Here is a 72,089-nt window from a genome sequence, read left to right as displayed (position 1 = left end):
GACCCGCCGCCCGCTGCGCGCAGTAACCTACAGACGAGCAGAAAAATCTACGTGATCGGCTTAAGAAGCTGCCGGAAATATTCAGCCTGCCATAAAACACAGCTCCGAGTTATTGAAAATTCCATGGTAAAAACCCCCGTTATATTAACAAGTCTATTTTTCTTTTAGCCTTTTGATCCAGCGAAGAGTCTGTCGAGCTCCTGAAGCTGCTAATTCTGTGGCGAAACAGAGGTTTATTGAAGGATTATTGGCGTTTCTTGAAAATATCGTTCTTCCGTTACCCTCATCGATTGACTGAGTGAAAAATACCAGCTGTAACAGCATGCCGTGGACATCTTTGTTCGTGAACCAGTATTGGCAGTCCGTTCGGCTTATTGTGTTCTTCAGAGTCATTCAGTAGTGCGTGAAGTAATTTGGCTTGGTTTGATTTAGTTCTTAGATGATCCTATGATTTCTGTTTGTTTTATTTTTCACCGGACGAGCCACATCCTTTTTTCCTTCTATAATTCAGTTGGCCGTCGTGGGCGTTCTCATAACAAAATATCAGCATGCTGGAATTAAAAATATGCTACTGCGTTTATATATAGAAAACAACATTAAAAAAATATATCAAGATATTAAAAATTTCTTGACGAAGTTTTCTTTTCTTAAAATATCCCTCATGGAGCAAGTATCTTCGTAAAGAATGTCCGCTGACAAAGAAATTCTAAGCATGATTGGACTTAGATCCAGATTTTTAATTCTAAGTTTGCGGCTTACCTGCTGCATGAGTTTTTTAAAAATATAGTAAAATAATAAAAAATTTAATAATAGAAATAAAATTCAAGTTTAATTTCATACTTTTTATAATATTTTTTCTAATTAAATAAAAGAAAATTACCTTTAAAATATTTTTCTAACATATATAACTAATATTAAATTTTTTAAAGAAATTCCTATCCTCTTAATAGTTATTGAAAAAACACTTGTAATTAAAAACCTAAAATTCCATAGCACATATTATTAAATCAATATAGACGTGAATCTTAATAGGCTTCATTGATTTTGACTTTTCAAATTATGTACAAAGAAAGAAAATGTTGATGTAACATAGATTTTCAATTCAATTATATCCTCACTGGAATTAACATATATTTATTTTCTTCCCACGTAGAAAAACTATTGAAAATTTAGATGAAATTAACATATACCTATCTTCCTCCGACTTAAAAAACTAAATGAAAATTTGGATCTCATGATAGTCCAATAGAATCTACTACACAACTTTCATGCCGCTACTCTATAAATGTGAATGAGTTCTGTAAACTATAGATGCCGCTATATAATATGCAAATTTCATCATGAAATGTGATAGATCATCACGGATCCATTTTTACCCTTTTACTTGGGGGAGATCCTGGAGGTGGGGGAGGTCTTTTAGTTGAGGGAGATCCTGGAGGTGGGGGAGGCCCTGGAGGTGTGGTGCCAATTTTGCTTTTGATTACTTCAATAAAAGTCAGAAGGTTGTTGTAAGAAGATCCGGATCCGTCTTTATTCACAGCGAGTTTGGCCAGCCTTCTCAGTTCCTGAACTCTCATTCTCATATTCTTCCCTTCTTGCTCCGCCAGAATCATGTTCAGTGCTCTTTTCACGGTCTCTTGATCCGGCTTACTAGTCGCACCCACGCATAGATTCGTGGCTATATTCAGGTCTTCTACTACGAGCTTCGAGTTAAGCGATTCCTCTGGATGCATAGGCCAAGTGATCATGGGTACTCCCATGCTTATAACGGGGGTTTTTACCATGGAATTTTCAATAACTCGGAGCTGTGTTTTATGGCAGGCTGAATATTTTCGGCATCTTCTTAAGACGATCACGTAGATTTTTCTACTCGTCTGTAGGTTACTGTGCGCAGCGCCACCCCGCCCCGCCCGACCGGCGCGCAGTAACAAGAAGTTAAAAGGGTTTGCGCAGAAAACCTGAGGAGGAAGTGCGGGATTTGTCAACAAACTTTTTCCATATCAGGATTTGTAAAAAGTTGTTCATATGAATGATATTCTTGCAGGTATGATTAATAATAGTCTTGAGTTGTGTAGGCTAATTATTAGTTTTCATATTGAGTTTCGTAGGCTCACACTCACCCTTCCATGAAATATCTGATAAAATCCTTACAAATGTCTGTTTAGAGTATTTAGTTTAATCTATGATGTATTTTGCATATTTAAACTCATGTAGATAAAAGGAAGCGACCGATTTCATGATGCAGTTGCCACTGCAAAATCTTACCGATGCAGATTTTCTCAATAAACTTTTTCCAAATAACGAGCGCTTGGAGGACACATGAATCCCATGTCAGTTGAATTTACCAAAGAATTCAAACGTTTCTAGCAATTGTAGTCTGTGTGAATGCATGTAATCCAAAAGATTAAGATGAATATGCTATAAGATTTCCCTTTCAATCAAGATTCATCTTAATCAGCATGCAGAAAGACAAGACGAGCTGTTGGATCATGCACGCAACCTTCTACACTGAAAAGGAGACCCATCATTGTCATCATGACCTCTTGAATGGGTACGTCATATCAATAAGGCGGCCTCAAGAAATACAATCGTGTTGACTATAAATAACTTTTTTCCGTTTAATGTATAGTGCTACATGGAGTGCAAGTATTACTATCTGGGAGGTGGAAAGGTAATAGGAAAACGAGTATACCACCTTTTATACGATTATCAAGAAAAGATACTTTAAGAAATTATATATTCATCGTTTTTTTGTATTCTTTTATTAAAACATATATGCTTTTACCTCCAATTCTAATAATAAATTATTTAATTATTTTAAAGCTATAGAATTATAAAATTTTAATAATACAACTAGTCAGGGTGTGGGAAAAATATTTTGAGAAATAAAATATTTCAATGTTTATTTTAATTAACATAATTTTAAATTTACTTAAAGAGAGTAAAAAAGCAAGTGTCATTAATAACCTTTTAAATATTTCAAACACTGGAATATAAATTGTTTGAACAATATATATATATAAATAAATAGATAGATAGACTAGGTGTAGATGGAGACAACATAGTTTTACACTAGGTGGTTAATTATTCAAGTGTGTTGGATTGACGGAGGAAGTAAAAGGTTGTTTATGTGTAGGTGGTGATGACACAACATCGCCTATAAATAAACAAGAAATACAACATTTCCTATAGTTTAAGGTGCCTAACTTGGGTTCGATTAGGACATGTTGGTTAGGCATAGTTCGAGTGATACAATAGGTTGATAGTCATGCACAACTAGTAATGTCATGTCAATGCCATAAAACAACTAGGCTTCTTGAGTGGATTGAAAAGTTTACCCTCATGAAAATTGGTATCAATGCCATGTTTAAATGAAACAATTAAAATATGTCTCTTCACCATCAATTTCATGTCCATTAGAGAAGTGAATGGATCCATGTTGATGAAGATGCCAACAATTAAAGTTAAATTTTGTATTCTTTCCAAATAAGGAGAATCAAAGCAATTTTCCATTAGACAAATTCGACCAAATGCAAAAATATAAACTTTCCAGAATTGAATCTAACCTTGTTAGCTAAATCTAGGAAAGTAAAAACAATATCGTAAAAACAATATCTTGACCTCTTGGGTCTTTAGAAAATAATGGCATGCAAAAATAAGACATAAAACTAAAGAGAATTTAATAGAAAATCTTCAAGAGGTGGGATCATAATCAAATGGCTTCTACTTGGATAGGTTATTTGCTACTGTCAAGAGAGTAGCTTGGGTATGGAGGAATACCCAATTGCCTTTCAATTTAATCCAACCTTCTATCTGTAGAAGCCAGTTGTTATTGCTTGCAGTCTAAGGAGAATAACATGTCGTCTTTGGTAGCGTTGTGGTCCATGAGTGCCTTGCCAAGAAGAAGTTTGAAATGCCAGTAAATGTCCACAGTGTACATGTAGTGGTCATGTTTTTTTAGTTTTATAGTTGAAAAAATTTCAATTTCTTCAAAGAGTCTTAAAGGTGTATCTTCAAAAAACATTGGTGAACGAACTCCACCTGAGCTCATGCCTACAAATATTTCAAGTGCTTTAAGTGATAAGAAGCTAATCTCAGATTGGAAAAGTTCAAAAGAGGTGAAATTTCCATCAAGAGTCTGGTATGTGAAAGAAAGAGAGAGCACAACTGTGATTTTCGCATTGATTTTTAAGTTAATTATTATTTTTTGAAAAAAAAAGTTGTTATTATTATTTTTTTGACATGAAATTCATAAAAAAAAACTATTATTTGACCATTTTTAGTTAATATTTTTGTATAAAAATTGTGATTTTGACATGTTAATTCTAGCAAAAAATTATCAAAACATTTAGTTTTTTTGTTATATTTATGTTAAAAATGGTTATTTTTTATGTCCATTGTTAAAAAATGTTGTTTTTTAGAAACAATTATTTCATGTGGATAGAAAAATTAATTAAGGATGTATAAATATGTAGATTATCTAAAATTCAAACTATCGACTTTCTAATTTAAAAATGCAAAACAATAAAAACCTCACTAAAAAAAAAAAAAATTAGGATAGAGAACAAGAAAATATGAATAAAATGACGACTTCAAAAACTATCAAATTTAGAAAATAATTTTTTACATTTCACACACTAGAAAATTTAAAGTCAAAAAATAGGTCTTTTAAAAAAGGGTGTGATGCAGAATACTCACTTTTTAAAATCAGCATGAAAATCACTACCGTTCTACAACTTAATGCACATGAAAAAAATTAAAGTTCCAAAAACCATGTTCTAAAAAAAACATGTGTATTCTGCATCACCACTTTTGAAAATCGGGTCATTTTTTTGCCACCTCTACGAAACGGGTAACAGTATCAGTTCCCGTTTCAAAGTTTACATTGTTTCTCTCTCCCAGCCTTTGTAGGCCACTGATAATAGCATCAAGCTTTTGATCAAAGGCTGAGGGTTCTTCCTTAAAGGTGATTCTTATTTCCATTCTAGCTCTGTTTCTTTTGGCAATTAGGTTGGCTTCAATGCTGACAGCAACATTTTGCATGTCTGCAAGGGTCTGAGGAGCTCTTTCTTTTGACTGGTATGCCATATCTGGGTCGAATCCATCAGGAAATTTATACAAGGCAAGGTCAGGCGGAGGTCTTAAGTTCTGTGGTATTGCATTATAGACATTATTGAATCTTGCACAGTACTCCAAAACAGTCTCTTGAGGGCCTCTTTTAATTGTGTCATATTCAGCTAGTATGTGCAAGGGGTCTTTCTTTTTCTCCCATCTATTGGTAAAGGATTGATAAAGCTCATCTGGAGTGGTTATGGAATTTGTAGCAAGTGATCGGAACCAAGTTCTTACATCACCTGTTAAACTCTGAACAAAAATTCTCATTCTCACGCTATCATCATCTATCTCGTAGTTCTCAAAATAATCCTGCATCGTTTTGGTATGCTGAAGGGCTATGAAAGGACCAGTACTATCAAAATATTAGATTGGTATTCCTGAGGGAGGGCCCCAGGATTAGCAGGCAGTTGCAGGGGTGCATATCTATTAGCCATATTGGCAGGGATAAGTGGGACAACGGGGATTAATGGAACAACAGGGATAACAGGGATAATGGAAGTAACTGGAACAGCAGTAGTGGTATTTGTAGCATGTGGAGTGAATGGAGGTGTAGATGATGAACAAAGGGAAGTAGGAGTTGAACGGAATAAAACTTTGACAGGAGTTGTAACGCAGCTTCGGTAAGCTGTTTCAGGACTCAACTCAGCAAAATCTTCTCTTTGCCCTTGTTTCCTGAGGATTTTTGGGATTAGGTTCGGATTTTCAAAAGCAGCTAGTGGGTCTGGATCTGGATTTGACCTTGTATATCGTGGATTCTTCTTGGGAGCCAGCTTCCGAACTTGCTTTTTGGCATTTTTCTTGGAATGTTTTTAGAATTGAATTAGCAAGGAACTAATCAGACTTTGGAATAGCTGTGTATAGCTTAAAACTGGCATGAAGATTGACTGAAGCAGCTTTTATCTACTCCTATAAATGTAAAACAAGAATAGTTTCAAAATCTTCCTGGCTGACGTTCAGGCTTCATCTGTAGCTTTCAGGAATATACAGCAATTAGAAAATCGATTTTTTCCAGTGGCTTTTTACAACCTTCTTCGTGAATTTAACTGAGGAGGTTCCCAAGTGGAGTCGTCATTATGTTATCACTCAGGTTGTCCCCAGGTTGTAATAAAGGGATACAGCCGAGGTAACCACAGACCAACTTTGGACTACAGGTTCTAGCCCACCTGCAATCAGAGAGGGCTCTCTCTTTATGATTTAGCTTTATTTGAAAGGATTTTAGGCTAGCTATTGAGTTTCAGGGGGTTTTGTTTTGAGTTTTGGTGGGAAGATTGATGTCTTCAAGTAGAGAGGCAAGTATAGCATGAGAGTTTCAAACCATTGGGCATGGAGTCAAGGAGGAGGACTGCTGGTGCGTTTTCTTGGTCACAAGAGAGATATGGAGCAAGGTAACTACGCATGAAACAATGTTTCAGGTTTAAAGGATGGAGTGAATGATAAGTAATGAGAGGCAGTTAAGAATCTCTCAATCAGCTTAATAGAGGGAGGCGACGGAGCTCTACCTAGGGGCAGTAAAGAATCCCTAGATAATTGGCAAACACAGGTGGATTGGGGTAAATATGAGCCAGAAGGAATCTATATTCATTACCAATCCATTCAGATGAGAAACATAAAGAAACAACAGAAATTGAGCATAGAGTGGATTCAAACAAGTTCTAAGCTAATCTTTTTTTTTTCTGCTATTTAGATAGTGGTAAACAATAAAAAGAGGTAAGATGCACTTATTGTTTCATGCTGCAGCACAGGAATTCCGTCTTTCAGTCTCTAGAAATCATTAATAACACATCAGACAGTGTCTTCTCCAAGCTTTCAGCAATCTTTGATTAAAGAAAACAACTCATATATACAGTGCGAGTCTCTAGTGAAAAAATACCAATTGACCAACCCTTGAAACAATACAGAGGGCGGTATATATAGGGAACTTCTCCTAATTGCCTTTATTACAACCTAACCTAAACAAGTCTGAGAAATGATTACTTTTAACCTAATCCTATCCAGAAATAAATGCAAGAAAATATCTTGAGCTGCGCTGAGAGCAGCCGTATCAAAACTGAGTAAATGTGTTGTCCTCGGTGGCTTGATGTAGTGTTTCTGTAATAGCTATGCACGGGCTTCTGCTCCATTGTAGTTCGGTGGCTTTAAATGCTTTAACTGTGATTTGAGAGCTGGGATGGGCCTTCACCGCCTGATTTGACTTTGTTGGCTGCCATTCAATGTAACCTGCTTTGGGAACTGAAGGTTTCCATTAAACAATTTAACTGGTACACTTTGATGCTTCATCTCTCCTCTGATACTCTTTGACAAATGAATTGGGTTGCGTCTCTCCTTCACTGTGGGTCAAATCACAAATTAATGGCCGTTGTTCGGCCCTCTGTTTCTTATTAGAGCTGTCTTCTGATCCTTTCTGCATGCTTCGTGAAGAAAATGGGTTATTTGGCGTCTTTCGGGCTTGCTGGGGGCTGAGCGATGAGGGGATTTCCATTTTGGCTCATTTCCCGTAGCTAGACGCTAATCGCGCATGAAAAACTGCCTCAGAAATTGATTCTGGGCTTCCTAAGCACGATTTTCGCCTTTCGCTCCAAAAACTGATGATGACGTCAGCATGACGTAAGCGAGCGGGACCTGGTACGGTAGATGACGTCAGCATGTACGGTGGATGACGTGGCAGGGACATGGTGGTAGCGACGTGGCAAGGGTGACTCGGCAGGAGGCCGACGTGTGCAGATGATGTGGTGAGGTCCTAGCGTAGTCGTCAAGGGGGGGGACAGGCGGTTTATGGTTTTCGTCGGACTGCCTTTGGTACGGGGGCGGTTTCTGTCAGAGGGGCTCTGACGCAATAGAAAACGGACGCGCATCTTCTGTACGGGGAGAAAACCGCTGCAATATTGAAGGCTAACGTCCGGATGCAGGGGGCGCTCCGAAATCGGTGAGAGCCGTTGGATGGGGAGGGGGCAGATCGGAGGGCTGACGGGACGGTCATTTGGCGAGTGGTTAAAGGACGGGGCCCGCCCAAATATTTAATGAAAAATGCGATGCGGCAGGGGGGTTTGAACTTAGGAAAGTGGGTTTTGGGGTTTTTTATATAAGGCTCGAGCGGGGTGAATGCTTTTAAATAATGTTTAATAAAACTTTTAAACATTAATTTTTGAGAAATGATTGCGGAGGGGAAAGATAAAAGGTTTTGAGGGGTAAAGGGGTAAATGAGGAAGGTTATTAGCCTAACTAAATGTTAGGCTAATCCCAGGACACGGAAGTCTAATGCTGGGTTCCAGATGAACTCAGCATCTCCAAGACTTTGATAAATATGGCTATAATGCCAAGGGATGGGAATATATACATAGGGGATTTATATAGTGCTTTTAGTAAGGGAAGGGGAAATGATGTAGGGAGTTAAATAGTATAGTTAGGAATTAATATGAATTTGTGAGATGAAGTGTGGGGGAGAGCCTAAGTTTGTGAACTGAACTTAGATATGGGGAGTGGATGAAAATGTGAAGAAATGATTTTTACACAAGAAATGTGGTTTCTTTACATCAAGGAAAGCCAAAAATTGACTTAGTTTTTCACAAAAATGAAAAGATGACAGGACTGTTGGGCAGATCCCAAGGTCCTGAATGGGATGTTAGTGAGTGATTTGAGGGAATAAGAAGAATGGGGGGTTAGACATGCCTCGCTTGAGCTCCTTCATATAAAATGCCTGACATATGTGACCTGAATAGATGTAACATTTGAAAATAGGAAATGGATCACATGGCTTGATTCTGCAACCACAAAAAGTACCTACCCAGCCTACTTACCTAACATTTTTTGCTTCTTTTGGTTTGGGTGCACTTGAACTTGCAGACCCAGATTTACAATTTTTCTTTTGATTTCCTTCCTATCTAAATCTACACTTATTTCTGCCAAGTGCCCAGATTAAGCAGTTGGGCTCCTTTGATTCTCTACCTATCTACAAATCTGCAAAGATTAAACTGTTTGGACAGATATCATTCTCTATATTCTAAAACAAGAAATTGAAACATAGGGAGGCCAAGATTAAACTGTTTGGCCTTCCCTTAATTGAAAGAAATCTTCAAAAATGGAATGCAGCAGTGGCATTTAGGCTAGCACACTTCATAGCTTCTTCCTTGGTCTCTTCTGGAAATATGGAACACTGCAGCTTGCAAAGTATGACATATTTGGCATGTAAAAATGTCAATCATGAAAGATGAACACCTGTTGCAACAGGAGGCTAGCAGGTTGATGTAAAGTAGTTTAAGAAGTATACGCAGCGCCACTTAGTCAAAACAACGTATACATGCTATTACACAGAACAAAAAGTGTATACGTATACACACAATCCCATGGGAGGAAAAGCGCGTACATATTGGAAAACCAATGTTTTGGTCCGAGGTATTGACCCTAGGCATTTTTTCCAAGGTATTGGTCCTAAGTGCTTTTGGTCCAAGGTATTGACAAAGGATCTAAGTATATAAGGAGGAGAAGATCAAAGGGCTAAGTGTGCAAGTAATGAATATCTTATGAAGTGTTATATCAAAAGAAAATATGCATGTTATGGGTTTTTGATGCTTTGTTTGATGTAGACTAAATATGTCCCTGAGCGTTTGATGATGGATGAGATCTAATGATGGATCAGGATCATAATGACTTATCATTATGTGATCTGATAATGGATGGGATAGATATGATTGCTAACACATGTTTTATCCTTTATATGTGATGATGTAGGTATGTCTGAAGTCCGGAATTGCAACAAAGTTATAAGTAAGTATTTGCAGATCTGTACGTTGGTTTGCTTTCGTGAAGGTGCGTATACACGTTGGTTCGACTCTTCCAGGTAGCGTATGAAAAGGAAAAGATTGATGTTCAAGGATGACTGGTCTATCAGATCAGTGCTGTTGTTTTACTGCTGTCGGTCAATGAAGTATTCTTAGATCTGAATGTAAAGCTGAATGAATAAGGAGTTTGATATTTGATAGATTGATTGTATAAGTGAGAAGAAGTGATCTCTGTTGTTGCTTGCGTAAAGCACTTAAATTGAAAGTAGATGTTCAGTATATTGCTGGTTGGTACAGACTTGATTTAAAAGTTTATGTTTGCAGTAACTTTGGAGGTATACGCAGGTTTGGTTAACGGAAGTAGCATATAAACATAGTTTGGGTTCAGCCAAGTAGCGTATATAGTGTGATGCAAGGTCTTTGAGGTTACATTTGGTTCTGAATGATGTTGCAGTGTTCTGGATTCATATCTGTGTACTAGCTACAGTAATTTGTCTATTCCAGTTGATTGGATGAATTTGATTAAGTTTGAATGAATGTTTGATTCAGTTGTTCCAGAGATTCAATGATTGATTGATTCATAGGCTCAGAGGTTTCTATGATTGATTGTTTCAGTTATGTCAGAGATTGATGATTGGGTTTCAGTGATTGGTTGATGCAGATGTATTTGATGGTTGTATCTCAATGGTGATTGATTTTGAGCTTCAATGTTACTAATAGGTCTAGTATGAAAATTGGATGAAACGTGGCCTTCAGATTGTGGTGTTGTGATCCAGGAGTATCCAGTCTGAAAATTCTTGAAATGTGGTCCCTGGAGGAAGAAATAAGGTCGTGGCCTTTTGTAGGTTGGTGCCTATGTACAATTAAACAAATTGGCTTGTAAAAGAGCTAGGGGTTGCAGCTCCATTCCAGTAGAAGTTCGAAAACGAGAGAAGTTTGTAGCCTTCTACAGGTGGGTGCCTACGTACTGGTATGAGTTTGCACCAGTACAAGATTGTAAATAGATTTTCTTATTATTAAAAGAATACAGAGACAACAGCAGCAGGTGGTTTTCACCCACATTGGGTTTCCACCTTAAATCTTGGTGTTCATGTGTGTTGCTTATGTGTGATGCTTTATTCTTCTTTTACTGCACTGTTTAATAAGTTATTGATGCACTGGTTTAAGATCAACACATGATAAATTGTCTAAATCACAAGTTCTATGGATATATGTTGGTTTCTCTAATCACAGTTGTATATACACGCTAGTTCACTTCGCTGAGGTAGCGTATATAAATCTGTTTGAGAAATTAAATTATTGATCTGATAATACTGATTCACCTCCCTCTCAATATTATTTCCAACAATTGTATCAGAGTAGGTCCTTCAGAAGAAGCTTGATCGCTTGAATGAAGATCCATCAAGATGAATAATCACGAACTCATGGGATCCATCAGATCACCAATATTCGATGGGAGAAACTTTTTTTATTAGAAAATAAGAGCCACAACCTATCTGCAATCTCTTGGAACATATGTCTGGGAAATTGTGCAAGGAGGATATAAATTTCCAACAGCAATTCCTATAGACACGGTAGGTAAAACGCAATATCAAACCAATGCCAAAGCTGTCAATACTTTATTGGGAAGTTTGTCACAATCATAGTTTTCAAAGTCATGCAACTCAAATCAGCCAAAGAGATATGGGACAAAATCGTTCAGAGCTTCGAAGGAGAATTTCACATAAAACGTGCTAAGCTACAAAATTTAAAAATTCAGTATGAAACTCTAAGATGCATAGTGATGAGAGTATATCTAATTACTTCTTACATATAGATTAGGTTGTTAATTGTATGAATAATCTGGGTGAAGAAATAAAGGAAGCTACCTGAGTTGAGAAAATTTTGAGATCCTTTTCTGCTAAATTTGAAGCAAAAGTGTCTACCATAGAAGAAAAATAGGATCTGTAGAATATCGCTATGACACAACTTCACAGAACCCTAACTGTTTTTGAGATGAGAAAAGGAGGTCCATCAGATATGAGAGAAGCCGCATTTAAAGCTTCAGCAAAAGGAAAAGAAAAGGAAGAAAACAATGAATCAGGACACATTTCAGAAGAAGAAGATGAGGTAAATTTTGTCAAGTAGCTTCAATGGGATTTTGGAAGGTTCAGAGGTAAGCTACCTTTCCAATGCTTTGCTTGTGGTAGAGTTGGTCATTATGCTGCCAGATGTCCTCATAAAGATAAATAAGAAAAAGGAAAGGAATATGCAAAAGGGAATAAGAAACAAGTTTTGAATAAGAGTTACTATACTCATGAAGATAGCAATGGTTTATCTAATAGTGATGAAGATGAAACTGGTCAACATTACAAACTTCTATGGCTTATGATAGCGATGATTTTTGGGATAGTTTAGAAGAGGATAGTGATGGTTTATCTAATAATGATGATTATAGACTTCTCATGGCTTATGACAATGGTGATTTTTGGGATGCTTTAGAAGAGGAAAACTTTCATGAAGAAATATCTAAACTCAAAATCTGTTTAGAAGAAAAGAATATGATAATAGATACCTTGACATAAGAACTTGCCGAAAAAGAAAAACATAATGAAAAACTGGAATGTGAAATTGTGGGTCTAAGAAAAGATCTTGAGAAAACAAAATCTCTCAATCTTAGATTTGCAAAAGGATCAGAAACTTTAAATGAAATTATCAAAGTTTAGCATTCTCCTCTGATAAAGATAGGTCTTGGATATACTAAAGAAGAACCTTAATCACAAAATCCGTCAACCTCCACCAAAAGCTATCTTGATGCAACAAAGACCAATGAACAGTATGACAATTGTCAGCAAAGGCATAAAGCTGATCACCAGGTAAATCATACTCAATTTGCTTCAAGGATGAATTTCAATAGAAGCCACAACCAACCTTAGGCAAATCATACTCAATTTGCTCCAAAGATGAATATCAATAGAAACTACAAGCAACAGGTAAATAGATTCGATAGTCATGGAAATTTCTTTAATGGGCAATGTTTTTCATGTCATAATTTTGGGCACAAAGCTGCTTATTGCTTACAAAACCTTCATGACTAGAGAAGTACGAAATCAAAGGAATGTAACAGGGATCAAGAGAAGTTCCTATAATAACTTTTCTCCTCTTAAAAATGAAATAGAATGCTCAATTTGTAACAACTTTTTTCATGAAGAATTTGAATGCAGGAGCAAATTTTGGCAAACACCTCAAAAGGAGCAAATGCCATTAAATCCCAAGGTATGGAGAAGAAAGGAATCTCAAACAAAAAGATGTGATATAGCCTTATATGCAGGACAAGAAAATCAGTGGTACATCGACAGTGGATGCTCCAAACATATGATAGGTGACAAAGAGAAACTTCACTCGTATAATGCCTTAGAAAAGGAAAATAATGTCTCATTTGGAAATGACACTCCAGCTGTCATAAAAGTTGAAGGTTCTGTTTTCTTGAAAGAGAAGGTTAAAGCTGGAAATTTTATGTATGTAGATGGTTTAAAGTATAACCTATTGAGTGTCAGTCAAATGTGTGATCAAGGAAAGGAAGTGGTGTTTCGATCAAACAAATGTGTTGTTCTTAAACTTGATACAGGAGGGACCGTGATCAAAGGTACAAGAACTCCAAACAATTTATACATACTCAAAGGAGGACAACAACAATGCTATCTAAGCAAAAATGATGAAAATTGGCTGTGGCATAGAAGATTGAGACATCTAAGCTTTTCTCAAATAAGAAAAGCATGTAGACTCAAGGTTGTTCGTGATCTTCTAGATATAAGCATCCCAGAAAATACAATATGTAAACCATGTCAAATCAGTAAGAAAACCAGAGTTCACTTCATGGAAAAAGAAGGGTCAGCTAGTAAGCCTCTTGAACTTATCCATACTGATTTATGTGGACCAACAAGGAAAAAGTTTCCTCGTGGAGAAGAATACTTTATTTTTTTCATTGACGATTTTTCCAGAATGTGTTGGATATGTCTTCTAAAGCATAAATATGAAGCATTTGAAAAGTTCTAAGCCTTCAAAGCTTTGGCTGAAAATGAATCAAATCGAAAATCAAATGCCTTAGATCTGATCGAGGAGGGGAATTTATATTGGATGAATTATTTAACTTTTGTGAGCAATATGGAATAAAAAGGAAATTCTCCACCACAAGAATCCTCAACGAAATGGTGTGGTAGAAAGGATGAACAGAATAGTTCAAAAAATGGCTCGAGCTATGCTAGATGAATCTGGAACCCCTACAACCTTCTGGGGTGAAGTTGCATTTGCTACCGTGACTATTCTCAACAAAGAAAATGTTCGGGTAAATAGCACACAAACTCCACATGAACTTTGGTATGGTAAGACTCTTACTGTAAAATACTTTAAAGTTTTTGGAAGAAAATGTTTTATCAAAAGGACTGGTGAAAAACTTGGTAAGTTTGAACCCAGATCAGATGAAGGGATTCTTCTTGGTTATTCTTCCCTAAGTAAAGGATATAAATGTTATAACAAAAGACTTGGGAAAATTGTTGAAAGAATTGATGTTTTAGTTGATAAAGCATGTAGAAATCCAAAAAAAATAAAATCAATACAAGATTATGACAATGAGGAAGAATGGGATTACATTCCAACATTAAATCAAAATTATATTGAAGAAGAAACCAATGAAGCACCAGAAGAAGATATAATGGTAGAATAAAAGACTTCATCCAGGTATGTTCTGAAAAATCATCCATAAACTCAAATTTTAGGAGAAAGGGAGGTTGGTGTGCAGACAAGAAGAACTATTACAAGGACCTGAAGATATCTAGCAATACTATCCTCCACTGAACCTCAAAATGTAAATGAAGCATGCAAAGATGAATGTTGGGTCAAGGCCCTGGATGAGGAACTTGAGCAAATTGAGAAAAATGACACTTGGGAATTAGTTCCTAGACCTCATGATAAAAATATTATAGGAACTAAATGGATATTCAAGAACAAGCTGAATGAAAATGGAAAATTCATTAGAAACAAGGCCAGACTTGTTTGTAAAGGGTATGATCAACAAGAAGGTATAAATTTTGAAGAAATTTTTGCACCTGTTGTCAGACTTGAAGCCATAAGAATGTTTCTTGCTCTTTCTAGTTTTTGGAAATTCAAAGTATACCAAATGGATGTAAAATCAACCTTCCTTAATGGAGATTTTGAAGAAGAATTTTATATTGAATAGCAAAAAGGATTCATTCTTGGAAATGATGCAAAACTTGTATGCAGACTCAAAAAAGCTCTCTATGGTCTGAAACAAGCTCCAAGGGCTTGGTATTACTGCCTTGACAAATAGCTACACCAACAAGGTTTTACAAAAGGTTCTGTAGATAGCAATTTATATACAGAGATTGAAAATGATAAATTGCTAATTATTATTGTTTATGTTGATGATATCATTTCTGGTAGCAATGAAGAATCCATGAGTCAAAATTTTGCTTCAATAATGTAGCAAGAATTTGAAATGTCCTTGCTTGGTGAACTTACCTACTTTCTTGGTCTACAAGTTCAGCAAACCGGACATGGTATTTTTCTTTCAAAAACCAAATATCTCAAGTAGATCTTGAAAAATTCTGGAATGGAAGGTTCTAAACTTGTATGTACTCCAACGGTAATAGGATGCAGTCTCAGCTCAAATGATGAATCAACAACAGTACATCAACCAACTTATAGATCCATGATTGGAAATTTGCTTTACCTAACAGGTACCTGACTTGACATCATGCAACCAATAAGAATAGTTGGAATATCCCAAGAAAATTCAAAGGAATCACACCTTCAGGCAGTCAAAAGAATTTTCAAATATCTTCAAGGAACTTAGGACTTTGGACTATGGTATCCTAGAGATGCAGATGTTACTCTTCATGCATATACATATGCAGATTGGGCAGGAAGTGTTGATGATAGAAAAAGCACCAGTGGTGGTGCATTTTATATGGGTTCCAGGTTAGTGTCTTGGTTCAGCAAGAAACAAAGTTCAATTGCTTTATCTACAACTGAAGCAGAATATGTGGCTGCTGCATCTTGCTGCACACAACTACTTTGGGTGATGAAAACTTTGCAAGACATTCATATCACATGTACTCCACCCATCTCCATTCTATGTGATAATACAAGTGCCATCAGTATTTCAAAGAATCCAGTCATGCACTCCAAGACCAAGCACATACCCATCAAGTACCATATTCTATGAGAACAAGTGCTTGAACAAAAGGTCAAATTGGAGTATGTCCCCTCCAAAGAACAGGTTGCTGATATATTCACTAAACCACTGCCTAGGGAAACATTTGCATATCTCAGACAAAAGCTGGGAGTAGTTGCTGCATCATCTTGCTATTAAATCCAGTTTTTAGAGTAAGGTTATTATATGCAGGTTTCATGAAGTATAGTCGCGTATACACGTGGGTTTCTGTGGCTGAAGAAGCGTATATTTTTTTATGACAGGAAAAATGGTGGGTCAGTCTCTGATATGGGTGCTCTGTCTGATGTTGATGATTAGAGTCAAACGATATATTTTGTTCATTGATTTTTATCTGACTAACAAAGATGCCTTGATTAATGACTTGTTAACAATGCACAGGTAGCACAGGTTCAGGGGGAGCATTAGCCTTCACACACATTCTGCATTGTTGGCATTATGGTAGTTGAGTCTGGCTATGGCTTCAGATATTTATACAATTTGTTGCTTAATTCATGTAAAAGTCTAGGGTGTTATATGATTTCTCATATATTTGAATGAGTCCTATTGGAAAAATGATGTAATTTGTATCCCCAATTTGCATGGAATGGATGATGTAATATTTATTGTATTTCTGTCATGTATAAACAATTGGTATATCCCCACTTGGTTGGGTCGATGAGTCAAATTCGTTATATCCCCACTTAGTTGGTAGATTGATGTATATATGAGTCATTGGTGATAGGAAGTTCAAACTCACATAGTTGAGTTATAGAGTCATGTTATTCTTTTGGAAAATATTTTTGCAGACTCTACATGTGCTCAGGGGTAGCATGGATGTTTTAGTGCATCACATCATGTACAAAGGAGGAGTTTAATCAATGATTTCAGCATGTGCCTAGGGGGAGCATGATCAATGTTTATATTCAGTTGTTCAGATATGAAAGCCTTCACCTTGGTCAACCCTTTTCCCTTGATATCAAAGGAGGAGAATATCTTGGTCTGCCCTTTTTCCCCTAATGTCAAAGGGGGAGAGGATTTTGGTGTCGGTTGTTATCTCTAACATTTTCTATAGCTTGCGGTAATCAACACCAACATGGTTGCCATCAAGTCCAAGGGGGAGATTGTTGGCATTATGATGCATGTGTTGTACTTGATGGCAACCCACTTGTATATGGTAACTAGATGAATCTACAAGAGAGATATCAAATGTGACAGAATGCATGGCAGTTGTATTCACATATGTGACAAAATGCAGGGCAGTTCAAAGGAATCATTTCAGAAGTAATATGGAAAATTACAATGCAATAGGTCTATTCAGAGGTAACAGGGCACTAGTACAGAAGAACAAGAAGATGGAACTAAGGTCTACTAATCATATTAAAGAAGGTAAAGGAAAAGGTTGATGTAAGGCAGTTTAAGAAGTACACGCAGGTCCACTTAGTCAAAACAATGTATACACGCTAGTCCACAAAACAAAAAGAGCGTATACGTATACACACACTCCCACAGGAGGAAAATTGCGTACATGTTGGAAAAACAAGGTTTTGGTCTGAGGTATTTGGTCTGAGGTATTGGTCCAAGGTATTTGGTCCGAGGTATTGACCCTAGGTATTTGGTCCAAGGTATTGGTCCTAAGAGGTTTTGGTCCAAGGTATTGACAAAGGATCTAAGTATATAAGGAGGAGAAGATCAAAGGGCTAAGTGCACAAGTAATGAGTATCTTATGAAGCATTAGATCAAAAGAAAATATGCATGTTATAGGGTTTTGATGCTTTGCTTGATCTAGACTAAATATGTACTTAAGCGTTCGGTGATGGATGAGATCTAATGATGGATCAGGATCATAATGACTTATCATTATGTGATTTGATAATGGATGGGCTAGATCTTATTGCTAACACATGTTTTATCCTTTATATGTGATGATCTTGGTATGTCTGAAATCGAGAACTACAACGAAGTTATAAGTAAGTATTTGCAGATCTGTACGTTGGTTTGCTTTGGTGAAGGTGTGTATGCATGCTGGTTTGGCTCTTCCAAGTAGCGTATGTAAAAGAAAAGCTTGATGTTCAAGGATGACTAATCTATCAGATGAGTGTTGTTGTTTTATTGATGTTTTCCAATGAAATATTCTTAGATCTAAATGTAAAATTGAATGAAAAAGGAGTTTGATATTTGATAGATTGATTGTATAAGTGAGAGGAAGTGATCTATGTTGTTTCCTATGTAAAGCACTGTAAATTGACAGTAGATGTTCAGTATAATGTTGGTTGGTACAAACTTGATTCAAAAGTTTATGCTTGCAATATATTTGGAGGTATACGCAGGTTTGATTAACGGAAGTAGCATATACACATAATTTGGGTTCAGCCAAGTAGCGTAGACAGTTTGATGCATGGTTTCTGAGGTTACTGCTGGTTTTGAATGATGTTGTAGTGTTCTAGGTTTAGATCTATGTACTAGTTACAATAATCTGTCTATTCCAGTTGATTGGCTGAATTTTATTAAGCTTGAATGAATGGTTGATTCAGTTGTGTCAAAGGTTCAATGATTCTTTGATTCAAAGGTTCAGAGGTTTCAGTGATTAATTGTTTCAGTTATATCAGAGATTGATGATTGGGTTTCAGTGATTGGTTGGTGCAAATGTATTTGATGGTTGTATTGCAGTGGTGATTGATTTTGAGCTTCAATGTTATTAATAGGTTCAGTATGAAAATTGGATGAAATGTGGCCTTCAGATTGTGGTGTTATGATCCAGGAGTATCCAGTCTGAAAATTCATGAAACGTGGTCCCTGGAGGAAGAAAGAAGGTCGTAGCCTTCTGTAGGTGTGGTCCTATGTACTAGTAAAGAAATTGGCTTGTACAAGAGCTAGGGGGTTGTAGCTTCCTTCTAGTAGATGCTGGAAAATGAGAGAAGGTTGTAGCCTTCTACAGGTGGGTGCTTGCATACTAATAGGGGTCTGCACCAGTACAAGATTGTAAACATATTTTCTTATTATTAAAAGAAGACATAGATGACAGCAGTAGGTCCTTTTCACCCACATTGTGTTTCCACCTTAAATCTTGGTGTTCATGTGTGTTTCTTATGTGTGATACTCTTTTCTACTTTTATTGCACTATCTAATAAGTTACTGATGCACTGGTTTAAGATCAACACATGATAAATTGTCTAAATCAAAGTTCTCTGGATATATGCTAGTTTCTCTAATCACAGTTGCATATACACGCTAGTTCACTTCACTGAAGTAGCGTATATAAATATATTTGAGAAATAAAATTATTGATCTAATAATATTGATTCACCACCCTCTCAGTATTATTTGCAACATAAAGTATTAATTACTTTTTTGAAGCTTTTATTCATGATTTCCCTCTATTAGGCAGTGGATAATTTTTAAATGTAATTTTTGTGAAGTACTTTCAGTTCAATAGAAAATATAGGAAACCTTATTTTTTACATCTAAATACTAGATTAGATTGTGCACCAGGGTATTAGTTCCTTGTTGGAGCTAACTAGGACCAGATAGCCATGAATAGTCCCCCTCTCCAGTGATAATTCATATCAACTTATGAAAGAGAGTAGTCCGAGGGTGAAGCTAGAAGGGCAAGCTAGCATAGAACTCATCATTGCTAAAATAATATACTCTACATAGGTAAAGGCAAGAAAGGAGTAATAGAGAGATATGACTGAGCAATAGAAGCTTTGCTATTTCTAGAAAAAATAAATAATTGGTAAACTACTTATATACAGATCAATTTCATAAAATAGAGTAAGAGACTATATTGCGAGACCAATTCAAACTATTATAAGGGTATTTTCGCAATTTCAATGAATAGGAAAACATGAAGAAACTAGAAGAAAAATTTAGAATCCTTAGACTAACTATAGTCTCAACATTTAGTTATATGCTAGCAGAATTTTAAGAAAGATGCAACATCCATACATTAATATATATATATATATATATATATATATATATATGCAACATCCATACATTAATATATATATATATATATATATATATATATATATATATATATATATATATATATATATATATATATAACAAGAAACAAAAAAAAACATATGCAACATCGAGGTGTAAATTCCAGCCCTTAAATAATCGAGCTCCTACATAAAACCAACAATGGTGCTTCATGTCAGTTTTTTTTGAAAATTAATATGCTTATATAAACTAAAACAAGGTTTTGCAATCACCGCCAATAAGTTGTGCATTACAACTGCAAATAACCAATCAAACTGAACCAATTCGCAACAAAATGTCTAGGCTTATCCATGATATACCCATAATTACTCGGAGATCAAATAAAGAATGGAAAGGACCAAGAATCCTGGTAGGGTTGTTAGTTAAAAGGCTGTGCTCAACAATTGAGGGTGATCTCGTAAGAACCAACCAGCCTCAAGGAGGAAAAATGAGTTACATGTCACAACATAATGTAAATAGAAAAGTTAACTTGTATTAGAGAATAGAAGTAGGGTTAGTAAACAATTTTTTTTAATAATTATTAAAATAAAATACTCCTAGAAGAATAATATGAGACTATCAAAATATTACATGTAATAATGTGAGAAGACACAGGTTCGTAGAACCATGCAAGTTCAAGAGAACTCACTAGTTAATGCGAATAATTAATTATAATTTTTCTATAAATGTTTATGAGCTTCAAATAAAATTTGGAGTAGATTGAGCTTGTAAGAAGCTAACCCCCATGGTGTTGGGACCTTTATCTCATTCACATTCAGGCCAGTACTCCCAAGTAATAAAACTTGTTTGAAAGGAAGGATTGGGAAAGGATTCATGGAGAACCTGTGAGTGGATGGAATGCCCCAAACCCTGTGGATACCCTATAGAAAATCCCATATACCTACTATCAGTGGAGAGAGAAAAACTTGATTTATTAGCTTCTTCTATTCATAGGAGAAGGATGTGGGGTAATTTGAGTTTATAGAATCAACTTGTCATCTAGTGCAAAGACTTTGGTATGGATTCACTCTATAGACCACAATTTTCCCAGTAAGAGGAATACCATGTTAAGATAGTTTTCAAATGTTTTAGTTGGCGATAACGGAATTGTTATAGTTAACCATCAATGATATCAGCATTAGGATAATGTATTCCTGTTAAAATAAAAACCCTTACCTCAACACTATACACGATCATGAACCCACATGGAAGGAAGTTCAGATTGAAGAGCAGCCTTTTACCTCAAAAACGAAAAGGAAAATGAGTAGGGCACGTGCAATGAGAAAGGAGGTAGCTACCATCCTAACTTCTCCTCTCACCACACACATTAGATATAAGCCCTATCACCTATACTATTGGATCGAGCAACTCATGGATCTATGTCAACATTTGATTATTCATATGTCGCACTTGCCAGCTGGACATCGAGAAATTTCAATTCATCCACATAAACCAAATAATACAATGTGAAACTTACCCAAAATCATATTGCAGAATAGGTTATTAAAATTTTAATATAATAATTTCCAATATTTTTAATATTTATTTAGACTGCCCTCAATGAAAGAGTTAAGTTCATCAATTTGCACATTTGGGTGAATCATGTGTACAATAGTATCTAGGAAGAAGCCTGAGAGTTATTTTCCATATAACTGCAATGAAGATGTTATTCATGTTAGAGATATAAGGGGTGGTTTTACACTTAAGTTTAGAATTGATATACATAAGTTATATGTAGAATTAGAAGCCTATTATAATCCTCGAATGATGTAGGAAATGGGGATGTTATGGTAGACTTAGAGTAATAATATAAGTGGATGTTACAATAAACTTAATAATAACTAGTAAAAGGGAGGGCACCATTTGCTACTAACCATCCACAACTACTCACCAAAGAAACTTCAATCATTTTCCATCAAACCCAAAACCTGTAGCAAATGAATAGCAAAAGACACTAGAAAATCAACCACATGATAACTATACACACTATGAAATATTATAAAAACTAATTCAATACTATATATACATATATATGTGTATATATTGGGTGCATTTAAAGAAATATTGTGATTTAAATATTTAAAACACATTTTCAAATGTATATATGGATTCAACGCTCTAAAAAAACCTAAAAGACTCTAATTCTAAAGAGTAAACAACTTAAACTTAGGGTGTAAAAAAATCTACCAGATTGTGGTTAAAATCAAATAGAAAAATATCGTAAAAAAATCATTTCATCTGTTAACTAAACTAAAATTGACCTAAAATCTAATAATTAACCAATTAACATTGGATATGGATGGATTGGGCATGTTGGAGCAAAGGGAGATGAACAGCGGAGCTCTGCTAGGGTTTGGTGTCAACGGGTCCATGGCATCGACTTATCCTACTGTGGATCCCGTCCCCACTATGCCCGTGGTGTATGAAGATGCCATAGCCGATAGAGAAAAGGCCATGAAGGCGTCGAAGGGGAAGCAGGGGAATCACAAATGGATGAAGCCGACGGAGGACAAGGGTTTGGGTCCGCCACCTACACAACCCCCTCATTTATAGAGGATCTCTGTAGCCATCTCGGCTCTAAAGGAGCACAATGGATTGTGCCCATATGCCATGGCCATGCCTTGGGCCCCAAAGAAAGTTGAGGATCCAAATATTGTTGTAAAACCTATGGTTCTAAATATGGCAGCTCACAATACCAAGAATCCAACTACAGTCGCTAAGAATGCTACTCTGAGGGCTGAGACGAAGTTTATCCCCATGATAACCTGTGGGGAGGCAAAGAAAGTCGAGAAGGAGATTAGCTATAGGGAACAGGGAAATAGTTTCCTAAAGGAACCCATAAAGACCCTAATGCAATGTGGCCCACCTGACACTACTTGGCCTCGCCACCTCCAGACGAAATCAGAACCCTCATAACTGGTAAATTCTACTCGATTTCAAAATCATATTAAAACCCCTTTGGGGATGTCACTATTGGTTTGGGTTCATGCATCAGACAGTGTGATGCATTTGAAGAACCTTATCTCCCATCATTATGGATATCCTGTTGGATTATAATATCTGATTTTTGGGGATAGAGCACTCCAGGATCCTAGATGTCTCACATAATAGAATATTTTACCTATGTCTACTATAATACTAAATCTGAGGCTGAGAGGAGGCGTAGCCGATTACAACAAAACAAATCATACAGGAGGAGGCTTTGGGAAAAATTCAACCAAAAACACAGAAACACATCAAAAGCACAAAAATGGAGGACTTTCTTTCAAGAACATCCTGCAAAGGAAAAATACACCTTCAATGACAACAAAGCAAGCTGAAACCAAACCTAGTCCATATATAGTGGAGAAATTGAATCACATCCGAGAATTAAACATAGATATACCAGAAACATATGAGCACTGTAATATTTTTTAAAAATAAGCTATTATGTCTCGATTCAACTATTTCTAGCCAAAACCCACTAAGCTCTTTCATTGGATTTTCGCAAACTAGACTACTCAATGTGATATTCACCTCTGTTCTAAGGGGTTTTTCATTGTGAATTTCCCTTCAAAAAAGGCTAGAGACATTATCTTACGGGAAGGACCATGGTTCTGGGATCCACAAGTCTCTTCATCACACCATCTTTTCCGGAATTTCATGCTAATACTATGGTTGTATCCAGGATGCCAGTTTGTGTTCATCTACACAATCTCCCATTACATCTTTGGAACCAGCAAGTCCTTGCAGGCATCGGCAACACCATCAGGCGATACATTAAAACAGACACACAAAGATTGGAGGAAATAATTTTTACATTCACGCAAATTTTTATGGAAGTAGATCTCAGCAAAGGCTTTCTGGACCTTATATAACTGAAGCACAAACAATGGTGTTGTACACAGATACTTGATTATGAAAATACAAAATTTAGATGCCGAAATTGCCGACAAACAAGACACCTAAAAAATACATGCCCTGAAGCCAAAAAAGATACCCGAAGAAAGAAGAAAACAGGGAAACAAGCCAAGGGATGGCAATTTTCCCCACCAAGCTCTGATGAGGAGTAGGAAGCTGATGTGGAACATCCCATAACCAATGAGGACAATCAGATGAACAAAGAACCAGAAGTACAGGAATTACATCCACAACATTTGATGGACTCACATCTGGTAAAGATACCAGAAACAATGGATACTAGTGGATCCAAATGACTACATACATCAGACAACTCTGATTCTAATAAAGAAAACCCTTGACCTAAGGCTGACACTTCACTTGCACTTGTATCTTTGATGCCGACTCAAGGGGAGTGGCGCAAGGTTCGAAAGAAAAAAGGGAGAAAAGCGTGATTTTTTCTCCCATATCTACATTATTTTTTGCAACTTCTGATCAGCAATCATTGACTCGCCTATGAATGTGTCTCAACATCTACAACATGTAATTTTATTTTCATTAATAAAATTACAATTTTTCTTTTGGGAAGAAAAAACTAGAATTATATATTCTAAAACTTTAAAAAATAAAAAATATAATTTAATATAACATTCACAAATTAAAATAAAAAAATACACATTATAGTTTTATAAATATTTTTTTTTTGGTCAAGTAAGAGTGGAGCCTTCTATTAACCGCAAGAAATGTTACATATATTACATGTCTTTACAAGTGTAAAGACCAACAAGGGCTAACTCTATGAAGATTAACCTGAAACAAACCCGAAACAAACCCAAAACCTTATACCTTAATCTTACATCTAAACCTCCACCCATTATCCAACCCGATGGCCATTCGATAAGACCCCCAATTATCTAATAGTTGTTAAAGAAATCATTTCAGAGATATGCACAACCTTTACCTAATTTATGGAGCTGATAGGGTAAATAAAATATCAATGTATAAAACTTCGAGTCCGTTATTGGACTTAACCTCCTCCCATGTTGAAACTCGATGTCCCTTCGATCCAAATCCCATAATATCTGATGGTCACAAACACTATCGCCTCGAAAACATGCACCCCTTTTACCCGGTTCACTGATCCAATAAGGATTATGAGCCATTGGTTTATAAATGTTCAAGTCCAGTCTCAAACTTAACCTTCAATTACTTTTAGAACCTGATATCCATATGATTAGGTCCCTATTGATCTAACGGTCCTCCGATATCGGATCAGAAACTTGCATGGTCTTTACCCTCATTACGGACCCAATGAAGATTATGAACTGTTGATCTAAAAATCTTTGGGTCCGGTTGAATAGTTAACCTTCAATCACTTTCCCACCCAATAGCCATTCGATGGTGAAGGCTATCAATATTTGTGGTTGGCGACCTGATAAGAATCCTGTTGTTTACCAAGTGCCCCTTCCCTGTAGAAAGCTCTGTTTTACACATTTTTTTGGATCAACTGTTAAGAAAGACTTTCACTTCCACTTAATCCTACTTCCACTAGTCTTCTTTCTTGTTCATTCCTAATAGTCTGGAAGTTCTCCATGTCTTTGGCCGCCTGTGTTTGACAATCCTCACACAATTTTCCCGAGGGTGTCGAATCCCAAGCATACCTGCTGTAACTTTCTTTGCATAACACTCCCTCATTTACCAGATGATCAGCTAGCATATTGGCTTTTCTTCGCACATGAAAAAATCTAACCGTTATCAGGGTTGGTAGGTGGGTATGAATGCACTGAAAGACTTGCAAAAGCCGCCAATGTTTTAACACTTTTCCCAGTGCTTTTCCATTACATATCTTATTGGTCGCATTAATAATCAATTCAGAGTCTGCTTCAATGATGGAATTATGTAAATTTGACTCGATCAGTATTTCCAGGCATTGCTCTAAGGCCATGAGATCTGCCATGTTATTAGTGGCAGTTCCCAAATGACCATGAAAGATATCCTTAATGCACCCCTGCTTGTCTCTGATGACCCCTCCAAAACCAGCCATCCCTGGGTTACCTTTAGAGGCTCCATCAATATTGAATTTCAAGAAACCATGAGGAGGAGGTTGTCAGAAGTGTTTGCTAGCATTTATCTGGCTCACACCCTTGTTTAGGCCTTGGGGAACTAGCGAATGGAGACCCAACTGCAGCAATATATGAGTTTCTTGGGGCAGAGTAGGGTCCTCATGAGGTTTTCCTAAAAGGGCTCCAACAGTGTCATTGAGCTGTCTTAATATTTGTGGAATAATGTTCTAGATTGAGCTAGTTTTATTCTTGAAAATCCTGCCATTGCGTTCTTTCCAAACATCCTAGATTAAGGAGCCTAGAACCAGATTCCAAGCTTTGTTGATGATTTCATTACCTGAGAAGTCTTTCCTCCAATTCTTCAAAGTGTTGGTAATACTGAGTATGTCCGTGTCAGTCTACCCAAAGATTAAGACCACCCAAACCCACAAGGTAGAGGTGAAAGGGTGGAGGTTGAGTAAGCATTCCATCGTCTCCTCTTGTGAACCAAATAGATGGCACTAGGATGGGCCAAAAAAACCACTTTTCGGAAGATTTTCCCATGTTGGAATTTTCTTTTGCTGAACCAACCACATAAACAACTTTATTTTCATACAATGCTGGTGCTACCAAAGGTCCTTCCATACCTTATCAGGGTTTTTATAATCAAACCCTAGGGCTATTGATTTAGCTTCTTTGAGGTTAATGTTACCTTCTATGTTTCTTCCCCATCACAGTTGGTTAGATGAGGATGATACTAAAATATTCCTCTATTCCAAGTCCCAAGCAAGAGAGAATGCCTGAGATTTCAAAGGGCTCTCTTCACTTTAGCCTAGATCCTTCCATATTCTCCATTTACTGTTGTTCCTTGCATGATCCCAGAAGTCACTTACCATGCGTAAGCCTTCGCTGTCAATGTCATTCTTGAGAGTGGTTAGTTCTTCCCTAAACAACTTTGGTTCCTGTTGCCAATTGTCCTCCCAGAATCTTGCCAAGTTCCCAGCTCGAATCTCCCAGAAGCTGTGCTACTGGACAATGGATATGTTTTCCCAAGCAAGATCTCAAATGTGGGAGCCCATGATAAGCCCAGGCATTCGGATATGATCCCTCTCCTGCCAATTATTTGCATATTTTTGTTTCGAAAGCTTGGCCCAAGAGGTTGTTGATTCCTTAAGCCACCTCCACCAAAGTTTTTCACCTGAAACTTTACTGAGGGTTTCAGGGTCGAAGCCCCAAACCACCATGGGCCTTAGGTTTGCAGATCTTGTCCCAAGCTACCAAAGGCCATTTCTTTTTGTCTTCCCCTTTGCCCCAAAGAAAATTTCTTTGAATGTTCCTAATCTATTGCATAAATCCTATAGGAGCAGGAAGAGCTAACATCATAAAAATGGGTATGGCTTGCAAGAAAGCCTTTGTAAGCACAAGTCGCCCTGCCAAATTCAAAGATCTGCATGTCCATTTCCTGATCATATCCTGAAGTTTGTTAATTACCGGCTCCCACACTCCCCTACTTAGAGGTTTGTCCGTAAGTGGGATTCCAAGGTACTTAGAAGGTAACTGATCCCTTTGAAACCCTAGAATTCTAGTGAGGTTTCTCTAAATAGCAATGTAACTGTTAAAAATGAAAACTTTTGATTTTTTAAGGCTTACCTCAGTACCACTGGCCATAGAAAAGTCATTCAAGGTTTGTTCAAAATCTTTGGATTCCTTGACCGTGGGAATTCCCTACAACATAGTATCATCCACAAATTGTTGGTGAGTTGAAGCAGCTCCATCTATGGTAAGTTTCAGTCCTTGGATTCTTCCTTCAACACTTGTACTTTTTATCACTCTGCCTAGCCCTTCCATCATGAGCACAAAGAGGAAGGGGGAAAGTGGATCTCCTTGTCTGGGACCCCTAGAGGGCAAAAGGGTTCTTGAGGGTGATCCATTAAGCAGGATTGAAAAGCTTGCCATGGATACTGGGGCCATAAACCATCTAATCCAGTTGTGGTCGAAACCATAAGCTCTTATAACTTCCCTGATGTAAGACCAACTTAGCTTGTCATAAGCTTTCACTAGGTCAAGCTATATGACCATACCAGCTTGCTTATTGCTCTTAAGAGAGTCTACCACCTCATGAGCTTCTATGATGTTATTGAGAATCTGTCTTCCTTCCACATAGCCAGTTTGCTCCTCTAAGACAAGAGCTGGAAGAAGGGGCTTGAGTCTGTTAGAGATCACTTTGGAAATAATCTTGTACACCACATTACATAAAGCTATGGGTCTAAATATGTCTGGTGTCATAGATTTTTCTTGCTTTGGAATCAAAGCTATGAAAGAGGCATTGAGAGCCTTCAAAAATATTCTTGATCTTCTGGAGTCTTCCAATACATAAAGGATGTCTTGCTTGATTGTTTTCTAGCATGCATTGAAGAAGTCCACATTGAATCCATCCGGGCCAGGAGATTTCCCATTTTGCATCTCATTGATAACTTCACTGACCTCATCTTCAGACACTAGCCTGCTAAGATTGTGATTGTCTACCCTTGTTGCAAGCTTGGGAATGTACTTTGTGAAATTGTTAATGAACCATGACCTATCTAAGAGAGGCTCCTTTTCAATGCTAAGGAAGTTTTGTACTAGGACAGTTTCCATTTATTTGTGGGAAACAATCTCTTTCCCTTGAAAATCTTTGAGTTTTGAAATTTTGTTATTTGACCTGTGATCCAAGGTTGATTTATGAAAAAAATGTGTGTTTCTTTCTACTTCTCTAATCCACTGCACTCTCGATTTCTGCCTCCAAGATATCTCCTCTTGGATGCACCTATCTTCCCATTCCTTCTGAAGAGAATCAGCTTGAGTTTTCCTTTCCTCGGTAAAACCATCTATGATTATGATCTTATTAATCCCCTGGAGTTTCTGTTCAACTTCTCTTTTGGCTTTAAAAATATTACCAAACTCGTTTTTGTTCTAATATTTGAGTCTGGATTTGATGTGTTTAAGTCTTTGTTGCAACATGAACATTTTAGTGCCTTGAATGGGGAAATCTTCCATCCACCATTTATCAGTATTGCTGGTGATGTCAGGGTGAGAGAGCCAGACATTTTCAAACCTAAAAGGTTTTTTCCTCAGTGTACCCATAAAAGTGGCTTCAAGCTAGACAGGCTATGTTGTTGGGAAAAGTATCCAATACGGAATGACCCTATCCCACTCTAAGGGTGATAGTACCTCAGCAACAACTGAATACAAAGCTATTCAAGATTACTTCTTTATGAGATGTAAGAGAGAGAAGGAAGAGATCCACTAACCGTTATCTTCCGCTAATGATTGATCCAATCTTCCCTCTTTGCTGCTTGCTCCCAGCTCCTTGCCCTTTCACTGGCCCAGCTACACAAAGATCCTGCAAAAGCACAAGAAAGGGAAACTACAAGAAGCATACATCCATAATTGATTCAAGGATTAGAATAAATCAAATATACAAGCATCAATACACCATCAAGACACATGCATATAGAGGAACCTCAAATGCTTTATTAATGGAAGAAGTAAAGTTCTGAGAGTGTTACAACCATAAGAGGCCCAATCCAGCAACACCTCCCAGCAGAAAGAAATCTCCTCTTCACCTCCTTCAAAGCAATCACCCAATAGTTCTATACTCAAACCAACAGCACTTCCTTACATTCACCAGATTCCAGCCTCCTTAGACCTCATGAGAGAGCTCTATATATAGGAGTTTTGGAGAAAGGATGAGTCAGCTTGAGGCTGGCATGAAGCTGACTAGTGTCCTCTCCCACTTCAGTTATACTTCAGTTCTTGAGTCCACTTGGAGTTTCTTGCTTCCACTTGGAGATCTAGATCCTCTTACTCATCACAAGGCGAATTCCCTGATCCAAGTGTCATTTTGGAAGCTTCCTGGGCATTTGACACCTTGCAGAATGACTGTGCCACTTGGCCAATCTCGCCCAGCGCAGGTAGCCTTCATTGCTTTTGACATTCAGCGCAGGTACAAAGTGGAGCAGTTGACATTCAGTGCAGATGCTCAGTGGAGCAGCTGACATGATCCAGAAATAGCTTGTTTTTGAGTGTTTTCAGGTGGAGAACTAATTTTCAGTGCTGTGGTTTGCTGACCTTGTTCCTCTAGGGGTAGGAAAAACATGTTTAGGGACTTTGGATCCCTTAGATTATCGACATTTCATGCTTCATGCTGTTAGGCACAAAAATGTCTATAATAGGCTAGTGGTCCGAGCCTCCAAAGGGAAGGATTAGAGCTAACATATGAAGGCCTGTGAGAAGGAGGTCCTTTGAGATTATGAATCTATCTAGTTTACAGGAAACTTGAGAAGCCCCTCCTCTCTTGTTGTTCCTAGTGAAAGTGCCATTTATTGTTTCAGCATCCAGTAGTCTCATTTTATTTATGAAGTTTTGGAAGGAAATGGAGTCCCTACCTAGTGTTCTGGTGCCACCTTTCTTCTCTGTAAGAGATTTGATCATACTGAAATCCACTACCAGAATCAAGGGCATACCAGCATATCTCTCTCTTAGCTCCTCAAGGGAGGTGATAAGCTTGAGTTTGTCTTCTAGTTTCTGAGGACCATAGACATTTTTAATCATGTAAGTCTCCCTATCACCCAAAGGTTGAATCACCAATGATAAATAGTTCCTGGACACTTCCGCATCGAGGATTCCAAGTTTTTGGGGATCCCAAAGTGTAAGAATCCCTCCTGCCAAGTTATCTGCCTTAACCTCTAGATACTCATACTTGCTTAACCATTTGCTATGTATTTCTCTGATCTCATCCATCAAACACTTAGTTTCCTAAATAAAAACCACATCTAGTTTTTCTTCTTTTATTCTACTACTAAGATTTCTTTGTTTTCTTTTACTTCCTAGACCCATAATGTTCCAAGTTGTAAGCTTCATTAAGAAAGGTTTGTAAACGAGTAGCTGGTGAGATCTCTCATATTACCTAATTTAATCATGAGTTTTCCACATTCGATCAGCTGCTCATTCTGTCTTTTTCTTCCTCTTTTCCTACCCGGATTCTTGGAAGAGTGCCCTGGTGTTTCCTCCATTGTTTTCATCCCTATATTCTCCTGGCTATCATGGTTTCTCCTGACTCCATAGGCCTTTGATTGGGATCTCCAGAGGAAGAGTTGTTGAACCCTATCAAACTCTACCTTTGGCAGGGAGTCAACCCCTTTGGCAATACCCTGCTCTAGAAACTCTTCTAGATCTAAGTTCTCCCTCTGAAGAATCTCCTGCAGTTCATGGTCCTCGATTCCCGCCTCACCGAGGGTCATCTCATGGTCCCTACTAAGCTCCACAATGCTAGGTATATCATCCTTTTGTTGGTTGTTCTATGGTATATCCTCCATGCTAGCATCCCTATCCTTCTCATTGGTATTAGTCTCAGATTCCTGCTTTGCCCTGTTGTTCCCAACGTCTTCTTCTAAGATTTTGAAACTATTGTGGCTCAGTTGCCCATCCTCATTGATTTTCTTTTGGTACCACTTTCCTCCTTTCCCTTTGCCCCCCACCTTAGTGAAACCCTCGGGATCTTTGCTTGTGGTGGTTTTTTGTTGCTCTTCAGTTTGTTTAATGAGCAGTCCCTGTATAGGTGCCTGTGTTCATGACACTTATGGCACCTGCATGGGACATGTTCACAGTCCACCGCCTGCACCCATTCTTCATCATACACTTCTAAAATTATCTTGTCTAGAAGTGCCCCAGATAAGTCCATTTCCACACAAATCCAGGTGAGAGAAGTGTATTTACCTCTTAGAGTCGCATCTAATATTTTTATAAAATACCCTAGTTTATTTTCGATAGCCTTTAAAGACTCCGGCAACCAATAATCTAAAGGAAGGGAGTATAGTCTTATCCATATCGGTACTTAAGTGAACGTTTCTCGTTTTGGGACAAAATTCATCACCCATGGTCACATATAAATGCCTGCAACAGAGTAAAAAGAGGGTCCTCTCTTGAACACTCTGTCTTTATCTTCTAGGCTCGTGAACACCACCGTAAAGAAGCCCTTGAAGCCAAGGTGCAGGTTTATTTCCCCCTTTGGTTTCTAGTGGTTCCTTATCCATGCGTGTAAGGCCTTCTTTGTCAGCCAAATCCCCATAAATTTGCATATAACCGCGTGTTCCGCCATGTGTTCTCTGTGCACCTGTAGCACTGGGTCACTTAAAATGACCCAAGGAATGATGGTCGACTTGGGTTTACAGACCCTTGTCGCACTCATAGGTGCATATTTCTGACTGCTATCCTCTTTCCTCTTCTCCCTGCTATCTTCCTCGTGATTTTCTTTCTGCTTGTGAGGTTTGATATTTCCTATGTTAATATCCTCATTTATCACCTCTGGTGGTTTCTTGAAGTGATGCAAACCATATCCCTTGCTTTTGTTCGCAGCTTTTTGACTGTAGGAGGGAGCAGAATTATGTAACCAATCATCTAAATCATTGAAATCTTCTTAAAATAAAAATTATGTAACCAAAGCACTTAAACTAATTTCGAAAAGTCAAACAAATTTTCAAATTTAAAGTATTTATAGAGCTTTGAAAAAGGGTATTTACAATTTAATATAATATTTCAAAATAAAAATAAAAAATTTCCTAATATATATTTATAACATAAATATTTTATTTCCACAAATATGTAATAGTAAATCAAAATAATAAATTAGATATATGATAATTAATATTGAAAAGTCATATTGAAAACAAAAATGCATCTCATCCATGTTTGAATTTTCGATTTATTTTATTTCCACAAATATGTAATAGTAAATCAAAATAAATAAATTATATATATGATAATTAGTATTGAAAAGTTTTATTGAAAACTAAGATGTGTCTCATCGATGTTTGAATTTTCGAGTTCCACTAAAACAATAAGGAAATTATTTTGGCACCCCTAGGTGTTGCAGATTTGGATTTTAGATTAGTTAAATGGTAATTAGTTAATTTTTTATTTTTAAATAATACACTTTGTCTCTATGAGAAGTACTAAAATTTATGGATTCGTATAAGATTATTCAACACTCCTGTAGTTATAATGGTTTTATATGGCCTTAGGTAGCCCTTTCTCATTCAAACTTGGTCATTTATTAAAAAAAAAAATCCATACGCAATTCTACCCTTATAAAAGTGCGTGTACACACAAGTACCATAATACCAAACCTGTATACATAATTTAAAATAAGAAAAAAGTAATTCCTATTTCTCGGGTGGGGTTTACGGGTTTCACCGAAAGCCCACCTATAGGAGTTTCTGCCCTAACTGAATCAACTAATTTCTGGTGTTATTTATACACCTCATGAGAAGGCCTAAAACATATAAGGAGATAGGATATCTACATTATAATCCTTTTTTCTCGAGATTAAGTATGATTTTCCCTGTGCCTCCCACACTCCCAGTCATAGGAAACCCTTGTTTCCTTGCAGAGAAGTTCATCCCTTTTCACATATTGAGGTGATCTTTGAGGCTTGGTTTGGATGAATCGAGAGGAAGGTTCGTTGGTGTCATGGTCAAATCAGGTTGTATTCTTCCACACCTATTTTTTGTTGGTAATAAAGAAGCTTTGTCTTGTTCCTAAAATATTGTGATCTCATGCTTTTATAATTCATGTCTAACATATCATACTTTATATATCTATACTTGATGATCTAACATGTTTAATATGCATATTATTTCAAAGATTTTCTATGTATATGCTTCTCTGATTTATGTTGCAAGTTCCAATGCATTAGAGGAAGTAGAGGGTTTGAACCCTTCGGGACTAACATCAAATGTAGAACCTCCAGGTATTCTCCCTAAACCCAACTTTACCAATTTTCATAGTTTTCTTGCTTGAATGAGTGCTTCTTGTTGATAGTATGTCTTCGATCTGTTAAGGTTCTCAACCCTTACCTAAGGGAGGTTTCTCCCACTAATAGAATTGGTGAATCCACCAAGGAATACATTCTTGTATTTCCTAGAAGGGTTGTTTTTTTCTTGATTTGAGATATTTTGTCTTATTTCTTGATTTTTCTAGTCTTACTGATTCATTTGCAGTTTCGGAAGTCAGTTTGATATTTTGGGTCTGGCCTACTCTTTTTATTTTTCCCTATTTTTATGCACATATGTGTTTTTCTTTGTACACAATGCATAGACACGCAGTTTATTAAAAATAAACTCATGTACATTAATGTTTCCTTAGTTGTAGTTGCATATACACACGACTTTCCTGATACACAGTCGCATATATCTAGGAAAATCTGAGTCGCCACTAGTTTTATTTTACCAGACAGTTACAAGTTAACATAAGTTATCTCTTTAGTCTCTTTTCTTTTCCCAGGAGGGAAAAGGAAGGGGATAGGAGAAGAGAGGTAAAGTGCTACCTCGAACTAAATTCTTTGAGCTAGACCAGAACTAGAGGGAAAATGCTTTAGAAAAAGGCTTTCCTATGTGGTAGGAAGGTAAATTCTAGGCTCGACTTGGAGGCTTGATGGCAGTGAATTCATACTGATATCTAAGCCACTATACTAGAAAATTGAGGAGCTCAAGGGGAAAATATTGGACATAATAGGCAAATTCTCATTGGAAGGGTGGAGTGGCCTCACTTGTAAATTCAAGGTCATCAAATAGAAGATAAGTGTGTAACTAGTTAAGCACTTGGTCTCCTTTTCTATTTTTGTTTAAAAGAAAGGCTACTGTGTGTGCATGGCTTAAGGGCCATTGTTTATTTATTTAATATAATTTCATAATTGGGATTGTGAACCACTACTTCTATATTATGATTAAATTGTATAAATTTGGATTAGAAGGCCATTGTTTATATCTAAATGAAAAACACACTTGAAATTGACTGTTACGATTTATTTGTATAAAACATAACTAATGGTTACTTGGGTAAAAAAATATTGTTGTTAACAACATAAATTATCATGAAAACATTTGAATTAACATTGATGATTGGGACAGGGTTACCGAGAAAATTTTAGTACTTAATTTGAGTAATATCAAGAGTTGGGGATATAACGACCTCACCCCAAATTTATTCTTCATGGCCAACCTAGTGGGACAGCTTGAAAAATGGTTTTGAGGGAGGTTGCGAAGGTTAATGGGTTCCTAACATTTTCCCATACATAGTAATGGCAAGAAAGTATGAGCTTATAGGATTATTAAAGAAGATAAAGAATCCAAGAAAAAATTAGCTCGAACTCGAAACCATCAATTTATGTGCCTAATAATTTAATTATAGGACAAAATAATTAATCTCAAGTGTAGCTCATGAGCTAGAAAGACCACATTTGAAAAATTGTCATTTCAAACTTAGAAGGAAATTAAAATAATATACATCTTCTTTAATAGAAAATAATCAGCAAATAGATGTAGACCTTCTGCTAAAAAACAACCGCATCATTTTAACTATATAACATATAAATGGCAGAGTCATATAAATCTAAATATTGCTCACAAAAGAAAGGTATTGCAGACCTTGCTCTGGTCTATCCAAGCAAACAAGGGACTGAAATCCTATATTATAGATGTAATTAAGCAAAAATACTACAAACTTCACTCTGTTTTATCCAAGAGAAAAGGAGACACTGGAAAAAACCATGTTTCATATTTATAGACATATTACATTACAACCTATGCATAATGAACACAACCTTAAGGCATTGAATCCCTAGCATTACAAGCAGTATCTATGCATAGGAAAACTCAGAACTACCATGAAGAGAAGCCTTCATGCAATTAGCGTAGTCTCACCTAGAACAAGATAGATTAAACTCATTAATGAGTGTCACATGGTCTTGACCTCTCTTTGATCATGGAAATAAAGCATATAGGTAAAGGCTAATCTATTAGAAAGACAGGAAGCAGTTAGCGGAGTAATAAGATACTAAACTAAAAGTTGAATAAAACCTAAGAGACCACACTATTACCTGCGAAGAGTAGTTTGAGGCCACACCATAACAAGTCCCTCAAACGAAATTAAAATGTAGTGGTCAAAACCTGTGACAAGCCCTACCCTAATTGGGTTTGACCAATGCTAGTTATATGCAAGGAGATATAAATACCTGGAGAAAGTAATAGTTAATGTTTCTTCTTCACCATAGAGTAGGGACCCAAGACCTGATAGGATTGCTTATGCACCCAAGGAAAACTGGGGAAAATAAACACTTAGCTCAATGCAAGTGCAGCTAAAAACCTTCACAATCTCAAGAAATATGTTGTACAGTAGGTTAGCTATTCATGGTGAGAATTCCAACAGTAAAAAACCTTCTTTGCCATGGTCTTAGTTGTATAATGGTAAAACCCAAGGTTGCATGACTAAATGAACCTCATCCCTGGGGCCAGAAATCAGATTCGTTACTCAACCAACCTTCGATAATTTGTAACAGTGAGATCTAGCATGGTTTGATCGCATGGAAAATGAGCTTCCAAGTGTCTCGGTGGAAGAATCCTTCCCAAAACTTCATAGGAAAGTGATAAGGATTACCAAGCATCAATTTATTTCGCATTAATAACACCAATATATTTTAATAAAGACTGTGGTTCATGGTTGAGGCTCTTCATTCGGGCTCAAAGGTCTAGAAAGACCGATATTGATACTGTTAGGTGCGTGGAAATAAAAAGACTCCAACACATTGTTGAAAATAATACTGAGAGGGGGGTGAGTAGTATTATCAGGTCAATTATTTTTCATTTGCATACGCTACTTCAGTTAGTGAAAACAGCGTATATACACAACTACAGTTAAGGAAATTCGCGTATAACTTGCAGACTTGTAATTTAATTTATTCTTCTGATGTTGATCATTAATATGTGTGTCAGAACCATATAAAATGTAACCAGGAACAATAAAAATAGATCAGACAGTCACACACAAGAACACAAGATATAAGGTGGAAACCCAATGTGGGTGAAAACCACCTGCTGCAATTCGTATCTATCTTCTTTCAATTAGAAAATCCTTTTTACAATGGATCTGTACTGGTGCATTTTTATACCAGTACACAAGCTTCCTGTAGAAGGATACAACCTTCTCTCGTTCTCTAGCTTCTCTTGGAAGGGAGCTACAACCCCCTTAGCTCTTGTACTAGCTGAGGTACTAGTACGTAGGTGCTGACCTACAGAAGGCTACAACCTTCTCTTTTCTTCCAGGGACCACGTTTCATAAATTCTCATACTGGATCCATGAATAACATGAATCAAACATCAAGTATATCTGTATCAACAAATCTCCTTTCCACCAAACAAACTGAATCAAGTAGTCACTTCTCTGAATGTTGTACCCAGAAAATAGTAACGATAACCAAACACCAATTCTGAACCCATAACACTGCAGCAATAAACAAAAGTAGTTAAAACATATTTCAAGAGACGTATGCTACTTCAATATGTAGAAACCTGCATGCATACGCTTTTGTATTAAGGCCAACCAGCGTATACGCTGTTTTGATTTACTGAATCAGCGTGTATACGTGCCTCTGATGTGTCGAACCTACGTACATATCTATAAAAGATAATTCACTCTTTCAAATATTCAAACATCAGTTATACCCAGATTATCAGCTTTATAGATCAAGTCACGCGCCAAATATAACAGATCAAAATCACACAAAGATACTACTATTCATGACTTGAGTTTTGACCCATCAATAGAACTTATCCATCTTCTTGCGCTAAGGTTCCTCCTTGATTCAGATTCAGCTATGCACCATAAACCAATCACCAGTATTCCAAATCTTGCTCTTCATAAGATATTCAATACTTGAGTCAATCCTTTTCCAAATGATCTCCTCCTTTTTATAGTCTAAGGCCTTACTCAAACCATGGTCCAAAACCATAGAGAACCAATACTAGGAACCCAATACCTGGGTTCAATACTTCGGATGCAATACCAAGGTCCAAAACCATAGGTCCAAATACCATGGACCCAAAAATAAGCTTTCCCACATGTACGCGCTTTTCTGTGCATGACAGTGCATGCCTACGCATACGCGACTTTTGATCATCAATCCTGCGTGTATACGCGATTTGGTTAAGAGGAACCTGCGTATATGTATTTTTCTTCCATTCTGAGAGCTTGAACTGTGATCTGCCATCTGAGTGAGTTGCCATCAAGGACAACACCTGTGCCATAGTGCCAAACCTGTGTCATAATGCCAACAATCTCCCCCTTTGGACTTGATGGCAACAATCATACCAAGTCACTCTCCCCCTTTGACATCAAGGGCAAAGGGTGAACCAAGATATTCTCTTCCTTGATATACATTCCGTTGTCCATACTCCCCCTGAGTATATGCCAAGGTGTACCAATTTGTCCATGCTCCCTCTGAGTACATGCTGAAATCTTTGCTCTGCTGAAGTGTGTTGTTCATGCTCCCCCTAACTATAAGCAAGGTCTGCAAAAAGATATTCTATGAAAATAACATGACTCTATACATCATAAATGACCTTCCTATCACCAAAGACTCATACATACATACATCTCCCAACCAAGTGGGGATATACCAATATTGACTCATCCACCCAACCAAGTGGGGATACACTAAAAGTTTACACAAGATAAAACAAGAACATTACATCAACCATCCTAGGCATAGTGGGGATATCAAAGAAGGCCATTACATGACCTTGATAAGAAAATAAATACATGACATAGATATGAAATATCTTCAACAAGACTATGATAGATATCAACAACTATCATCAGCAGCATCTGTCAATCATCATTCAGACTAGCAACCATGCTCTCCCTCTGCATCTGTTCCACCTAAAAGAAAAAGCAGCTGTGGAATTGAACCAAGATCTTCTAAGATAATGCCAACAATGCATTATTAGAAGAATATATGCTCCCCCTGAACCTGTGCCAGCTGGTCTCTGTCAGACCCATATTAGACTCTTTTCATCCAGAGCCTGGCCCACTGTTTGTCTTCAACCAACATATACGCGACTGTACCCACATAAACCGGCGTATGTACGCGGATCCTCCTCATGAAACTCACGTACAACCACTTTTCTCTTAAACAAACAAGTTTCAACAGCAAGATGATGCATCGACTACTCCTAGTGTCTATCTGAGGTATTCAAATGTTTCCCTGGGTAGTGGTTTGGTGAGTATATCAGCAACTTGTTCCTTGGAGGGAACATACTCTAATTTAACCTTTTGTTCAAGCACTTGTTCCCAGAGAAAATGATATTTGATAGGTATGTGCTTGGTCTTTGAATGCATGATGGGATTCTTTGAAATATTGATTGCACTCATATTATCACAAAAAATGGAGATAGGTGGAGTACAAGTGATTTTCATGTCTTGCAAAGTTTGCATAATCCAAAGGAGTTGTGTGCAGCAAGATGCAACAGCTACATATTCTGCTTCAGCTGTAGATAATGCAATTGAACTTTGTTTCTTGTTGAACCAAGATACTAATCTAGGACCCATGAAGAATGCACCACCACTAGTGATTTTTCTGTCATCCATGCTTCCTGCTCAATCTGCATCTGTATATGCATGAAGTGTGAGCTCTGTACCTCTAGGATACCATAAGCCATAGTTTTGATTTCCTTGAAGATACTTGAAAATTCTCTTAACTGCATGAAGATGAGTTTCCTTTGGATTTGCCTGAAACCTTCCAACTATTCCCACTGCATGCATAATGTCTGGTCGGGTACCTGTTAAATAGAGCAGACCACCAATCATGGATCTATAGGTTGGTTGATGTACTGCTGTAGATTCATCATTTGTGCTGAGGCTGCATCCTGTTACCATAGGGGTATATACTCGTTTCGAATCCTCCATCCCATATTTCTTCAAGATCTACTTGAAATACTTGGTTTGTGATAGAAAAATATCGTCTTTGTTTTGTTGGACTTGTAAACCAAGAAAATATGTGAGCTCACCAAGTAGGGACATTTCAAATTATTTTTGCATCACCAAGGCAAAGTTTTGACTCATGTCTTCTTCATTTCTACCAAAGATGATATCATCAACATATACAACAAGTATTAGCAACTTATCATTATCAATTTTTATATATAGATTGTTGTCTGTTGATCCTTTTGTAAAACCTTGTTGATGGAGGTACTTATCCAAACGATAATACCAAACCCTTGGAGCCTATTTAAGGCCATAGAGAGCCTTTTTGAGTCTAAATACAAGTTTTGGATCATTTCCAAGGATAAACCCATCTGGTTGCTCAATATACACTTCTTCATCGAAGTCTCCATTTAGAAAAGCAGACTTCACGTCCATTTGAAATACTTTGAACTTCTGAAAGCTAGAAAGAGCAAGGAACATTCTTATGGCCTCAAGTCTAGCAACTGGTGCAAAATTTTCTTCAAAGTCTATGCCTTCTTGTTGAGCATACCCTTTACAAACAAGTCTTGCCTTGTTTCTGATAACATCCCCATTTTCATTCAGTTTTTTTTTGAATATCCATTTTGTGCCTATTACATTTTTATCATTTGGTCTAGGAACCAACTCCCAAGTGTTATTATTTTCAATCTTCTTCAGTTCTTCATTCATGGCCTTGACCCAGCATTCGTCTTTGCATGCTTCACTTGCATTTTGTGGTTCAGTGGAGGAGAGCAATGCTAGGTAGCTTGAAGCTTCTGAAATAGTTCTTCTTGTTTGTACACCTGCCTCTTTCTGCCCCAAAATTTGAGTTTCTGGCTGATTCTTTTGAACATACCTGGATGGAGTCTTTTCTTCTATCCTTATCTGTTCTTCTAGTGCCTCATGGGTTTCTTCTTCATCATGAGTCTGATTTGTTGTTGAAGGATAGTCCTCATCATCTTCGAAATCTTCAGATTTTATTTGCCTAGGAATGTTTCCTTCTTCATCAACCACTACATCAATACTTTCAACAATTTTCCAAGTCTTTTATTGTAACATTTATATGCTTTTCTGTGGGGAGAGTAACCAATAAGAATGCCTTCATCTACTCTAGGCTCAAACTTACCAAGGTTTTCATCAGTCTTTTTGATGTAACATTTGCTTCCAAAAATTTTGAAGTATTTTACTGTGGGAGTCTTACCATACCAAAGTTCATGAGGAGTTTGAGTGTTGTTTACCCAGACATTTGTCTTTTTGAGAATAGTAACTGCAGCAAATGCGGCTTCACCCCATAAAGTTGCGAGAGTTCCAGACTCATCAAGCATAGAACGAGCCATTTGTTGAACCATTCTATTCATCCTTTCCACTAGTCCATTTTGCTGAGGAGTCCTTGCAGTAGAGAATTCCCTTCTTATTCCATGTTCTTCACAAAAAGTGAAAAATTCAGTCGAGGTAAATTCCCCACCTCTATCAGACCTGAGGCATTTGATTCTGCGATCTGATTCATTTTCAACCAAGGCTTTGAATGCTTTGAACTTTTCGAAAGCTTCGTCTTTATGCTTCATAAGTCCTATCCAACACATCCTAGAAAAGTCGTCAATGAACAATATAAAGTATTCTTCTCCTCGAGGTGACCTTTTCCTAGATGGACCACATACATTAGTATGGACAAGTTCAAGTGGCCTACTAGCTGATCCTTCCTTCTCAAGGAAATTAGTTCTGGTTTGCTTCCCAAACTGACATGATTTGCATATTGTACTGTTTGGAATTCTGATGTTAGGGAGATCACGAACAGCCTGATATTTGCATGCTTTCCTTATCTGAGAGAAGCTTAGATGCCCCAATCTTCTGTGCCGTAGCCAGTGTTCATCATTCTTGCTTAGATAGCATTGTTGTTTTCCTCCCTTGAGTATGTATAAATTATTTGGTGTTCTTATGCCTTTGATCACTGTTTCTCCTGTATCAAGCTCACGAACAATACATCCATTTGATTGAAATATTACCTCATTTCCTTGATCACACATTTGACTAACACTTAATAGATTATGCTTTAAGCCATCAACATACATAACATTCCCAGCTTTGACCTTTTCTTTCAAAAGAACAGAACCTTTACCTTTTATGAATGCAGGAGTGTCATTTCCAAATGAGACCTTCTTTTCCTTTTCTAAGGCACTATATCATTGAAGTTTTTCTTTATCACCTATCATATGTTTTGAGCATGCACTATCGATGTACCACTGGTTTTCCTGCCCTTCCCCATATAAGGCTATACCACATCTTTCTGGTTGCGGTTCTTTCGTCCTCCATGTTTTGGGGCTCAATGAGGCTTGCTCCTTCTGAGTTGTTTGCCGAAACCGACTCCTGCATTCAGAATATTTATGAGCAAAGTTGTTACAAATAGAACATTCTATTTCATTTTTAAGAGCAGAAAAATTATTGTAGGTCCTTTTCATGATTCCAGTCACCCTCCTTTGATTTCATGCTTCTCTGGTCATGATGATCTTGTAGGCAACACATTGAGCTGCTTTATGTCCAAAGTTATGACAAGACAAACATTGGCCATTAAAGAAATTCCTGCGATCATCAAACCTTCCATCTAGGCGATTGTAATATCCATTCGTTCTTGATTCAAATTGAGAATGATTTACCTGTGGTTGGTTGTAGCTTCTGTTCATCCCTGAAGTAGATTGCCCTTGATTTACTTGGTGATTTCTATTCATTCTTGAAGTAAATTGTACCTGATTTACCTGGTGATCTTCATTGTGCCTTTGTTTTCGATTGTCAACCTATTCACTTCTCTTCGCTGCTTCAAGATAACTTTTGGAGGTAGATGGCTTCTGTGCTTGAGATATTTCTTCAGTATACCCAAGACCTGTCTTGATTAGAGGAGAACGCTGCACTTTGATAATCTCATCTAAAGTTTCAGATCCTTTAGCAAATCTAAGATTAAGAGCTTTTGTTTTCTCAATATCTTTTCTAAGTCCCACAATTTCACATTCTAACTTTTCATTTTGTTTTTATATTTCAGCAAGTTGGAATGTCAGAGTATCTATAATCATATTCTTTTCTTATAAACAAATTTTGAGTTTAGAAATTTCTTCATAAAGACCTTCTTTATCTATAGCATCCAAGAAGTCATCATCTTCAAAAGCCATCAAAAGTATATAATCATTACCTTGTTCATCTTCATCACTATTTGAAAATCCATCACTGTCTTCATGTGTGTAATAGCTCTACTTACTTACATTCTGTTTTTTGTTCCATCTAACTGGTTCCTTACCTTTGTCAAGCTTATCTTTATGAGGACACTTGGCAGCATAGTGACCAACTCTTCCACAAGCAAAACATTTGAAAGGTAGCTTACCTCTGAATCTTCCAGAGCCCCGTTGAAGGTTCTTGACAAAGTTTGATTCTTCCTCTTCTTCTGACATATGTCCTGAGTCATTGCAATCTCCTTTTCCTAAGGCTTTGCATGCGGCTTCTCTCTTGTCTGATGGTCCCCCTTTTCTCATTTCGTAAGCGGTTAGGATTCCATGTAGCTATGACATGGTAATGCTCTGTAGATTCTGTTTTTCTTCTATGGCAGAAACTTTTGATTCAAACTTAGAAGAAAAAGATCTTAGAACCTTTTCAACCAAGACAACTTATTTTATTTCTTCAACCAAGTTTTTCATACAATTAACAATCTCATCTATACGTAGGAAATAGTTAGCCACACTTTCATCATTGTGCATTCTAAGATCTTCATATTGAATTCTGAGAGTTTGTAGTTTTTCTCATTTTAACTGATCATCTCCTTCATAGCTCAGAACAATCTTGTCCCATATTTCTTTTGCGGTTTTGAGCTGCATAACCTTGACGAATTCTTATTGAGATAGACTCCCTAATAGAGTATTGACAACCATTGCATTTGTTTCATACTGCTTCTTACCAGTCGTATCTGTAGGAGTTGCTGATAGAAATGTGTATCATGTTTCCATGATATCCCAAACTTCTATACGAAGAGATTGAAGAGAGGTTGTGATTCTTACCTTCCAATAAACGAAGTTTCTCCCATCAAAAATTGGTGGCCTGATCAATGCTTCTTTCTCGTAGTTGCTCATGATGATAGATCTTCCTTCAAATGATCAAGCTTCTTCTGAAGGACCTGCTCTGATACCAATTGTTGGAAATAATACTGAGAGGGGGGCTGAATCAGTATTATCAAGTCAATTATTTTTCATTTGCATACGCTACTTCAGTTAGTGAAAACAACGTATATACGCAACTACAGTTAAGGAAATTCGCGTATAACTTGCAGACTTGTAATTTAATTTATTCTTTTGGTGTTGATCATTAATCTGTGTGTCAGAACCATATAAACAGTAACCAGGAACAATAAAAACAGATCAGACAGTCACACACAAGAACACAAGATATAAGATGGAAACCCAATGTGGTTGAAAACCACCTGCTGCAATTCGTCTCTATCTTCTTTCAATTAGAAACTTCTTTTTACAATGGATCTGTACTGGTGCAGTCTTTTACTAGTACACAAGCTTCTACCTGTAGAAGGCTACAACCTTCTCTCATTCTCCAGCTTCTCCTGGAAGGGAGCTACAACCCCCTTAGCTCTTGTACTAGCTGAGGTACTAGTACGTAGGTGCTGACCTAGAGAAGGCTACAACCTTCTCTTTTCTTCCAGGGACTACGTTTCACAAATTTTCATACTGGATCCATGAATAACATCAATCAAAAATCAAGTATATCTATATCAACCAATCTCCTTTCCACCAAACAAACTGAATCAAGTAGTCATTTCTCTGAATGTTGTACCCAGAAAATAGTAACGATAACCAGACACCAATTCTGAACCCAGAACACTGCAGCAATAAACAAAAGTAGCTAAAACATATTTCAAGAAACGTATGCTACTTCAATATGTAGAAACCTGCATGCATATGCTTCTGTATTAAGGCCAACCAGCGTATACGCTATTTTGATTTACTGGCATGTATACGTGCCTCTGATGTGTCAAACCTACGTACAGATCTATAAAAGATAATTCACTCTTTCAAATATTCAAACATTAGTTATACCCAGATTACCAGATTTATAGATCAAGTCATGCGCCAAATATAACAGATCAAAATCACACAAAGATACTACTATTCATGACTTGAGTTTTGACCCATCAATAGAACTTATCCATCTTCTTGCACTTAGGTTCCTCCTTGATTCAGATTCAGCTATGCACCATAAACCAATCACCAGTATTCCAAATCTTGCTCTTCATAATATATTCAATACTTGAGTCAATCCTTTTCCAAATGATCTCCTCCTTTTCATAGTCTAAGGCCTTACTCAAACCATGGTCCAAAACCATAGAGAACCAATACTAGGAACCCAATACCTGGGTTCAATACTTCGGATGCAATACCAAGGTCCAAAACCATAGGTCCAAATACCATGGACCCAAAAATAAGCTTTCCCACATGTACGCGCTTTTCCGTGCATGACAGTGCGTGCATAGGCATACGCGACTTTTGATCATCAATCTTGCGTGTATGCGCGATCTGGTTAAGAGGAACCTGCGTATATGTATTTTTCTTCCATTCTCAGAGCTTGAACTGTGATCTGCCATCTGAGTGAGTTGCCATTAGGGACAACACCTGTGCCATAGTGCCAAACCTGTGTCATAATGCCAACACACATTAATAAAGTATTGACAACATCATTGCTAGGGACAATCAACATATCCTAAGTACATAAACTCTTCCATGGTTAACCTTTAATATTTCAATTCACAGGTAAAAAGATCAAAACATTTAACCGATGTTCAGATTATAAGTGTTTGCAAGGTGTTTTGATAAAGAAAACAAGTCCATGGTAGTTAGGGATTATGTAAGGGAGAATTAGTTTAATTGTGTGATGTAATTAATTTAACCCCTTGGAAAATGTTTGTGTGAGTGTCTAATGTTGGGTGTGGAGCCTGATTATCTTTTGTATTCAAAGGTATCGCCACATTGGACCCCAATTCGAAATGGGGCGGTAATGCCGCCCGAAAAATATTCGCTACAAGGGGGGTCTAGGGGGGGCAGCTGCGACCTTTGGGGAGCCCCCCCGCCAGGGGGCAGCGCCCCTGAAACTAAGAATAGATGTAAAATTGCCTTGTAAAAGTATAGTAATTTCTAGTCAATCTAGGCCGTTCATTAGGCGGAGATCTGCCAGTAGAAGTTATGTCTAATTTAGGGTTTTTTGCCCTAGAAGGCAACTCCTCACTATATATGAGGGAATTGTATTGTGTCTATGTAGATTTGTATTCTAAGTGAGAAAGAGAGAGGAGATTGAGAGTGAAGAGGGTGTTATAGTGGATCTGTTGTAGGTTGTATCTCTTCAGTTTGCTGGATAATATAAAAGGAAGGACTGGTTGTTTCTCCGTGGACATAGCACAAACTGGGTGAACCACGTATATCTGTGTCTCTCTTGTTTTATGCATTTTTTGTGTGTATATTTCTGCAATATTTTATGTGTTCCATTGCTCCGTAATATATAATTTTCTAACAATTGGTATCAAAGCCGAAGGTATTTTTTTGGCTGACAAACTCGCAAGAGAGAAGGATTCCTGGTTCGAGTGGGAGCAATGGCGGAAGATGGTAAGTTTAGGGTCGAGAAATTTAACAGCCAAAACTTCTCGCTTTGGAAGATACAAATGGAAGATTATTTGTATCAGAAAGATCTGTACCTACCATTGGGTGGAAAAACAAAGATGCCAACGGGTATGCCAGATGAAGAATGGAACCTTCTAGATAGAAAGGCACTGGGAACAGTACGGTTGTGCCTCACAGTGTCGGTCGCCTTCAACATTTCAAAGGAAACAATGACGGAGGGTTTGATTAAGGCATTGGAAAAACTATATGAAAAACCCTCAGCCTAAAATAAGGTATTTCTTATGAAGCGTTCATTTAATATGAAGATGTCAAAAGGTGGATCTTTTGCAGACTATTTAAATGATTTTAATACTATTACAAGTCAGTTAAGTTCTGTAGGGGTAAACTTTGATGATGAAGTTAGAGCTCTGTTATTCTTGTGCTCATTGCCAGAAAGTTGGAATGGTTTAATAATGGCCATTAGTAACTCTGTTTCTGGATCTAGTACTTTAAAGTTTGATGATGTTGTTGGTGCTATCCTTAGCGAGGAAATGCGACGGACAAGCTCCGGTGAAACATCGGGTAATGCTTTGAGTGCAGAGTCTAGGGGAAGAAAAATGGAAAGAGGAAAGAGCTTAGGATATCGCAGTAAATCAAGGAAAGGCAGATCCAATTCCAGATCGGGGATAGTCTGCTGGAAATGTGTAAAGAAAGGACACCTAAAGAAATATTGTAGATCTTGGAAGGGAAAAGAAGGAGATGCACAACAAAAAAACAATCATGAAGCAAATGTGACAGGTGAGGTGTTACAAGATGCTTTGATTCTTTCTTTCGAAAATATTACTGATTCCTGGGTGGTAGATTCAGGGGCCTCATTCCATGCCACACCTAATAAGAAATATTTTCATGACTACGTTCAAGGAGATTTTGGACAAGTTTGTTTGGGTGATGATAAACCCTGTAAAATTGTTGGAATGGGTAAGGTTCTTGTAAAACAGCAGAATGGAAACCAATGGATACTAAAGGAGGTAAGGCATGTTGCAGATCTGAAAAAAAATTATGATTTCAATAGGTCAGTTAGGCGGTGAAGGTTGTGTGACAACTTTCATAGATAAATCTTGGAAGGTTACCAAAGGAGCCCTAGTAATAGCAAAAGGCAAAAAGGTTGGTACATTGTATTTATGCAATGGTATTTCTAACTCTGTTAATGCTTTAACTTCCAAAGGAGCAGATGCAGCATTATGGCATCATAGGCTCGGACACATGAGTGAGAAGGGGATGAAGATCCTTCACTCAAGGTATTTGTTTCTGGGTTTGAAGAGTATGTTGTTGCTACAGAGGCTAGTAAAGAAATGATTTGGTTACAAAGGTTTATGGGTGAATTGGGTAAGGAGCATGATATGGGCACGTTATACAGTGATAGCCAAAGTGCCATTCATCTTGCAAAGAACTCAGCATTTCATTGTAGGACTAAACACATATAGCTCAAGTACCATTTCATACAATCAGTGTTGGAAGATGGAGAGTTGAAGCTGGAAAAGATACACACTAGCCAGAATCTTGCGGATATGCTAACAAAAGTTGTAACCAAGGAGAAACTGAGAATATGCTTAGTTTCAATTGGTCTTCAAGTATGATGAAGAAGATGAGAAACAACTAGGTCCAAAGAGGAGTCTGTCCAGCAAATGAAGCAGCGGTGGAGTTGTTATAATCAGTCTCCAAGTGGGAGATTGTTGGGTGTGGAGCCTGATTATCTTCTGTATTCAAAGGTATTGCCACATTGGACCCCAATTCAAAATGGGGCGGCAATGCCGCCCGAAAAATATTCGCTGCAGGGGGGTCTAGGGGGAGGTGGCTGCGACCTTTGGGGAGCCCCCGAAGCTAAGAATAGATGTAAAATTACCTTGTAAAAGTATAGTAATTTCTAGTCAATCTGGGTCGTTCATTAGGCAGAGATCTGACAATGGAAGTTATGTTTAATTTAGGGTTTTTTTCCCTAGAAGGCAACCCCTCACTATATATGAAGGAATTGTATTGTGCCTATGTAGATCTATATTTTGAATGAGAAAGAGAGAGGAGATTGAGAGCGAAGAGGGTGTTACAACGGATATACTGTAGGTTGTATCTCTTTAGTTTGTTGGATAATATAAAAGGAAGGACTAGTTGTTTCTCCGTGGACGTAACCCAAACTGGGTGAACCACGTATATCTATGTCTCTCTTGTTTTATGTGTTTTCTGTGTTTATATTTCTGCAATATTTTATGTGTTCCATTGCTCCGTAATACATAATTTTCTAGCATCTATATATATATATATATATATATATATATATATATATATATATATATTTAAATTGATGATTTGGGTTATGGTTTATTGAAAATTGATTATTTGGGTTAGTGAATGTCACAAGTGGTATAAGAGCTAGGTTGTTACTACATTGAGGCTTGGATGCATATGTGTAAAATAACAAAAGTGATTATGATGCACAGAGAAAGTTGGTTCAATATGAAATGGGGAACATGGACTACTCCATCAGGAGGGGCAGTCAGAGAATTTGGACTAATACGTGTACCTGAACATAACCCAGAAAGGTAGGTACAACTGGGAGAAGGAACCCAGAACACTAATGCTATGCTGTTAAAAACAATTCAACAATTATGAGTAGAGATGATGAACATAAGGGATTATAACGAAATGTTATGGTTAGAAAAAGAAATGATTATGAAAAGCCTTTCAGATAGGAAAAATTAGAGGAATCCAAATCCTAGTCACGATGAAGGAAATTGAGAGGAGTTCCACGGACAGCAAGAATACCATCCAGAGTCTGAGGAGGGTTGAAATGGAAATGAAGAGGAATATGATAATGTGGCTGATGGGAATGGAGTTAAAAGAAAAAAAGCTAAACTTCAAGGGGAATTCAAAAAGATTAAAACTATGATTTATGATGTAGAAGTTGAGGAAGCAACGGAGGCCTATTTAATTAACATGAATAAGTACTTCCAAATATATGAATACAATGATAATTTAAAAGAGATACTGGAAATATACCAGCTGCAGGGAAAAGGCACCTTATGGTGGTGCTGTGGCCAACAACAAATCCCCTTTTTATTTAGTACTATTAATAACACTAAATAAATGGGGACCATTCTAAAAAACAAAAAACTATCACCTATATTTCCCTTGGAATAAAACACACTATCATAAGCTTAGGAAAAACATTTGCAAACCTAAAATCTTAAGTATTATGATAAAATATCTTGACCTTGCGATATGCGATAAAGCATCTCGCATATCACATCTCGCAGTTGCATAAATAAATAAATGATTGATAGCGAGAAGGATTAGTGATATTGCGATCTGCGATATTGCAAAGCAAATAGAAAAATTGCTTTAGCGCAGATAAACAGGGCTCATCATTCAATGGAATATTTCTCGTAATCTGATACCGCGTTATGGGCATTAATGTCAACTTAGTGGTTTATTGATGGTCATTTATGAGAAAATATTTACATCTGATCGAAAGGTGGTTTCATGTAGGGTGATATATTTGATATGATTTCGAAATTAAAGAGCTTTCTCGTCACCTTATCACTTACCATTATTCGTTCCTTATTTGTGAACTTATAGGAGCAGCAAGCAGAATAATATACAGACCAGTGTGTAGAACGTAATGGGAAAGAAGGGAAAAGCTCTGGTTGCTGAGAAAACAGAGATGACACCCTTATTCACGAACACCCCCTGTACCAGAGAATCCAGCATATCTGCTTGGGAATGCATGTACAGTTTGCTAGAAGAAGAAAACCCTAGAGTTATGGAAGTTAAAGTTATAGCCAATGCACGCGAGTCATCCAAAGCATCACTTACTAAACTTGCATGCTCATTCCTGCACAACATAGCAACAAGGCCTAAGATACTTCCCTATACAGGCATGGTCAAGTGGGTATTAGACAACGCTAATATATCAAATAGGCAATTCAAGTCTCGGGACTAGGAGCTTATTGGGTCATTTACCCCACCAGATTTAAGACTTATGTATCATTTACCAGAGCCGCAGGCTAGCTACAACGAGTAGTTCGTGGAGAAATTCACCAAAGAAAATGAAGATTTGGCGGAATGTACCAAAATCCGATCATCAAAGGAAGAACCATTAAAAAGGGACAAACAAGGTATGTACAATACTAGTTCCCTTTCCTCTCCATATTGTTTTGCTACTACAATGCTATGTAGGCTATTTGGAAGGCCTGATATCAACAAGATTTCATCCGAGTGGCTACCCCTATTAGATGCGGCCACTAACACCGCTATTATGGATTGGGCCCAGATATTGTTTGATAACTTAACCTCTGCTATTTGGAATTACCAATCTAAAAGAACTCCCTCTCAGAGGATTTATCCTCCTTTCTTTTTATCTGCTTATGTCATGGATGCAATATGTTATGTTTCTAGATTTCCTCTCATGGGTTGGAAGTGGACTATACAGAATCCCTTTCCCATTCACATCTACCATAAGGAATTGTGGGATTTTAAGTTTACCCCATATTTTTATAGAATTTTCCATGGAGTCATGTTACCCCTTCACCGAATGTTGTATAATAAAAATGCCCCGAGGCTTTCCCCTGAAACTTAAATTGATATTCTCCCTGTCGGAAGATGGTTTGGAGAAGAGTTTTTTACTTATATCAGAGTATTTGGAAGCATTTCTTCCCCTCATGTACTTACATTGTATGTTCCTGATAAGTTAATGGCTCGTGAAATAGCCTACCAAACCTACGGGGTTGGAGGAATGAGCAAAGAATTAAAAGACAAGAAAAAGGCCATCTGGCCGCAATTCCCTATGGCCTGTGGGGCCTTTTCCCTATTTGATTTAGGTCATGCTTTCAGAGACGTAGACAACATGCTGATTCTACGACTGTTTAACTTTCCAATGAGATAGTTTGATCCCTTTGATGTAATAAAAAACTTTACTACGACTGTTAAAATAAAGGTATTAACTAAAGAATATGATCTCTTTGATGACATCTTCTAGCAGAATAACAGACTTAAATACATTTTGCACACGGTCTAAATCCAGTTTGGCCCAACGGAATTCCAAAAGTTCAAACTCTACAGAGAACGGAGATTGGCAAACCTCCCCTTAGACAAGTTGCGCTTAGAACCAATAAGGGAGCCCACTACCAGCATCAGTATAAGTGGAAGCTCAGGGACGGACAAGTCCAAATCTAAGTCTGGAAAAGAATCACCAAAATTGTCTAAACGGTCAGAGAGTGACCATAATAATAGTGAAGGGTCAGTGAGGGATACTTCCCAATCTAAAGAGAACCCAGAACAACAGGTTTTGTCGCCAACACAAGTGAAGGTTCTCACTTCTCTCATCCAGCCAACAAAGCCAGTAAGAACTGAGCTGGAGAAAGAGTGGGAAACATTTAATGAATTAATCAATACTGAGGAGCAAAACATGAAGACACCTGAGAATACAGCACAAACAATGATAGGAACGATCATTGAAACAGTCATCAATGCTCCAAAAAAGGAGCATATTCCCATAGCCCCATCATCTGAAATAATGCTAAAGATAGAGAAGATCCCTCCTCTAGATGTATTTTAAAATCCGCAACACAAGGCAATGGTAAGAAGATAGAGAAAAAAATGAAAATTATACAGCGTGCTCTCACCTGAGGCAGAGCAACTAGATAACCTTTGGCGAGACCCTACCACTGATCCCACATAAAATTTGACTAAGTTATCCCAGATCGCAGGAGCCTATGCTTCTGCTACTATTGATAAAGCATCTAAAGTAAAGTTATTGCTTAAGGATAAAGAAGAAAAAATTCTATTTTTGCAGCAATAGTTACAGCAGGTTAATACTAACCGGGAAGCGGAAGAAAAATTGGAAAAATTACAACAAGACTTTCAACAGATGCAGCTGGGGTATCAAAGCAATTTGGCCGAAAAGGAACATCAATTACAGGCCATGTTAGAAATGCATAAAGATGACCCAAAGTCACAGAATTTGTCTCAGAAGCTCTTGCCTTGAATGACCAACTCTTGCAACAGCAAGAGGCACTCTGCCAAAGAATATCGAAATGGAGTTCCCATTGCGAGATGAGCGACAAAATTACCAGTCAAGTCATGGATTTTCGACTCAATTATGATTCAAATAATAAGAAGATTTCTGATTATTTGAAATGGCGGGAATGAGAAGAAGGCAAGAAAGCAGGGTTACTCAAGATCAATGAATCACATAAAGAAATGATGTTCAATAAGTGGGGTGCATAGATAAAAAAGGCAGAACAAGCAGCGGAGAAAGTAACGACGGCAGCGAGCAATGTCATTGACTGTGTCAATGAAAATCTGCATAGAGAAAACCTGATATCAGAAACCACTCCAAGATTTCTCCCAAAAGCACAACTACCGACAAGTTGGAGACAGACATCAAAAGAAAGGGAAGAGTGAATTAAGAAGTTAACTAAGTTGAATTGGGACTCTTACTGGAAATACATGGTTAAACCGCACAGTCAATGTATGACTCTGAAATGCCTTACAAATTCCGCCGAAAAGATGGCACCAGTGCTTGCTGATTCTGTTTTCACAGGACAACTAAAATTGTAGGTCGGCCAATGAATGCTCCTGAAGCTGATGCTGAATGCTTGTGATCTCAGAGAAAAGATGCATAGTTAATTTTTAGATACAGTTTTAGCTTTATTTTTTATTTATTTTTGCCTTAGATGAGGACGGTCATTTAAACCGCCTCCTATATTTTTGTAATAAACTATTTTTAGTCTTTAGTTAGTAGTATTTAAACCCCTCTCATGCATTTAGAGAGAGGTCCAGAAATTTGTCAAAAACATTTCTTCAGAACATGCACTTCTGCACCCTCTGAGGAGGTTTTGATGAATGAATGGAATGAGATTTATTGATATCTGTGTTTAATGTCTGCTATTGAAATGCATTTCTGTACTCTTAGTAGATATTGAATTATGAGAAGATAAATCTATATTGCTGAAGCTCATGAGTAGGACTTGTTATCAATGGTACTTTTATCTCTTAATGATTTTTGCTTATGTGTCAAGTAATATGTTATGTTCAGTTGTTTATATATGAAAGCTTGAATGTTTAAGTTATCATTTGGCACTTTTGTACGGTGATGACTATTCTGTTTATGCTTAATGTATGAACAACTTATTGTATGATATGTTTCTCACAATTGTTTCGGTTAATTTCTTATATGAGACAATTCACTTTTAATGAATTATTTTCTTGTACCAATTGAATGATATTTATTACCAATTTCTATTAGAAACTATTTTAGATTGCATCAATGAAGAGTTAGTCCCAGGGATAGTTTAGAATTAGATGTTTCTGTTTATTAAAATAAAACTACATGTTTTAGATTAGGATTAGATTAAAAGCATTTTACTTAGAAACTTTAAGAAAAGGAAACATCAACCCTTAGCATCATCACAAACAAATTGGGAAAATAGTCCCATTATGCCCAGTCGGACCCACCATCCAGAACGGAAAAGGAGCTGCTTTCAAGGTCCAGACCAGGTGGGTATCCCCCTTGTTGTAGACCTGATTTTCAAGGCTTCAACATATTTGGCGCTAGAAGGAGGGCCCGAATTGTGAATGGCTAGTAAATCTAAATCTAAACACCATTATGAGAGTAAATCGCCCTCAACATCTCCCCCGACTTCTCCATCACATTCTGAGTCTTTAAATCTTAAGCGAGAAGTTGAGAAAACAACAACCACTGCCATAGACCCAAACATTTCAGATAGATCTACTATCAAACCTCCTGAAGTTGAGTCTTTGATCCATAAACTTCAAGGATTTTCCATATCACCGCAAAAATCTGAATTATCTCAAGGTAGTGTGACCTCACAATACAATCCTTCTCATCCTCTTACCAGATTACAGAGTGAAAAGTTTGGTATCGAACCAACTGAATTACCTCTACCTAAAAGGAAAAGAGCAAGGAAGACACCTCAAGGATCTTATAGTGAGACTCTTTCATCATCATCATCCATTTCATCTTCTCCATTGCGAAGTCAACCATCCACTCCCCCACTCCAAATTGTCATACAACAGGGTACTGGAACTTCAACATCTGCTTCTCAACCATCTGGAACTGTAATATCCTCTTCTTCCCAACCACAAGGAACTTCGTTTGTGCTTTCCTCTATTAGTAGTTCAACGATGGCTCAAAACCCATGGAGCAATCCAGGGGCAGTCTCAATGCCTGCACCCTTGAGACAATTACCAGCCCATCCTAAGAAATGGCTGCCCAAGTTTAACCCTAAAGCAGGCATGTTAGCAGAAGAACACATTAATAACTTTATGTTATCAATAAATTTAAAATGGGTTACAAATGAAGATGTTATTGTTAGACTTTTTCCTTATACTTTGCAAGCAGCAGCCGGGTCCTGGTATTTTTCATTACCATCAGGATCCATTACTAGTTGGGACATTTTCCAAGAGCAATTCTTGACAAAGTTCGGTGATGATAGGTCTATGGCAACATTGATCAATGATCTATCGAATCTTAAGACTGAATCAAGAGAACCTATCAAAGATTTTAACTCACGTTTCAACAAACTTTTGAATAAAATCCCTACCGCTTCCAAGCCTAGCGAAGAAGTTCAAAGTGAATGGTACATATCTGCTCTACCATCAAACATAGAAATCTTTGTTGATAGGGCTGCCAAGACAACATTGGCCGAAAACATGAAGGAAGAAATAGCGGTAGAAAAACATATCTTAGCTTTAGAAAATAAAAGCGCTGTTGATGAAAGAAAATCTAAGAAGGTTACTTTTAGAGATGATCCTAAGAAAAAGCAATTAAAGGACCCATTTGATTTAGAAGGATTGCAGAAAGTTTTAAAAACCATGTCTAACGAAATGATTGACATTAAAAGACAAGTATCACAGACTTCTTCTAAGAAACCCTACAAGCCTTATAGAAAAAATCCTTCAATTGATTCAAAGACTCCCAATGCCATAACGAATGCAAAATCAGAAGGAGAAGAAGAGGAAGTTTCCAATGAAGAATCCATTGACGAAGATGAAGTTGTAGAGCTATAGGGAATGTCGGACTTCATTATTCTAGATGAAGAGGATCAAGAGGCATCGACTATCAGTACCAGAAGTAGAAATCAACTCGATCCTCCACAGCCTAGTTCCAAACAGAAGAGTGCAAGCTTGATATCAAAGGATAAAGTCATAGGTAAGAAATCATCACCAAAAGTGACTCAAACAAGCCCAGTCCAATCTGATTCATCAACTCCATCTAAAACACTGATTGTTTCTGATGAGATGGAGTATAATATCATTGAAGACATGAAGAATACTACAGCTAACATTACTTTTCATGAATTGAGCAAATTAAAACATCAACAAAAATTACTTTTGAAAGAGTTACATGCAACACCCGTTGCACCTCTTCCTACCGCTATAATCTCGCAAGCTTCTCATGAGATGGGAAGACCTCCAACTAATATGGCAAATAAAGTTGACCCAAATGATATTGCTTTAATTGGAGGTAGTTCAAGATCCCATACTCCTCCATTCCTTCTTACTTACGAAATTTTCAATAAAAAATTGCATAATTGTTTGGTAGATTCAGGTGCTTCATCTAATATTTTGCCTAAAACAATTTGTGCAAAGTTAAATGTCCAACCTCAAAAATCTGCAGTACACATGGTTCAATCGGACCGATCGTAGGTTGAAGTAATTGGTGAACTAAATTAGTTGACCATAAGGCTCTCATCGAATCCAAAGGTATGTCAAGTCATTGATATTTTAGTAGCAGACATTCCTGAATTCTATGGTTTAATTCTTAGCAGGGATTGGTCTGAAAAGCTTCATGGATACTTTGCGACCGACTAGTCACATATGTGGCTCCCTTACAATGGTAAACCAAATCAGATAAAGGTTGAGCAAGAAAGACATAAAAAATACATAGTGACGGAACTGGAAGGAGAAAATGAACCTATAGCATACAACAACAATATAATTGGCAACTATTATGTTGAATCTTTCTTAGGAAATTTTAATGCTTATACTTCGCCTTATTTAGAACATTATGTTTTGTCTCAAGTAGAAAACTTCTCCCAAACAGATAGTTCTAAATGCGTTAATTTTGTAGATAGTCCTGTAAATAACTCTTTGTTTTGGAAATTCTTTTTTGACGGTTCCAAGTCTAATGATGGAGCAGGAGCAGGATGTGTACTAGTTAGTCCAAAAGGAAAGAAAACCATGCTAACCTACAGACTCAAGTTCGATTGCACAAACAACACTGCAAAATACGAAGCTCTAGTACAAGGGTTGTACAAGGCAATCAGAATAGACATCAAGTATCTACAAGTCTTTGGAGAGTTTGAGATTGTTATTAAATAGGTACGAATTTCTTTACATTGTCTATCGGAACATTTAAAGCATTATCAATCTTTAGTGCAAGATCTGATTGAACATTTTATCGCATTCAATATTTCATCCATTCCCAGAATCCAAAATGCTAGTGCTGACCTCCTGGATAATGTAGCTTCCAAGCTCATTCCCTCATAAGACTATACCCAGATAGATTCTCAATCGAATTGATCTTTAGGCCCTCCATCCTTGATAATGATATGAACTGGAGATTTTTTAACGATGACCCTAATAGTGTAAGTTTTTTGACATCAAAAGGTTCTTACACTAATTAGATAATTGACGAGGACCAACATGACAAACAGTTACAACAAGAGAGCACCAACAATTCCATACCAAAATCTGTAGTCAAGTTGGAAGACCTATACGAATTGAAAGACAGATTCAAAAGGTCTACCAATTCAAAACTTCAAAGTTCAACTCTAAACTATGAATTAGTAAATCTAGGAATGGATACTAAGCCACATAATATCAACTTAGGTCTTGGCCTAGCCCCAGAAGAAAAATTAGCCTTTGTTCAGCTCCTGAAACAGTATAAAAGTGTCTTTGCCTCGAATTACGATGACCTTAAAACTGACGACACTTCAATCATTCAACATACTATCCCGATGATAGCTGATGAAAAACCAGTCCAGCAAAAGCTAAGGAAAATCCATCCTAATTTAGAAAGTCAAATTAAATCTAAGCTCAATAAATTGTTGAAAGCCAAAATTATTTTTCCCTTTCGATATTCTATATGGGTTTCCAATTTGGTTCCAGTTAGAAAGAAAAACAGAGACATTTGAATTTGTATTGACCTTCGAAATCTTAACAAAGCCTTCCAAAAGGATAACTTTCCTTTGCCTCCTATGGAACAAATATTGTAGGTAGTTACAGGATTAGAATTGATTTCCTTTTTAGATGGTTTCTCCAGCTACAGCCAAGTTTTGGTTCATCTTGACGATCAGCTAAAAACCACATTCATAACCAAATGGGGTACTTATGCATATCAAAATATGCCTTTTGGGCTTATTAACATTGGCGCCACATTTCAAAGGGTCATGGATATCGCATTTAAAGGATTAGTAAACAAATCAATGGTGATTTACTTGGATGACATAACAGTATATTCTAAGAAACGTGGTAATCACCTCAGAGACTTAAAGCAGATCTTTCAATGTTGTCAAAGGTATGGGATTTCAGTTAATCCAAAAAAGTCCTTTTTTGCATTAAGTGAAGGAAAACTCCTTGGATTTATAGTGTCTAAATCTGGAATCCATATTGATCCAAATAGGATTAAGGAAATTTCTGAAATATCCTTACAACATAATAAGAAAGCAATGCAATCCTTCCTTGGCCAAATTATTTTGTTAAAAGATTTGTCCCAAACTTCTCAAGAATGGTGTCACCATTACAAGCAATGATCAAGAAAAACTCACTTTTCAAATGGGGTCAAGAAGAATATGAAGCGTTCAATCTGATTAAGCAAGCGATTATTAATGCCCCATCCCTAGCAACTCCAAATTTCTCTGATCCTTTCATTTTGTATACATGGGTCTCTGAGAAGTGATATGCTGCAATAATCACGCAAGCCAATCAAGATAAAGTGGAAGCCCCAATTGCCTTCTTTAATTCAAATTTGTAAGGGCTAAATTAAATTATTCGGACGTTGAGAAACAAGCTTATGATGTTTTCAAAGTAATCAAATACTTTAGACCCTTTCTTCTTAAAACCCATACAAAGATAATAGTGTCGTTTCCAGTGGTAAGGAATCTCTTGGTGCAGAAATACGTGGGTGAAAAGGGAGAAAATTGGGTCACTACCCTACAAGAATATGATGTTGAGATCAAGGCAGCAAATATTGTAAAAGGTCAAGGCTTTTACAAGATGTTGGCTGGAGCATCGCTTATTTCTAAAATACCATCTCCTAATCAAGAGGTACAAATGTATGAGGTAAGCCTAAATGATATTGAATCAAGATATGTTGATATCATGTTTTATTTAAAAAATGGATATGCTCCTTCAAATCTGAATTATACAAAGAAAAGAGCCCTAAGATTGAAAGCCAAGCAATATCAACTTGTAAACAATGTACTTTTTAGGATGAACTATGATTCTGTTCTTCTTCGATGTCTTGAGAAATATGAAGCTGAAAAAGTGTTGCAGGAACTCCATGATGGACCAACAAGTAGAAATTATGCAGGAGATGCAATAGCTCACAAAATTTTGTGCGCAGGGTACTACTAGCCTACACTATTTAAAGATGCACATAGCTATGTAAGGAAATGTCAAGTTTGTCAAACTGATGCTGGAAGATAGAAGAAACCATCATTGCCATTGCAACCAGTCAATATCAATCAACCATTTGATCAATGGGGATTGGATATAATAGGTGAGATCGTTCCTCATTGTTCTAAACAGCATAGGTACATCCTTACAGCTACATATTATTTTACTAAATGGTTAGAAGCAGCTCCTCTCAAGACAACTAATGCTGAACATATCATCTATTTCATAGATCAGTTCATAATTACCAGGTTTGGCTTACCTTCTGCTTTAATGTTTGATAATGCATCATACGTTTCTTGCAATTCTATGATTGAATTTGCACTTCAAATAGGTTTTAAGCTTAAGTATTCTGCCAATTACTACCCACAAGGGAACGGGTTGGCTGAATCAACAAATAAAAACCTAATCAGGATCATTAAGCAAACTATTGATCAGAATCATAAAAATTGGCACAAATATTTGATGTATGCTCTTTGGGTGGACCGAATAACTCAAAATTATTCCATTGGCACTTCTCCCTTTAATTTAGTTTATGGGAAAGAAGTAGTTCTCCCAACTCATCTAGCAATTCCTTCTTTGGCTTTAGTTCAATTTATTGAGGAAATACCATCTTCATCTTTACAACTAAGACAGCTATAGATTCTTAAGCTAGAAGAGCAACGAGAACAGACTAAAGTTACACATGCTCATCATCAAGCATTAGTAAAGGCTTTCTTCGATTCAAACATGGGATCTAGGAAGGACGTTCAAATTGGAGATTTAGTATTGAAATGGGATAAGGCTCACAAAGAAAAAGGAAAACATTCTAAATTCCACGAATGTGGCTTGGACCATTCCAAATTGTTGAAATTATAGGTCCATCGACTTTCATGTTGCAAGATTTAGCAGGGAAAAGAGATTCTTTACCTATTAATGGGCAGATCCTTAAAAAATACTTTCCATAGAAGATGACCTCTTCTATTTTTGTAAATTATCGTTTATAGATTTATTTTGATAATAAAATAGGTTGTAAATGGTTTCCTTTGGATTTCACGAAAAAGATTAGTGTTTCTTTTAAATTTTGTTTTTCGCTTTTATAAATAGAATTGATTTGGAAAATTAATCATTATTATTGAAAGATATAGTCAAATGCTATAAGCCTGAAAATTTTACTAGTTTCAGCCTTACGAATTTTGATAAAAATAACCTTTAGTGGGAAATTGTTTTATATCGGTCATGAAAAGCATCAATAACAAAACGAAGGTTCTCTATAGAAAATTTGTCTTCAAAAAACTCTATAATTGTCATCCAGAGCTATTCTTAAGGAACTACTGACTTCCTCCCCACCTAGGAAATTGCAAGTTTAAAATAATAATCCAATGATGCACTATAGACTTAAAGAATAAGAGGTCTCATCAAGAGCTGACTTATCATGATCATAGAGATTATAACTAGCTAACATTGCCAAAACCGCATACCAAAACAGGGCAGTGACTCAAGATTGTTGCAATCAGAAGGCAAGGGGTCTTATCACGAGCTAGCTTGTTCAGCAAAGTTATAAATCAAGTGAATGGCACTATCAAAAATTTTCCACCAAACCAAGGCATTATTCTTTAAGAATTAAAAGAAAATGAAAGCATTAAGTGTGAATATGGATTTATCTTTGAAAATGTATACTCCTCGAAGTAGGATACAAGATCATTGTTGGGTAATTGGTAACCCTATCGAGACTATGAACGCCTACTGGCAACAGAGGCTCTACCTACGACAAATGAGCATACTTAAAACTGATCTACAGAGATGTCTTTGTTTTTATCTTTATAAACCAAGTAGTGATTGATGTTTATGCAATGACTAGCTTTGGGAAGAAAATAATCAGAATTTGCACAGAAGAAACAAACTATTGTTAATGGCTACGAGCATAATGCACTTTATATTTTTATAATAAAGTTTGATTTTCCAGAAAACTTTTCTGTTTTGGAAGTTTTAGAAAATTCAAAAGATAAACAGACATAACTTGTTCTTCCTAGTGAATCGCTAATTGTTGTGGCCAGGAACAACCCCCCTTTTTATTTAGTACTATTAATAACACTAAATAAATGGGAACCCTTCTAAAAAATAAAAAACTAGCACCTATATTTCCCTTGCAATAAAACACACTATCATAAGCTTAGGAAAAACATTTGCAAACCTAAAATCTTAAATATTATAATAAGTTTCAAATAAAATCGTTCTCTTAACAATAAACATCGCATCACAAAAGGGTAAAGGACGATAACACATAAAGAAACTTTCGAAATTGTGAAAACACGATGATGCGAGATCATGCTCCTTACAAGACTCATCACATGATGCAGATTTCATATGTCACACCACCACTTAAGATAAAATATCCTGACCTTGCAATATGCGATACAGCATCTCGCAAATCACATCTCACAGTCACATAAAGAAATAAATGATTGATAACGAGAAGGATTAACGATATTGTGATCTATGATATTGTGAAGCAAATCACAAAATCGCTTTATCGCAGATCAATAGGGCTCATCGTTCAATGAAATATTTCTCATAATACGATACTGAGTTATGGGCATTAATGTCAACTTAGTGGTTTATTGATGGTCATTTATGAGAAAAGATTTACATCTAATCGTAAGGTTGTTTCACATAGGTGATATATTTGATATGATTTTGAAATTAAAGAGCTTTCTCGTCACCTTATCACTTACCATTATGCATTCCTTACTTGTGAACTTGCAGGAGCAGCAAGCGGAATAATATACAGAACAGTGTGCAGAACGTAATGGGAAAGAAGGGAAAAGCTCCAGTTGCTGAGAAAACAGAGATGACGCCCTTATTCACAGACACCACCTATACTAGAGAAGCCGACATATCTGCTTGGGAAGGCATGTACAGTCTGCTAGAAGAAGAAAACTCCAGAGTTATGGAAGTTACAGTTACAACCGATGCACGCGGGTCATCCAAAGCATCACTTACTGAACTTGCATGCTCATTCCTGCACCGTATAGCAACAAGGCCTAAGATACTTCTCTATACAGACATGGTCAAGTGGGTATTAGAAAATGTTGATATATCAGACAGGGAATTCAAGTCTCGGGACCAGGAGCTTATTGGGTCATTTACCCCACAGGATTTAAGATTTATGTATCATTTACTAGAGCCGCAGGCTAGCTACAACAAGCAGTTCGTGGAGAAATTCGCCAAAGAAAATGAAGATTTGGCGGAATGTACCAAAAGCTGGTTAGCAAAGGAAGAACCATTAAAAAGCGACAAACATGGTATGTACAGTACTGGTTCCCTCTCCTCTCCATATTGTTTTACTGCTGCAGTGCTATATAGTCTATTTGGAAGGCTTGATATCAACAAGTTTTAATCCGAGTGGATACCCCTATTAGATGTGGCCACTAACACCACTATTATGGATTGGGCCCAGATATTGTTTGATAAATTAGCCTTTGCTATTTGGAATTATCGATCTAAAAGAACTCCCTCTCAGAGGATATATCCTTCTTTCTTTTTAGCTGCTTATGTCATGGATGCAATATGTTTTGTTTCTAGATTTCCTCTCATGGGTTGAAAGTGGACTATATAGAATCCCTTGCCCATTCACGTCTACCATAAGGAATTGTGGGATTCTAAGTTTACCCCATATTTTTATAAAATTTTCCATGGAGTCATGTTACCCCTTCATAGAATGTTGTATAATAAAGACACCCTGAGGTTTTCCCCTGAAGTTGAAATTGATATTCTCCCTATTGGAAGATGGTTTGGAGAAGAGTTTTTTACTTATATTAGAGTATTTGGAAGCATTTCTTCCCCTCATGTACTTCCATTGTATGCTACTGATAAGTTAATGGCCCGTGAAATAGCCTACCAAACTTGCGGGGTTGGAGGAATGAGCAAAGAATTAAAAGACAAGAAAAAGGCCATCTGGCCACAATTCCCTGTGGCCTGTTGGGCCTTTTCGCTGTTTGATTTAGGTCATGCTTTCAGAGAGGTAGACAACGTGCTGAGTCTATGACTGTTTAAATTTCCACGGAGATAGTTTGATCCCTTTGATGTAATAAAAAACTTTAGTACGACTATTAAAATAAAGGTATTCACTAAAGAAGATGATCTATTTGACGACATCTTCTAGATGAAGAGCACACTTAAAGACATTTTGCACATGGCCCAAATCCAGTTTGGCCTAGCAGAATTCCAAGAGTTCAAACTCTACAGAGAACGGAGATTGGCAAACCTCCCCTTAGACAAGTTGCGCTTAGAACCAATAAGGGAGCCCACTCCCAGCATCAGTATAAGTGGAAGCTCAGGGACAAACAAGTCCAAATCTAAGTCTAGAAAAGAATCACCAAAATGGTCTAAATGGTCAGAGAGTGACCATAATAAAAGTGAAGGGTCAGTCAGGGATACTGCCCAATCTAAAGAGAACCCAGAACAACAAGTTTTGTCGCCAACACAAGTGAAGGTTCCCGCTCCTCTCATCCAGCCAACAAAGCCAGTAAGAACTAAGCTGGAGAAAGAGTGGGAAACATCTAATGAATTAATCAATATTGAGGACAAAAACATGAAGACACCTGAGAATACAACGTAGAAAATGGTAGGAATGGTCATTGAAACAGTCGTCAATGTTCTAGAAAAGGAGCATATTCCCATAGCCCCATCATCTGACATAATGCTGAAGATAGAGGAGATCCCTCCTCTAGATGTATTTTACAGTCCGCAGCACAAAGCAATGGTAAGAAGACAAAAAGAAACAAAAAATTAGATAGCATGCTCTCACCTGAGGCAGAGCACCTAGATGTACTTTGGAAAGACCCTACCACTAATACTACAGAAAAATTTACTAAGTTATCCCATATCGCAGGAGCCTATGCTTCTGCTACTATTGATAAAGCGTTCGAAGTACAATTTTTGCTTAAGGATAAAGAAGAAAAAATCCTATTTTTGCAGCAAAAGTTACAGCAGGCCAGTACTAACTGGGAAGTGGAAGAAAAAATTGAAAAATTACAATAGGACTTTCAACAGATGCAGCTGGGATATTAAGGAAATTTGGCCAAAAAGGAACATCAATTACAGGCCATGTTAGAAAATCATAAAGATGACCCCAAAGTCACAGAATTTGTCTCAGAATCCCTTACATTGAATGATCAACTCTTGCAACAGCAAGAGGCACTCTGCCAAAGCATATCGCAATGGATTTCCCATTGCGAGATGAGCAACAAAATTACCAGTCAAGTCATGGATTTGTGACTCGATTACGATTCAATTGATAAAAAGATTTCTGATTATTTGAAATGGTAGGAATCAGAAGAAGGCAAGAAATCAGGATTACTTAGGATCAATGAATCACATAAAGAAATGTTGTTCAATAAGTTGGATGCACAGATAAAAAAGGAAGAACAGACAGTGGAGGAAGCAACGACAGCAGCAAGTAATGTCATTGATTGTGTCAATGAAAATCTGCATAGAGCAAACCTAATATTAGAAATCACTCCAGGATTTCTCCCAAAAGCATAGAAACTGCAGACAAGCTGGAGACAGAGAGCATAAGAAAGGGTAGAGTCAATTAAGAAGTTAACCAAGTTGAATTGGGACTCTTACTAGCAATACTTGGTTAAACTGCACAGTCAATGTATTGACATTCCTGAAGCCGATGTTGAATGCTTACGATCTCAGATAACAGATGCATAGTTAATTTTTAGATATAGTTTTAGTTTTATTTTTTTATTTATTTTTGCCTTAGATGAGGACGGTCATTTAAACCACCTCCTATATTTTTGTAATAAACTATTTTTAGTCTTTAGTTAGTAGTATTTAAATCTCTCTCATGCATTTAGAGAGAGGTCCAGAAATTTGTCAAAAACATTTCTTCAAAACATGCACTTTTGCACCCTCTAAGGAGGTTTTGATGAATGAATGGATCGAGATTTATTGACATCTGTGTTTAATGTCTGCTAGTGAAATGCATTTCTGTACTCTTAGTAGATATTGAATTATGAGAAGATAAATCTATATTGTTGAAGCTCATGAGTAGGACTTGTTATCAATGGTACTTTTATCTCTTAATTATATCTGCTTATGTGTCAAGTAATATGTTATGTTCAGTTGTTTATATATGAAAGCTTGAATGTTTAAGTTATCATTTGGCACTTTCGTACAGTGGTGACTATTATGTTTATGCTTAAGGTATGAATAACTTAGTATGTGATATGTTTCTCACAATTGTTTCAGCTAATTTCTTAAAAGAGACAATTCACTTTTAATGAATTCTTTTCTTGTAGCAATTGAATGATCTTTATTACCAATTGTTGTTAGAAACTATTTTAGATCGCATAAGTGAAGAGTTTGTCCCGGGATAGTTTAGAGTTAGATGTTTCTGTTTATTAGAATAAAACTGCATGTTTTATATTAGGATTAAATTAAAAGAATTTTACTTAGAAACTTTTAGAAAAGGAAACACCAACTTGTAGCATCATCACAAACAAATTGGGAAACTAGTCCCATTATCCCCAGTCGGACCCACCATCCCAAACGGAAAAGGAGTTGCTTTCAAAGTCTGGACCGGGTGGGTATCCCGCTTGTTGTAGACCGAATTTTCAAGGCTTCAACAGGTGGAAAGAAATTAAAATTGTTCGAGGAATTGACAAACAAGAAGTTACTCGGGAATAATTTAGGAAACATTTTAAGGACAAATACTTGACTGGGTGATTTTACGATGAGAAGGCAAAGGCATTTCATGAATTGAAACTAGGCCAGAAATTTATGGATGGGTTTATAACCAAGTTTACTTTCCTACTAAGATGTGTTCCTTATATCCATGAGGAAAAGGCCAAGGTACAACATTTTATCAGTAGTTTACCTATTTTTATGAAATAAAGGTTGGAATTTGATAACCCTAAAAAAATGGATGAAGCAATTCGAAAGGATCAAATCTGTTATCATCAAATGAGTCAAAAGGGAAAAGGTACCAAAAGTTGGACAAGAAAAAAGGGGCAGAAATTTTTTTCAACCAATAAGAATGCACAAGATGTTAGCACAAGAAATCCGAACCGGAAAGTGCTTAATGGACCATCAGGCAGGAAGTAGCAAAAATTCAGATTGCAAAATGAGGTGAAACAGAATGAAGCATCTAATAAGCTAGAACTCATTCAAACTTAGAAGCCTTCCTTGTAGTGTTGGGGTTTTGGGGAACCCCACTAATACAAAAATTTCTCCCACCGTGCAAGGGTTGAACCAACCATTAATATACAAAAGGGCTCTACTGTTGGTGACATGGTAAGGAACATAACCAGGATTAATGCAACCTTGGGAGCTAATCAAGCAGAGTATCAACCAATGATGGTGGAACTTGAAGGTAAAATACTTAGCCATATTGTTTTCATTTTGATAGATTCTGATGCAAGCCTAAGCTATGTCAGCAAAAAAATAGTTGATTTATGTCATATGAAAAGTGTAAAATTCAAAAATCCATGACTGGTACAGTTAGCCACAGGAGCTAAAACAAGAGTAACTATGAAAGTAGATAATTGCACAATTGATTTAGCTAGGAAGAAAGTTAATGCAAATTTAAATATAGTTTTTTTAGTCTCATATTAAGTAATTATAGGCATGGATTAGCTGGAACAACACTAGAAAACTATAAAGCTAAGAAAATTAAATTTCTTACAGATGAGTGTATCAGAAAAGAAATTCAGGGCATTAGAAGGGAAGTTAAGCTATTCCCTATCACAACCCATCAATTAGGAAAATGAATTCATAAGGGCTTTCAGATTTATGCACTTCAAGTGGGTTATGCTAACTCTAAAGATAAGATATCTGCATTGGAAAAGATACATCATTCAGGAATTTAAAGATGTATTTCCAGAGGAGATTCAAGGATTTCCACCCAAAAGAAACATTGATTTTACTATAGAACTAATTCTCATAGCCACTCCAGTTTCCAAATCCCCTTATAACATGATTGTTCTTGAGTTGACAAAATTAAATATACAACTCTAGGAATTATTGGGAAAAGGGTACATTCATCCTAGCATGTCCCCTTAGGGAGCTCCAGTTTTGTTTGTAAGGAAAAAGGATTGCACTTTGTGCCTGTGTATAGATTATAGGCAACTGAATAAGTTAACAATAAAAAACAAATATCCTTTATCCTGAATTGATGATTTGTTTAATCAGGTAAAGGGAGTTGTCTTCTTTTCAAAAATTGATTTGCATTGTGGATATCACCAAATATGAATCAAAGATGAAGACATACATAAAATAATATTTAGGACACACTATGGACATTATGAGTTTATTTTTCTACCATTCATACTCACCAATGCTCCGACAACATTCATGAGTATGATGAACAATATTTTTCACCCTTTCTTAGATAAGTTTTTTCTCATTTTTATTGCTGGCATCCTGGTATATTCTAGGAGTATAAAGGAGAATAAGGAACACCTTTTCCTGGTATTGTAAACCTTAAGATAAAATTAGCTTTATGCTAAATCTAGCAAATGTGAGCTTTTTAAGGATCAAATTCAGTATCTAGGACACATCATCTCCTCTGAAGGAATTGTTGTAGACCCTAAGAAAATCAAACCATTATGGAGTGGCATGTTCCCACAAGTGTGGAAAGTATTTGTTCATTTATGGGTCTGGCTGGATATTGTCACTGATTCATAAAAGGGTTCTTTAAAGTTTCTTACCCAAGTACCTCCTTACAAAAGAAGGGGAAAAGTTTCTAGTGGTCGAAGGAGTGTCACTAGAGTTTTCAGAATTTTGAAAATTTTCTTTCTATTGTACCTTTGTTGAAAGTTGTAGATTCGAATAAGGAATTCATCATTTGTATAGCTGCCTGCCAAGAGGGTGTTGGGCATAGGATCCCACAAGGGCATTCTTGGGGCTTAGAGCCCAGATTTTGGTCCAATTTTGTAAATCCAATGTAAAGACTCCACATTTTGTGGGTGTCGAGCACGTAGATGTTAAAGAGTCATAGGGTTTTCTACCCTTATTTTGATAATGTAATGTAGGCTATAAAAGATCTACCCATGGTCCGTGGACCATGGGATCGTACGAATAGAGCTAAGCTCTAAGTAGTTTAAAGGAATACGAATAATCAATGATGTATGAGAGATAACTCTGAAGTAGAAGTATAAGTTTTGGGCCATAGCATAGGTAGAGGCTCTACAGCTGAGTGTGCTGACCCCTGCAGCTGAGTGCGCAGGGCGATTCGAGTCTATAATCATCTGGAAGTATTAATAAAGAGAATTTTTCTACCATTTATGCATATTTATTTCCTATTCATGAATCTGTTATATTGGGTATGAATTTCACTTCTGATGCTTATATGATGCGCGAATGTGTATAAATGTATTGGTTAAGTGAACGCAAGCAAGAAAATCTATTTACGTGAAGCTAACTAAGGTTTGTTAATAAGATAAGTAAGATACTTAGCCTAGTTTGGGAGATATTGCAGTTTGCTGCCCTAGCAGCACAAAAGGACTTCAACCCCTCGTTAGGGCTGAGCAAAAGCTAATTGTAACACTCCGCAAAGTTACTGAAGGGTGGAACAAAGAGTGAAGCAACCTATACGGAGGCAAGTATAGTTGTAATAAACCGACATCACAACCATCTCAAGGGTGCAGAAACTTGGTTCCAGCATTCCCCCATACTGCTTCGGGTCAGACTTCAGTCCGCGCTTTGCGGGCTAATGCCAAAAGGGACAGTAGTGTAGGGATTTGTTTGGCTAACTAATGTTGAAAATGGGCCAGGCCCCCTCAAGCCAAAAAATGGTTTCATTGACAGGACCAGAATTTGCATAGAGATGTGCGATGTCGTATCACTAGAATCCAACTAAGAAAGAAATCGAAAGCTAGTTGGACAGAAGAATTCATGAGTTCGCGGTGCAGGAGAATAGAAACCCGCGATTGTCAAAAGAATAGTGGCTAGATAGCTATCTATATAGAGAGACCCACGATTTCTTTTTTCCTCTTTCCCTACTAAGCTATACGAGTGGATCGCAAAGCTAGTAGATAGCCAAGGAAGGTGGAAACTTGACGATCCTATTGTGTGGACCCCAGAGCTAGTGTGAAGGTTGGAAGCATCAGAGGATAAGATCACACGCACCATCGATCATTGGCTCGATTGCATTATAGGAGGATTTGTTACTGAGTCTGTGGTTGACACCTCAGTTAGCTATCACGAGGCAGAGCGACGCTTTTCAAAGGACCGTGAGGTAAGTACGTAAAATCTTTGAATACTTGGATTAAAATGCTATTGTGTGAAAAGTGAGTTATGTAGTTACCTTGATGTTTAGGTCTGCGCGAAGCGGAAGAATTTACAGAAATGAAGGAAATAAGGGTCCAGAGCATAGCCCCTTGATTTCACCTCCACGAGGGGATGAAGAAGGGATTTCGAAGGTCTCTTTGCGAAGTGCTATTCAGTTGATAAGACAAGCCTTTCCGCGAATTGCACCTCCGCCCACACCACCACAGGCTTCACCTCCATCACCTCCAACTTCACCCATACCACCTCCACCACCACCGTGATTTAGTATGGTGAACAGAGTGAAGTTGCCTTTGTTCAAAGGCTTGGGAAATGAGGACCCGGACCAATTCTGGTTCATAGTGAAGGCTGTATGGGAAGCTCAAGGTGTTACAGATGAGCATATAAAGAAAGAAACCCTAGTTAGTGTCCTACAGGATCGCACACTGACCCGGGATATTAAGTACTCCAATGATAACTTGAATGCGAGAATAGTAGACATCGAGGTAGCACTGAATATGGAATTTAGCATACCTAAATCTGAAGCACAGTTGATTATTGGATTCAAATAAATCCTGATGCTACTAGGAGAGACGCCTTCGGAACTAGATCATAGGCTGAAATGTATAATCCACAAAGCCAACATGAATTTAACAGATGGACAACATCGCGAGTGGTTTGTGGCTTCGCTACTACCACACTTAATGAGTGAGCTATCGCAACAAAAGATAACAACTCAGGCAGAGGCATTAGAGATTGTCATGAGACTACATGAGACCCTAATGCAAGATCCTAATTTAGGAGTTCAATAGATCCACACGTAGCTGAAGAATCTGTGCCTTGAGATGTAAAGCTTGAAGCAGGATAGGACGATTCATCTAGAGGTATGTGAGGAAGTATGGTGCGTGAAATGCAAGGGTCAGGGTCATGACAAGAACCACTACCCGATCTTTACAAATTACCTTGTAGGAGGAGGACAGATGCCTTTAAGGCTGGAAGCTCAAGCAGGACCTAGCACGATGCCTGCTTTATGGTGCGCTATCTGTCAAATAGCCAGAAATCATGCCACGGATAACTGTCACTTATTACAAAAGTATACAAAAACTCCACAACAGTTGTTATGAAACTTTTGTAGATTGGTGAGACATGATGAGCATACTTCCAGGAGCTATGAATTGATCATGGATAGAACGTTCGCATACAAGGTTGAGGCTGAAAGGCAGCCCCTTGAGCAGAATGTAGGGATGGCGCAGATAGTATTTTAGGGGCACGGACGAGGCCATGGTGGAGGAGGACCTGGTAGAGGTCATAGATAGTTTATTTGCTACTATTGCAGAGGGCCAAGACACTATGCCCGTGATTGCTCTAATCCAACGCGTCCGTCGTGTAAGTATTGCATAGTGTCTCATCATAAAATAGAATATTGTCCTATGCTGATAGCTAGGATACGTGACAAAGGGGTGCTACCACCTCCCCTGACTTAGAACCTATAGATGATGAGGTCTGAGCCATGCGAGGAAGATCTAAACGTAAATATAGTGATCCAAAGTGGAATTGCAATGGGATATGACAAAGGGAAACTGCTAGAAGACAGTACCTGGGTTCGCAAGACCCCGGTGAAAGAGGTTGAGTTTGATTTGTAGCTCACTCGGGAAATATTCATGGAATCTAAGAAGAGCTTAGCTGAGGCCTCCATGTCAAGAAGCAAAGTTTATCCTGAGCCAGAGATGGACTCCTCTATGCTCACTACTTTCGTCAAAACCTATATGAAGTTACTGCGTGATAGTAAGGTTGTGAAAGGGTTACAAGAACTCATCAACAGATGTGTTGGGACCATGCCAGGAGAACCATGTGTAATCCGAAAGATCAAAAAGCATAAAACAAGGACAGGGCGTGAAATGAGACTCACCGCACAGATCGAAGAATACGAGATGCATCAAGTAATTCGAGATTTAGGATCGTATGTGAATGTTCTACCAAAACAGACATGGGAACGAATGGGGAGACCTACACTGCAATGGTTTCCGATTCAGCTAATAATGGAGAATCAGCAGAAATTCGCACCCATGGGGCGATTGCAAGGAGTAACTGTGGATATTAAGGGAGCAAACGCGCTGGCAGATTTTGAAGTAATAGAGATTGTTAATAATAGCAATCCCTACGTTGCGCTCCTAGGAATTGACTAGGCTACTGATATGAATGGTGTAATTAATCAAAAGTAGCAGAAGATGGTCTTTGAGAAGAAATCACTGCGCATAATAATACCCCTGGATCTTGCTGAAGGATCATGCTATACGGAACCAGTCCATGACTATGAGAGTGATGATGATCTGGACTGAATCCACAAGATAACAGTGCAAGACCAAGACTATGTGAATCCCACCGTGGATGGATGGATTACATGGGAGCATGAGAGTTCCTGCACTTCGGATTTTGATGCAGAAGTAGAAAGATAGTGGAATCAGTTAAACGAAGTAACTACGTTGAATTACAACATGATGACCCGGTTGCTCTGCTACATGTTGACAAAAGAAAGGAATCTTCCTACTTATGAAGGTATAAATGAGGTAGAAACCTTCTTGGATTCATTTGAAAGGGAGGTGCCATAAAAGCAACACTTCCAGGCCTTGGACTGGGTACGATGCGTTGCGCCAACACGATGGTGGGATATGCACAAAGGAAG

The sequence above is a fragment of the Pinus tabuliformis genome, chromosome 5_1 (assembly GCF_031772625.1).
Source record: "Pinus tabuliformis cultivar Carrire ecotype Pingquan chromosome 5_1, CPIR1, whole genome shotgun sequence".
NCBI lineage: Eukaryota > Viridiplantae > Streptophyta > Pinopsida > Pinales > Pinaceae > Pinus > Pinus tabuliformis.
Note: the sequence above shows the minus strand (reverse complement) of the source record.